General features: G+C 36.2%; 4 protein-coding genes across 4 annotated transcripts; 1 reads left to right on the top strand and 3 right to left on the bottom strand.

Moving 5' to 3' along the window:
* Positions 1-9172: 9172 nt before the first annotated feature.
* LOC143531953 (peamaclein-like) lies at positions 9173-9661 on the bottom strand. Its single transcript, XM_077027130.1, has 3 exons — positions 9593-9661; positions 9442-9472; positions 9173-9354 (listed from the first exon to the last, which is right to left on the bottom strand). Exons 1-3 carry the CDS (start codon positions 9659-9661, stop codon positions 9173-9175), a joined length of 282 nt encoding a protein of 93 aa, XP_076883245.1.
* A 10509-nt stretch (positions 9662-20170) lies between these two features.
* Positions 20171-21032, bottom strand: LOC143531954 (peamaclein-like). The gene is made up of 3 exons (XM_077027131.1): positions 20875-21032; positions 20745-20775; positions 20171-20352 (listed from the first exon to the last, which is right to left on the bottom strand). The coding sequence occupies exons 1-3, from the start codon at positions 20941-20943 to the stop codon at positions 20171-20173; spliced, it is 282 nt and encodes a 93-aa protein (XP_076883246.1). The 5' UTR covers positions 20944-21032.
* Positions 21033-24248: 3216 nt separating this feature from the next.
* Positions 24249-24892, bottom strand: LOC143531970 (uncharacterized). The gene is made up of 2 exons (XM_077027140.1): positions 24567-24892; positions 24249-24510 (listed from the first exon to the last, which is right to left on the bottom strand). The coding sequence occupies exons 1-2, from the start codon at positions 24890-24892 to the stop codon at positions 24249-24251; spliced, it is 588 nt and encodes a 195-aa protein (XP_076883255.1).
* A 4873-nt stretch (positions 24893-29765) lies between these two features.
* Positions 29766-31309, top strand: LOC143531955 (small ubiquitin-related modifier 2-like). Its single transcript, XM_077027132.1, has 3 exons — positions 29766-29879; positions 30815-30964; positions 31048-31309. The coding sequence occupies exons 1-3, from the start codon at positions 29808-29810 to the stop codon at positions 31108-31110; spliced, it is 285 nt and encodes a 94-aa protein (XP_076883247.1). The 5' UTR covers positions 29766-29807; the 3' UTR covers positions 31111-31309.
* The last annotated feature ends 40780 nt before the right edge of the window (positions 31310-72089 follow it).

Raw genomic sequence — 72089 nt, forward strand, 5'->3', positions numbered from 1 at the left:
AATAATAATAATAATAATATTAATAATGAAGGTATGTAAAAAGAAAATAAAACAATGATACTGATGTGTGTCTAATAACCCTATAAATATGACCCTCACAACTAAGCTTAAATATTAAAACGAAAATTCTAAAACCACACACAACCGGCAAGTGTACCAATCGCAAGTAGTATAGACTTAGGAAGTCCGAGTATCGAACACGTGGACACGTCAGAACGCTAAAGATCACTAACCTTAGACAAGACATACCTTAGAATAATAATTATATTGATTTTTTATTTCTTTTAACTTAACTGAACTAACTGGATTAACTAACAAAACTTACCAAAAATAGAAAACTTAACGGAAAACTAACTGTGTTAACTTAGGAATAGAGAAAATCGTCTACCTAGGTCTGAATCAAATTGTATGTCTAACAAGCTAATGGATTGAATGATATATAGACACCGGTCCCTAAAGATGACACGACTAAGGATCGCTCGGGCTCACTGGATTACCTCTCGGTCTCACTCAACAAGCCTAAACTACTCAAAATCGCCTAAAACGACCAAACCGGGAAACAATTGCTAACGTGTTCTAATGAAGGATCACCTCTCGGTCTCACCAACACTCGACCCTAATGGCAATGAATACTACACAACCAAGGATAGAGGAACAATTCAACTTAAACCAAAATAGATCAACTAGTCGCTCAAACACCTAAACCTGACAAGAAACGAACTCGCTCTCGCGCAATCCTTATTCTAGCATGCAAAGGCAATGAGACAACCCTAACTTCCTATCACCTCTCGGTCTCAAGAAAGGTGTTTAACCGCTGTACTTAATCCAAATAATCATGCAACAAAACCCTACGGTTGTACCTACCGCAAACAAACCCTAAACACCAAGTCTAGAATCAAACAATGCACCGATCAATCAATACAAAACTAATCAATCAACACACGGGGTTTATGCAATAATTCACCAAAATTTCCAGCCCTTAAACACAACCTATTTCATGTCTAAATCAAACTTTACAATAACAATTCAAGTCTATCAATCAAACAATCCAACAAGCTCATCAAACACTAACAAGAATCATCATTCCTAGGTAGAACTAACAAGTTTAGCCAATAATCATCTTTGGACAGCCATTAATACTAATGAAGAACATCATTAAACCCATACCAATCATCATAGTAATCATTAAACGATCAATAACAATCATAAACACTTCAATCTCTAAAACAATTGCAAAACAAATTAACAATTGATCAAGAAAATAAAGTTTGATGAACAAAGTAATAAATGAAAGGATATATAGATGAATTAGGGCTGTTCCTTGCTGCCAAAATCAATGGTGAACGATCCCGAGACTTGTCCTTGCCTTCCTCTTCCTTCCCTAGCAGCTAACACCTCCAAACCCTAGCTTGAAAAACTTTTTTTCTTCCTTTTCCTCCTGGCCGATCGCAACAACTGTAGCAGCTAGGGGTTTTTTTTTTATGTAATATAATATAATATGGTCTTGGGCCTCCATGATGCATACGGGTCGGGCCTTGAGTTGTTTACTTGAAAACGTATGCGTAAAATGCTCGTAAACTGCTCCAAAAGCTCGGTTTCTTTCTTTCACCCAAAACCTACAAGATTAATAAATGTATGTAAAACCTATCTAAAACGAGTTAAAACATATAAAATATAATACAATACGTAGATAAAACGTGCGAAAAATACGTGTGTTTTACAACACATCAGATACAAAAGGGCAGACCAGGTTTGAATCCGGGTCTCCCATCCCCCACATTCATGAATAACAAACTGGACTAACTGGTATTTTGGATCAATGGTAGAAACATTTATATATAAATAAACCTTCCTGTTAATCTTCTACAAACACAAACCCGATGTTCATAATCTACTGATTTGTTCAAGGTTCGATTAAATTGACTTAGGGGTTTTGTTTGTCAATGGAAACTAACAAAGAAACATAAAAAAATATGCCCGGAATCGTTCGTGATTGAAGGTGAATGACGGCCTGCCGGAAATCTTAACTTTGACGAACAATTGGAGGTTACAGAAGATAGGTTGATGTGTTATAAGATGGTGGACGAGTTTAGCTTGATGTTAAAACAGTATTTATACATGTAATTGGGTCATTTAACGATTAATTGCTTATCATTGCAATTAAGAAAAAAATCCGGCTGGTGTCATGGATAAATCACAGTCCATACGGTGTTATGCGCGTTATTAATGACGTTTATAGGTTAGACGTTAAGTTTTAAAGCCGTTATACAAATTTAATGGGTCAAAGAACGATGTTTGAGGCTGATAAAAAGGTCGCTGGAGAACCTGCTTATCGCCGGAAGTCCTGTTTGCCGAAAACACGATTTGTGGAGGGGGAAACAACTGGGGTTGGGATATAATATTAAAATAATATATTTTAAACAAAAATTTACACCTTAAATCCTCTATTTCTAAGTTGTATTTAAAAATAGAATTAAGATGTAATTTACATATTAAACCTTGAACTTTGAAAATTATAATAATGAAATAAGGTTTAGTACTGGGGATATTTATTGTATTTTACCCGAATAATTAACGTTGCTAAAAACTTTAAATCCTGGAGTTTTGTTAGTTGAACAAGACGAAAAAGAAAACGAATGTTGTCGTGAATACTATATAAATGGTGAACGACAAACAAGAATACCTTGAAATGACGAAACGGTTTGGTTTAACGAGTATAAATTCAAATTCAAAAATAAGAATTAACGAATGAAACTTGAGATAATATATTTGTATATATTCTTTATAAAAAAAAACCAAAAATTTCGAAATGGGTCGTGTTTTCGGGTTTGAAAAGTAACGAATGTTACAGTTTGCGAGCTTAAGGAAAAGCAATGCGCATAAATCTCAATCAACTGCGAGACTCGGTTGCTTTCCTGGAGGGTTCGGCAAGGTTGTGAAACCTACTAGGCCAAAGCATATCAGATCAAATGTCTACGAATCTACTAGCCTCATTGTATCAAATGTAGTCATGTGACGATCACACTCCTAAATTATAACCCAATTCACGGTGGATCGTGGCTAAACTCGGTTCTTCCGTATATTTTTTTTATTGAAAGAATGGGTGGAAAAGCCATGGTGATATATGGATACCCCAACCATTCACCTCAACGCCCCATCTCAGTTTTAATCAATTTTAAATATTTTGTTGAAATTAAGCCACAATGGTACATGGGTAATTCAGCAATTAGATTCTCGTATTTTTTTTTATGAACGGTAATTTTCTCATTTTATTGAGACAAGCTCATGGTAATTCATGCACATCTCAATCCTCAATTAATTTTTTTTGATGTTTTATTTAACTATCAACCTCCTCAATACTCCAAGTTAAGGTTAATAAAATTTTCATTTTGTACCCTGATAAATTTTCACAAAACTCGAAATTTCGCATAGTTATGCTATTTATCGCAAAACCTAATAAATTTTCACATTTCGTCCTTGAAGCATGTCTTCCTCCCGTCGAGCCCATCGTCGCACAGATAACTCTGGCCGTAGTATGTCGTCCCACATTGCGAAGGGGATTGTGGAAGCCCTTCCAACACTCATTTCTCAGCTCCAAACCGTGACTGCTGCTACCACACCCGTAAACCCAAACCCAATTGCTTTCTCCTTCAACCAAATCACGAATGCTAACCCACCCAATTACGTTGGGGACGAGGGTGCTACCACCCTCCTCCAATGGTTCGAGCAAATGGAAAGTGTGTTCCTGCATGGTGCGTGCCTAGAAGATAAAAAGAACACCTATGCCTCAAGCGTATTCAAACTAAGTGCCCTCACTTGGTGGAATACCAAAAAACACTCTCTTGGGACTGAGGTTGCCATGGCCTTGTCTTGGGCTGATCTCAAGAAACTCATGCTCAAAATGTTTTGTTTGAAGTATGAGCTCCAGAAGTTAGATGAAGAATTTTGGAACTTGAAATAGGTAGGTGGTGAAAATGTAACATATAATGATCGTTTCCATGAACTAAGTATTCTCATCCCGCAAATGGTCACTCCCCTCGAGCGTGCCATTGATAAGTACATCTCGGGTTTGCCCATGCAAATCCAAGATTCCTTTCTAAGCCGTGACCTAAAAATCCTCCATGATGCCATCACTTTAGCCGGTAACCTGACCGAGAACCACGTTTGGGCCGGTAACTTGACGTGAAAGAATTTCAAGAAACCCAATGATAAGCCCGGACCCAAGCCCACTAACGAATCAAAGCCCGAAGCTTCTAAGCCTGAATCCACCAAGCACATAATAACAACTCTTCCCACCACCGCAACAATAAAAGAAAGTCCAATTCCCAAAACTATGTCTTGGCCTAATCACAAGCCGAACCCACCAAGAAGCCCTATACAGGATCCCACCCTTTATGTGATACGTGTAAATTCCACCATTCCCTTAACCTCAAGTGTTGTCAATGCACCCATTGCGGCCGTTTTGGTCACCTCACTATCACATGCCGTGATGTCACACCCTAACCTAAGGCGGAAATGTCGGGGCATGATCCGATTGCTCACAGCTCGAAGATACTATCATATATAAATGTGAAAATATCTAATAAATTATTTTATTCAAATAATACACACATTATCCAATTAGAACAAACAATTTACAAATATGAATATAAGCTCAAATAATGTTTATCTTGATAATATCCTAAGGTCTTGTCTACGTGTCCAAACTTCAATCTTCAATACAAGCAACCTGCACATGCGTAAAAAATGGAGTTTTGTTAACATAAAGTTGATTGAGAATATCACCAGTTTTGACACAAATATATAAATTAGCGTAACGTGATAAGTGCGGTAAATATAATCCAACCATAAACAAGTATGTAGACCGTTGCCAAGCGAATCGGGCGTTGGTCACCAGCAGAAACACCTGCTATATGATTGATTGAATAGTAATCCCAATATACGATTGATTGAATGGTAACACATGTAAGCAAGTAGCACGTATGTTTGATTAAATCACTCACAATAACACGTATGCATTATATATATATATATATAGTATGAAATACGGATACGTACGCAAATGTCCCCAAAACATTTAGAAATTTGAGTAAAATACGGGAATGATAAACTCACCTTAAGTGATTACTAAATGCGATTAAACGAGCTAACGAATAAGCGAGTCGTCCACTACATGTCAAACGATATATATAATTCAGAATATGATATTTTAGGATATGATAATATAAATAAAAACAAACTCGTGGCCACTGGAATCAATCCAAACGGACGTTTAGAACTCAAGTTATGTTTATTTTAAGATTTAAGCGAGCTGGTACTGACCAGAATCCGAACAGCGAGTCGGAAGTCGGGTTTTGTCAGTAGCCTTAAAATTTCTTTAAGAGAATAAAAGTCTTCTGGACCGAACATTGAATCCGACCAGAAGTATGAGAAAACGTTAAGTCAAGCGAGTTGACTATTTTGCCCTTTATTGAGTTTTAAAGCGATTGACCAGTCAACACCCTTCAACCACCGAAATTGATTGAAGCTTATTAACTAGGGAATATATATGAATGACTTCTATGTTTACAACTTACCCGGAAAGTGAAAGCATCAACAGAAACGATGAGTCAAAGGTCGGTGCATAAACAAAGTTAACTGAATAAGCGTGTATCTTCAAAAATAATGCAAAAACTGAAGGATTTGATGATGAATAGAGGTAGGTGACGACTAGGGTTAGTATATTAGGGTATAAGGAAGTTTGTGATAGGAGAATTATGATGTGTTTATATAGAGATTACAAAAACGAACCATATTTGGAAGATTTACTCGTTTAAGTAACAAAATACTGTTTTAATGAGAAAACCGATATAATATCATTGAAAATTCGTTCTTGATCAGTAATATAAGAGTGGACTTGTATTTTGGTTATAATCCTTTTCTTGGACCTTAATTTACTCAATTTATGCCAAAAATAAGCGATTTGTATGCTAAAAACAAATTAGGAAACAAAATAAGCTATTTAATAAGAAAATCTAGTATAATAACTAACAATATTTGGCTTGGACACCAAGAAAAAGAACATGGACCAGCTATAACATTTCTTGGAGTTTAAGTTTCGTTAATTTAATCGAGGAAAGAATTGACAAAACTAGTCTCTGTAGTTCCCGAAAATGTGATTTTTAGCCGTTTTAAGCGATTTTAAAGGTTTTTAAGGATTATTTGATTGAAAGTTATGGAATTATAAAATAAGTTAAACCAAGTTAAATACAAGTTTTAATCAGTTCAAAAGATCCGAATTACATTCTCGAATCGGTTTAAACAAATACGAAAAATCCGAGATGTTACACGTGAACTCAACCACCCATGGTTCAACCATTTACCTCACCTCTTACCCAACCCTAAGTTTTACCTTATGCTCCACCGTTTACTCAAGCACCCTCAACTATTAGAGCTTGTTACAATTGTGGAGATCCTAGCCATTTTTGCAATGCATAACCAAGCCTCGCACGCATGAACCAAATTCCATCCTATCCAACTTAAGACACTCAATATCAACCTTACCAAGCCCAAGTCTATCCAACCCTGTCAACCAAGCCCAAATCAACCAAGCCCAAGTGAACCAACTCCAACTAATCCAAGCCCAACCCATTCAAGCAGTTCAAGCCCAACCTTGCTATCCAAGCCAACCAAAACCCATCCAACCAAGCCCAAGTAACCAAGTTACTCAAGGACAATTGTGTTATATCAACGGTTTCCAAGTCTAAAACTCACCCTTCAAGAAGACATACTACGCAATAGACGTTAATTTTTTTTCTAGTTCCTTTCAGTTAAATCTATTGTAACGACTTCACTAAATTTCAAATTTTGTTATGAATGGAAATCATGGTTATTTTTGTTTGAATTCAATTTCTCATGTTTTTCTATTATGTCGGTTTTAGAAGATATCGATTTGGTTCGAGTTAACATGGGTCATTCTCAAAGATGATTTGATTTTGGTCAAAATATGTCATTTTAAAAAGGTTTCGATTTGGTTATGTTCTTAAATGCATTTTGGACGTGCTTAAGTTTATTAGGGTGCAAGAATTTTCGTAAGAAATGTAAAAACAGTTTTCGTAGTCAATTAGTCACTATGTTTGCTAGATTGGTGTATGAATTTTTATCTCATCAACGATGTTTCCAGTCCAAGAGGAAAAGAAGCCCAAATCATTCTTGAATGCTTATCGGAAATCTTTCATAGATGCTTATTTACTGGTTTGCTTGCTCTCTAGACTAATGTTATTGAAGTTTGTTTGTTTTCTGCTAACATTTATTTTTTAAGTTTATGAAGTTTATGTTTTAAAGTTTTAAATTTTTTTCGTAAATATTCTACTTTGTAAAGTTATTATTTGTAAGTTTATGTATTTCAATACTTTGTTTGCGTATGAATATGAATTAAAATTAGAAATCGTGTTGTTGTCTCAAAAAAATATATTAAAAAATAGTTTGTCATTTCAAATGATATATGTATTTACTTGGCAATTTTTACATTTTAACCCGTGTAGTACACGGCCCAATAACCTACTTTAATTAAAATAATATTTAATCAACAATACTTTTAGTTATAAAATATAAAATCTTAAAAAGGTGATTGATAACTTTGAGTTAATTAGTAATAAATATCTTTCAAATGCCTTTAATTACTCATGACTTTAAAACTAAGGCTAAATTAAACTTTCATTAAAATCGTGGTCAAATTAATTTCTTGTTAATTATAAATTTGCATTTTTAATTTGGACCATTGATTAAACTTAAGCAATTCTCGCACTAATATCACATCTCGTGTGAACCATCCACACCCACACACATCCACACCCAATTAGGCCATATCTTCATCTTTTTCCCCATATCTAGATGTATATATGAAGCATATGCATCGGTAAATAAATTATTAAACCAAGAACGTAGTCCTAAATAATTAAAAAAAACAATGCATCAGCACAATTACACAACACAGGAAAGCTAACATGGAGGCATGTGCAACAATACTTGACGGTACATGGCTTAACCTTTGCTTGAATATTGAAGTTAATGTATATAGCATAGGCATTCTGTTGTATGGTGGAGGTTGTGATGGAGAGTGTGAGCTATAGAGTGAAAAAAAGAAACCCTAAATATGTTTTGAATAAAAAATATTATAAAACATGCAACAAGAGAGAATTGAATGTATGCATCTCCATCTATTGAGTAGAGACTTAACCACTAGAGCATTTGTTCAATTTGTGTATGAGTTCATTTTATATTTTATATGTGGGTTCACTCCAGTCTTTTTTTATAGAAGTTTTACTAAAAATCAGAAACTCAGTGGGTTCCCGTGAATCCGGTGAACCCACACTAGATCCGCCCATGGGTGTTAGGGATTGCTTATTTTCACCAACTTACAACTTATTAACTTTTTGAAAAGTTATAAGGTGTTTGGGATTGCTTATATTGTGAAATAAAAAGTTCTATAAGTTACACTTTTGTAATTTATTAATTTAATGGAAAGTTATAAGGAGGTAAAATAAGGAATCCCAAACACCCCTTATATATAAGATTCTAGTCCTACGAAGATTAGGAAGAAGCGTATGCAAGGTGTTCTCTATATTTTAAGTAAAGATAGTGAAAATGATAATGATAAATGAAGATGGAAAGGTATATCAAAGACTGATTATATAACTATTATGTTCTTGCTTAAAAAAATAACTCATCCCTCTTTAAGTCTACACAGATTCATAATTGAAAACTAATGAGAATTCAAAGTTATAATAAAAGGATTTGGAAATGAATTCAAAGTTATCTTAAAACGATTTGGAAATGAATTCAAAGTTATAATAAGTATATTTGGGAACGATTAATAAAATTATTATTTCTCAGTTAATAGATCTCTGCATTTTATGAATTAAATATTTATTAGTTATTCAATCTTTATTTTGGTGACGAAACTCATGAAACTACCTCGGCCAAAAGTGTTCCAACTTATATCTTATTGACTTGTTGGACGGATTATAACTTATAATTCTTTAACAGAAAAATAAAATCCAAATAATCATAAAAAAAATATAACTTGTTTATTTAAAGCAAATCCAATATACAATCAGATAATATAGAAAAGTTTGGCATCAGTCACTCCAACAAGTTTTTCAGTAAATAACAAAAAAAAAGTAGTTTCGAATTAAGGACATTTGGGTTGTCCTTCTTGGGTCCTCATATCTCTGTAACAGGGACATTCATCTTTGTTTCCATAAGTGCCTGAAGGAACACATAAACATTTTCCACAACAGTCATTGCATGTATCTATGCAATTTCCACGGTGATGTGTTGCAGAACATCTATATGCACATGCACCCGAACAATCTGTACAAAAATAAAATAGATAAATTTCAATATATAATAATAATAATAATATAATATAATATAATTGTAGATTGTAAATATATTTACTTTGGATCGACACTGAACCTTCACCACCGGCCTGAGATAAATATATCAAAAGTATTAAGTAATGCTGATGACTACAAAATTAAAATATGCAAACTAAATAAATTAACATAGTGTGTGTATGTGTTTGTGTTTGTATATATATTGTACTTACAGTGGAGAGTTGTATGATTGTCATTGATGCCACAAAGAAGACGATGAAGTTAAGTTGAAATCCTGCCATCTGTATATGTTATGAGTGTGAGTGTGAGTGTGACTACAAGTGATATGATGAAATCGAATATGAGGAGAACCATACATATATATACAGAATGTTCAAAGATGAAATATATCTTATTAAATGTGTTATGTATCATGTATTAATTATTATCAAATATAATTAATAATTATCTGAATTTATATTTGTTTTTGTCATATTTTGTTATTTTATTATTAGAAAAACATTAAAAATAAAGTGTCTACAAAAGGATGTACATAAATTTACAATTAATTAATTACCCTTTATTCTTAGGTGATAATTAACTTAATAATAACCTTCAATTCGGTGCGACGATAAGCATCTAATATTTTATTTTTACCTATCAAATCTCTTATGTTTAAGTTTTTATTCACTTATTTTATATCATTATTCCTAGAAAATACACGTCTCTCAAAGTTACGATTTACAGTACATTACCCTGAATAAAACATACCCCAACCTTGTTGCTTTTCAAAAAACAGAAACCAAGCATGTAATTAACTCTATATAATGTTTATGAATTGATGTCGTTGGAAAAACATCTTTTGAGCTATTATTGCTATACCATTAATTAAAAGAATTCTCACATAAACAATATTTAACCTTTGTTTGTTTCTATTGGTTGTTAGTAGTTGTATGTGAGTGGTCCTATAAAAAGTTTTATTACATGTCATATATTATAATTTTATCTATTAGAATAGGAAAATTAGAAATTAATGATCTCACCTTTTGTATATTGGTCGATAATAATTTCATCTTTAAAAATCACTACCAACGGTCCAACCTTTCAACTATTTTTATTTCAATGAATCTCCGTTAGAAAACACTTTAACGTCGTTAATTTTTTTCCCCGAATTTCAAGCCGATTTTTAGAACTTTGGATCAGAAGAAGGACACGAGTCGACTGATGTTAAACTTATTTGAAACGTTGATCCAAACGACGAAACAGTGTTTCAATTCGAGTATATCGAAGACGGATTATATAACTATTATGTGCTTGCTAAAACAAAAATAACTCATCCCTCTTTAAGTGTGCACAAATTTGTAATTGAAAACTAATTAGAATTCAAAGTTATATTAAAAAGATTTGGAAATAAATTCAAAGTTATATTAATTAGATTTGGGAAAGATTAATAAAATTGTTGTTTCTCAGTTCATAGATCTCTGCATTTTATGTATCGGGGTATGGTACTAAGAACCCTAATTTATTATGTTTTAGGCTTATTTTATTATATGGGCTAATACATTTGTTATTGGGCTGAGGGGGTTTTGTGGAGGTAACCCTAACTGGGCTAGGCCCATTAGGGTACCATGATGGTGGCCATGAGGCTCCCTATATAAGGAGGTCTCCACCTCCTTATCAAGGGTCGGCAAATAGCTCAATAAGAGCCACCACCATATTTTTTGTGTCTGTGAACAAGAGATCCTCTGGATTTCTTAGCGGTCACCTCCACACCCCCAAAAGTCACCGCAGATCACAGCAGCGGTCGGAGCAGAAGCAAGCAAGTCGTGGTTCGTTCATCTCGAAGTCCGTGGAAACATCGTCATGGGTCAGGTCAGATTCATTTCACGTTTCTACATTTGGCGCCATCCGTGGGACGGCAATGAACCACACTTCGCTTCTCGTTTCGGCCCTCCGATCTGTCCATCAGCATCTCAGATCTACGGATCTGTTCATCAGATCTACGGATCTGTTCATCAAGATCTACAGATCTGTTCATCAAGATCTCAGATATACGGATCAATATTCCAGATCTGTTCATCAATATCTCAGATCTGTTCATCAATATTCCAGATCTGTTCATCGATATCTCAGATCTACGATTTCTTCTCTCAGATATGTTCTTCCGTAGATCTAAAAAATATTTCCAGATCTGGAAATACAATCAGATCTGTTGGAAGAAATACACAGGAAGAAATACTATCGGATCTGGAACAATGATCTGAACAATGATGCTCAAGCATCAAGTATGCTCACGCATCGATGCTCACGCATCAAGCATGCTCAAGCATCAAGCATGCTCAAGCATCAAGTATGCTCACGCACCGATGCTCACGCATCAAGTATGCTCATGCATCGATGCTCACGCATCAAGTGTGCTCACGCATCGATGCTCAAGCATCAAGCATGCTCACACATCGATGCTCAAGCATCAAGCATGCTCAAGCATCAAGCATGCTCACGCATCGATGCTCAAGCATCAAGCATGCTCACGCATCGATGCTCAAGCATCAAGCATGCTCACGCATCGATGCTCAAGCATCAAGCATGCTCACGCATCGATGCTCAAGCATCAAGCATGCTCACGCATCGATGCTCAAGCATCAAGCATGCTCAAGCATCAAGTATGCTCACGCATCGATGCTCAAGCATCAAGCATGCTCACGCATCAAGTGTGCTCACGCATCGATGCTCCAGCATCAAGCATGCTCACGCATCGATGCTCAAGCATCAAGCATGCTCACGCATCAAGCACGCTCAAACATCAAGCATGCTCACGCATCAAGCACGCTCAAACATCAAGCATGCTCACGCATCAAGCACGCTCAAACATCAAGCATGCTCAACCATGTGCGCAGGCACCGAGCGCGCGAAAGGTCAACCCACAAGATACAGACCGAGGCTTAAAATCAAGATGTCATGAAGACGGCCAAAACCTATGCTCATGGCGCATAGCACATGCTCAAGCATGCTCAAGCATCAAGCATGCTCACGCATCACGCATGCTCACACATCACAGATGCTCACGCATTCAAAATCTCTAGATCATGCGCGCCACCGCGGATCAACTTCGGATTCCGCATGCGCACTCCCGGCGATCACTCTTCGCCACAGCGGTTTGCATTCGCGCCACCGCATACATGTTTTCGCATACATGTTTCACACTTCCTTTTATTAATTTGAGCAATATGACAACATTATATTGACATCAAACTAAAAATAAAACGAAGTAAAACATACATGCGCGAGCTTCAAGCTCAAACGCGTTGACGAGTCTTAACTCTAAAACGTCAGGGCCTTAGCCCAAAAATATGAGCCTTAGCTCAAACTTAAAAGTTGGGAATACCCATAGACCCACAGGCCTCGCGCCAAGGGTGGAATGCTCATAGACCCACAGGCCTCGCGCCAAGGGTGGAATGCTCATACACCCACAGGCCTCGCGCCAAGGGTGGAATGCTCATAGACCCACAGGCCTCGCGCCAAGGGTGGAATGCTCATAGACCCACAGGCCTCGCGCCAAGGGTGGAATGCTCATAGACCCACAGGCCTCGCGCCAAGGGTGGAATGCTCATACACCCACAGGCCTCGCGCCAAGGGTGGAATGCTCATAGACCCACAGGCCTCGCGCCAAGGGTGGAATGCTCATAGACCCACAGGCCTCGCGCCAAGGGTGGAATGCTCATACACCCACAGGCCTCGCGCCAAGGGTGGAATGCTCATGGAATGCTCATAGACCCACAGGCCTCGCGCCAAGGGTGGAATGCTCATAGACCCACAGGCCTCGCGCCAAGGGTGGAATGCTCATACACCCACAGGCCTCGCGCCAAGGGTGGAATGCTCATAGACCCACAGGCCTCGCGCCAAGGGTGGAATGCTCATAGACCCACAGGCCTCGCGCCAAGGGTGGAATGCTCATAGACCCACAGGCCTCGCGCCAAGGGTGGAATGCTCATAGACCCACAGGCCTCGCGCCAAGGGTGGAATGCTCATAGACCCACAGGCCTCGCGCCAAGTGTGGAATGCTCATAGACCCACAGGCCTCGCGCCAAGGGTGGAATGCTCATAGACCCACAGGCCTCGCGCCAAGGGTGGAATGCTCATACACCCACAGGCCTCGCGCCAAGGGTGGAATGCTCATAGACCCACAGGCCTCGCGCCAAGGGTGGAATGCTCATAGACCCACAGGCCTCGCGCCAAGGGTGGAATGCTCATAGACCCACAGGCCTCGCGCCAAGGGTGGAATGCTCATAGACCCACAGGCCTCGCGCCAAGGGTGGAATGCTCATAGACCCACAGGCCTCGCGCCAAGGGTGGAATGCTCATAGACCCACAGGCCTCACGCCAAGGGTGGAATACTCATAAACCCATATGGCTACGCGCCATACTAAAAGGTTCGGCCACGAGCCGCGCAAGCACCTGTGACATCATTATTATTATCTGGCCGTTTGTGCCTCCATTATTATTTTGAAGACAAGCCGGGATAGTCATCCTGCGCAGAAGAGGCCCTTGGCCAGTCATTATCATCATATTACAGCTCGTAAGCCGCCTTGCGCGCCAGCTTAATTATTCTACAGCTCGTAAGTCGCCTTGCGCGCCAGCTTCATTATTCTACAAGCTCGTAAGTCGCCTTGCGCGCCAGCTTTATTATTCTACAAGCTCGTAAGTCGCCTCGCGCGCCAGCTTCTTTATTATTACAGCTCGTAAGTCGCCATGCGCGCAGGCTCTCATTATTCTACAAGCTCGTAAGTCGCCTCACGCGCAGGCTTTATTATTTTACAGCTCGTAAGCCGCCTTGCGCGCCAGCTTCATTATTCTACAAGCTCGTAAGTCGCCTTGCGCGCCAGCTTCATTATTCTACAAGCTCGTAAGTCGCCTCGCGCGCCAGCTTCTTTATTATTACAGCTCGTAAGTCGCCATGCGCGCAGGCTCTCATTATTCTACAAGCTCGTAAGTCGCTTCGCGCGCAGGCTTTTGTTATTATTATAGCTCATAAGTCGCCTCGCGCGCAAGCTTTATTATCAGGCCCCGCGCCACTATTATTATGATTCATACTAGTGCACCATCATCATCATAAGGATCACAACATGTCACCATCATGGAGAAAACCTCCCAAAACTCAAAGACAATGCCGAAGGAAAGGGAAGAAACCTCCTCACGATCTAGCACACCTTATAAAGTCCAGTGCTCCACCTAAACGCTTGCACGCCTAGGAGCAACACTGGACTTGGGGGGCTTGTCGGGGTATGGTACTAAGAACCCTAATTTATTATGTTTTGGGCTTATTTTATTATATGGGCTAATACATTTGTTATTGGGCTGAGGGGGTTTTGTGGAGGTAACCCTAACTGGGCTAGGCCCATTAGGGTACCATGATGGTGGCCATGAGGCTCCCTATATAAGGAGGTCTCCACCTCCTTATCAAGGGTCGGCAAATAGCTCAATAAGAGCCACCACCATATTTTTGTGTCTGTGAACAAGAGATCTTCTGGATTTCTTAGCGGTCACCTCCACACCCCCAAAAGTCACCGCAGATCACAGCAGCGGTCGGAGCAGAAGCAAGCAAGTCGTGGTTCGTTCATCTCGAAGTCCGTGGAAACATCGTCATGGGTCAGGTCAGATTCATTTCACGTTTCTACATTATGAATTAAATATTTATTAGCTATTCAATCTTTATTTTGGTGATGAAACTAAAGAAGCTACCTCGGCAAAAAGTGTTCTAACTTATATCTTATATTCTTATTGACTTGTTGGACGGATTATAACTTTATAATTCTTTAACAGAAAAATAAGAATCCACATAACCATAAAAAATATAACTTGTTTATTTAAAGCAAATACTAATATAAAAAAGTTTGGCATCAGTTTCTCCAACTAGTTTTTCAGTAAATAACAATAAAAAGTAGTTTTGAATTAAGGACATTTGGGTTGTCCTTCTTGGATCTTCATATCTCTGTAACAGGGACATTCATCTTTGTTTCCATAAGTGCCTGAAGGAACACATAAACATTTTCCACAACAGTCATTGCATGTATTTATGCAATTTCCACGGTGATGTGTTGCAGAACATCTATATGCACATGCACCCAGACAATCTGTACAAAAATAAAATACATATATTTCAATATAATAATAATAATAGATAATATAGTTGTAGATTGTAAAAGTATTTACTTTGGATCGGCATTGAACCTTCACCACCGGCCTGAGATAAATATATCAAAAGTATTAAGTAATGTTGATGACTACAAAATTAAAATCTATGCAAACTAACGTAGTGTGCGTGTGCGTGTCTATATATATATATGTATATATTATACTTACAGTGGAGAGTTGTATGATTGCCATTCATACCACAAAGAAGATGAGGAAGTTAAATTGAAATCCTCCCATCTGTATAAGTTATAAGTGTGAGTGTGACTACAAGTGAAATGATGAGATCGAATATGAGGAGAACCATACATATATATACAGAATGTTTCAGAGACGAAATATATGGTATTAAATGCGTTATATATCATGTATTAATTTTTATCAAATATAATTAATAATTTTCAGAATTTATATTTTGTTTGTAATATTTTGTTATTGTATTATTAGAAAAACATTAAAAATAAAGTGTCTACAAAAGGATGCACAGAAATTTACAATTAATTAATTACCCTTTATTCTTAGGGGGGTGGGGGTGGTTTATAAACCATCACTTGCTCCCACTAATACAAGTGTGTCACCTCACCCCACTACTTTCCATCACTAGTGATGGAATTTTGGTGGGGGTGGTTGTGTGGTGTGATGGAATTTTTTTTTAGCATTTTTGAAGCGCCGTAAAACTTCGTTTGCCCCTCGCGTCATAAGATTCTTGAAACCATTCTTTGCTTGTTTCGATGTCCGCTACAATCTTTAAAAATAAAGATTTCGGCAAACGAAATCGATCCCTGAACGTTTCGTCATTGTATTTCAGCTCCTCCACAAAATAGTCGTTCATTAGCACTTCGTGGGCATGTATACGATCACGATCCACCATTTTTTTCTTTGGACGGCTCGGGCCTTCAAGTTTGTTATATAACAACGGGAACCATTCAACAATGTCATTGTCCGAAGGCGAAGAGCTATCGGTGTCTAGCGGAAACGAGTTGCTCGGAAAATCCATATTTTTTTGTTTTGAATTGAAGTGGTGAAGAAAGAGGTTTTTGTAGTAGAAGATTGAGAGTGTTTTGAGTTGGATTTGATTTTGAGTTGGATTGAAATGGTTGGATTTGATTTTGAGTTGGATTGAAATGGTTGTTAATTTATATTGTTAATTTATTTTGAGTTGGATTTGATCTTGGTATTCACCACGTGATGGCCATCACGGCCGGACCCCCATCACGCGTGATGGGGGGACCGGCGGCGGTGTTCATGAGGCCATCACGCGTGATGGCCGGTGTATAACGGACCACCCCCACCCCTCTTATGTTGTTATTGACTTGGTGGACGGATTATAACTTTATAATTTTTTAACAGAAAAATAAGAATCCAAATAACCATATAAATATAACTTGTTTATTTAAAGCAAATACAAAAGTCAGATAATATAAAAAGTTTGGCATCAGTTCCTCCAAATAGTTTTTCAGTAAATAACAATAAAAAGTAGTTTCGAATTAAGGACATTTGAGTTGTCCTTCTTGGGTCTTCATATCTCTGTAACAAGGACATTCATCTTTGTTTTCATAAGTGCATAAAGAAACACAAACATTTTCCACAACAGTCATTGCATGTAATGTGTTGCAGAACATCTATATGCACATGCACCCGGACAATCTTTACAAAAATAAACTACATATATTTCAATATAATAATAATAATATAATATAATTATAGATTGTAAAAGTATTTACTTTGGATCGACACTGAACCTTCACCACCGGTCTGAGATAAATATATCAAAAGTATTAAGTAATGTTGACGACTACAAAATTAAATTCTATGCAAACTAACGTAGTGTGTATATATATATATATATATATAGTACTTACAGTGGAGAGTTGTATGATTGTCATTGATACCACAAAGAAGATGAGGAAGTTAAATTGAAATCCTGCCATCTGTATAAGTTATGAGTGTGAGCGTGACTACAAGTGAAATGATGAGATCGAATATAAGGAGAACCATACATATATATACAAAATGTTTCAGAGACGAAATATATGGTATTAAATGCGTTATATATCATGTATTAATATTTATCAAATATAATTAATAATTTTCAAAATTTATATTTTGTTTGTAATATTTTGTTATTGTATTATTAGAAAAACATTAAAAATAAAGTGTCTACAATAGGATGCACATAAATTTATAATTAATTAATTACCTTATATTCTTAGGTGATAATAAACTTAATAATAACCTTCAACTCAGTGTGACGATAAGCATCTAATATTTTGTTTTTACCTATCAAAACTCTTAGGTTCAAATTTTTATTCACTTATTTTATAGCATTATCCTTGGAAAATGCACGCCTCTCACAAGTTACGTTTTACCGTACATTACCCCGAGTAAAACATACCCCAACCTTGTCACTTTTCAAAAACCATCCAGAACAATCATGTAATTAACTCTATATACTATATGTTTACGAATTGATGTGGTTGGGAAAATATCTTTTGAACTATTATTACCATACCATTAATTAAAAGAATTCTCACATATAAACTATTTAACCTTTGTTTGTTTCTATTGGTTGTTAGTAGTTTCATAAAAGGTTTTATTACATGTCATATATTTTAATTTTATCTATTAGGATAGGCAAATTGAAAATTAATAATTCCATCTTTTGTATATCGGTTGATAATAATCTCATCTTTAAAAATCATTATCAACGGTCCAATCTTTAAACTATTTTTGTCTCAATGGGCCTCCGTTAAAAAACACTTAACGGCGTTAAGTTTTTTTCCGAGTTTCAAAACTGATGTTTTTGGGCTTTTGATCAAAATACTGATACGAGTCGACTGATGTAAAATTTATCTGGAAACAATGATCTAAACGACGAAACAGTGTTTCAATTTGGGTGTTTGAATTTCCAATTAATAAAAAGTCATTTGAATCACCGTTTCGAGATAAGTTTTATATTAGTCGACTCATATTTTTCTTCCGATCAAAAGCCCTAAAAATCGGCTTGAAACTTCGAAAAAAAAACTTAACAACATTAAGTATTTTTTAACGGATGTCCATTGAGATAAAAATAGTTGAAATATTGAAACGCTGGTAGTAATTTTTAAAGATAAAATTATTATTAGTCAATATACAAAAGATGAGACTATTTATTTTCAATTTGCCACAATAATATTAGTGAAAGTATCAAATACTCCTATTACATACATTTAATTTTGATAAACTTTATAGTTTACAAATGCGTTTAGATATTATTATTATTATTATTATATCAATTCAAACCCCCAATTGTGAGCTAGCACCTTAAAATGCACATGCTTGATTCAATGTTTTTACGTAACTTTTTTGTTTGGTTTAACTGTCACGCCGCAACTTGCTTAACCTTTTTACATAAATTTTCAAATATTATCAACGTGTTTGCTATCACGCGTGGGCTCACATAGAAGGCTACGTCTATAAAAAATATTTTTTATTACATGAGTCGACTTTTAACATAGTTATTATAAACACTTACATTAAACAAATAATCACTATTCATGATGCAGTGTTGTCACATCTCAACTCAGTGAGACCTAGAAGTGTAACCAATAGTTGGTACATGTTTTGTAAATATATCAAAGTTGGGGGTTGTTTTAGCGAAAGACTTTGTTTAAAATAAAATATTAATTTATTTTGAAAACTTTGTTTGTTGACATGTTAAAATGATGAGAGAATTAACGTGTGTCTTACATGTAGAGATGGAAAATCAACAAATATGGACTATTTCATATATGCTCTTTCTATATTTTTGTTTATTCTCAAATTAATCACAACCATTAAATCTCTAAGATCATATACTAAATTACATCTCACAGTTCTTATTTTCTTATTTTTTATTTATTTTGTATTTTAACCTAACGCTGTAATCACTACCTCCAATTTATGCACATTGCTAGCTGCTCTACATAAGTTCTCAACTTACTTTAAGATGCTTAAAGAAGGCACCTCTACCAAGGCTTCGTCCAGGTTTTCGACAACAGTTCCTACCCTACAACATCTAGTTTCTTCGCAAAGCCAAATCATGCTAGTAAAATTATGATCACATATCTCGCGGAGAGACGAGAGTGGCAACCACCGTGGTGACCGGTTGAGACCACCATGGAAAAAGGTCCCGTTCTTAAGGATAAGAACGTTTTGAAGGGGTGGGGAATTGATATGATCATAATATTATTCATGCTCAAATTATTGGTTATGATACAAAAGACTTTTCTTGCAAGCAAAAATAATTATTAAGTTTATCTATTACTCAGTTTCCTTATTGTTTAAGTTTTCCATTTTCATGTATTTGTTTTCCAATAAATTGTACTCGTTAGAATAAGAAAAATAATAAGAAAATTGTCTCAAGTTTGATTTTTCTTCTTCTGTTTTGTTCTTGAAGCCTAACCCACTCTACAGGTATTTCAGGAGATTGCCCATCTCGAATCTATCTCTACCAGAGCGAAAGATGCCACCCACCACGAAGCACGGGTTAAAAATACCAGTTTAGAATAAAATTAATACAGAGAATTATTAAAGTTTGCTTCCTTAATAAGAAATGATAGAATTTCGAACATAATTAAAAACAAGAAATAGTTTATATATAACTAAGGACATTTGGGCTTTCCATCCTTGGTTTTCATATCAATATAGCAGGGACACTCGTCTTTGTGTCCAATAGTTCTTGAAGGAACACATAAACATTTTCCACAACAATCTATGCATATCTTCATGCATCTTTTGCGATAATGTGTTGCAGAACACCGAACTGAGCATGCAGATGGACATGCTGCACAAAACAATATATAAAATGATATCTTGTAGATTATAACAAATGAGTTTAAACGTACCAAACGTGTGAAGTGAGGAAAAAAAGTGACGCGGTGACATTTTGTAATTACGTGAATAGCATAACTACATTGCACCATGTTTTTCAACTATTGTAATAATGATTACGTTATAGTTTTAAAGTAGCGTATTTTTTTATGCTAGGTTCTTTTGTTGTAGCATAATTACTATTACGTACACTAGTTGTATTTTGAATTGTAGTGTAATTATTACAAAAATCCCACCACGTCACTTTTCTTTCTTCACTTCGCACTCTATATACGACAATCATTTTTACGATATATATGCTCCGCATGTGTGTGTTTTGTAATCCATATATATTTAGTTATTTACCTTTAATCGGCACTGAACCTTCACCTCCAGCCTAATATAGATAAGAGAATAATAAGCAACGGTGTAGCAACATATAAAATTAAAATCTATGCACACATATATATATATATATATATAATTGTATACTTACAACCGAGAGTTGTATGATTGCCATGGATGCAACAAGGAAGACGAGGAAGTTAAATTGAAATCTTTCCATTGGTAAATGTAGTTTATATGAGTGAAATTCATTGTGAAACCAAACACATATATAGACGCAAAATGTTTGTTGAGAAGATAAATTAATATGATCTTGTTAAAAGCTTACTGCATTATTGTCATTTCATGTATTATCGTTATATAGAAGACTTCCTAGGGATAAGAGACATAGGGCTAAAGAGAGAGCCAAAAAAGGATCTTTCGTGATTGTTATTTTATGAAGTGTCATAATGTGATTGCGATTTCATGCTAACTAATTGTTATGGAGCATGGTTAGTTAATCAAAAGTGATGTCACGTCACTGACGACAGTAGACATTAACTAACGTACTAACTCATTAAACTTGTAGTGAAGGGACTTAACTAACCAAGTCTATAAGCTAATAATTGTTTTCTTTATTTTTATTTTTAGCACTAGTTTAAATAAAACCAATCCAAATTTAATAAAATTATAAATTACTTAAAAAAGGTAACTACTAAATTAAAAATAAAAATACATAAAAATAGAAATACGGATAGAAACACGAGACAATAATACTAAATTTCATATTCGTCATTTTCTGCTAAGAACTCGGCTTATCCTTTTTCGTAGAGTACCAGAGCGCATCCTGTTAAATGGGAGTTGTTTTTCGCAAGGGTTTTAAGTTCCGCATCCTTCTGTTTTTGCTCCCTAAAAACAAGCAATCGGTCGATTTTGGAGACCAAACTTTCAACTTTCTTCTTAACATCTGGATGGAGTGTAGACGAAGACGATGAGCCTTTGGCTTTGTCTCTCCTGAGCAGAAGAGCTAGTTCATGATCGAGGGTATCAAACTCGCCGTCGGCAGTCATTAAGATTTATATGAGAGTGTGCATCGGAATCGTTTGCGATGACATGTAATCTTTGGGCGTTGACGTTTCGACCGTTTAGACGATTGACCCACCACCAACTGAACGAGAAACCACTACGAGCTTTTTCTCAAAACTTCCCATGCCTTTACCATAATAAATGAGTGATTGTATTGATCTTTGTATTGTGCTTGCGCTTCAACACTAGTGGAAGTTGTATCTCACTAGGTAAAGTCTTTAAAGACATTAAAGTTAGAAAGCCTTGGGCTCATTCAAGTCTTACGAATGACATAAATCCGCCGTTCATTAAATTAATGTGTTTAAATTCATTACAATTATATGTTAAATTTTTTTTATAATTACCATACTTGTGACATATGTAAATTATAAGGTGTACTTTGAATGTTAAAAACATGAGTGACTTTAACTAATTATAAACTGATTCATACTAGACAGCATGTGCTTACATTTATGCTTAATACTTATTCTTATATGCCAAATATCATACATTTGTTTAATTGGTTGTGTCTTATGCCCTTAATACCAGATATTTAATATTCAAATCGTGTCCCCATAACCTACAGGATTTGGTCAATCACGAAGGAGGGTTGTGATTACAAATTCAACTAACGGATTATATATATATATATATATATATATATATATATATATATATATATGTATGTATATATATATGTATCTATATATGTATGTATATATATATGTATATATATATATATAGTTAACATACAAATTAAATTAGCGTGCTAACTGTGCGAATCAAATAGTTTAATTATATATATATATATATATATATATATATATATATATATATATATATATATATAGAAAATGGTTCAAATAAGAATAAAGAGTTTCCTAGAAATGGTAAGAACCAATAGATTTTTGACATTTGACATTAAATCTACGGTAAAAGAATAATTCTAGAAAACTATGTCGGTTTCTGGTAATTTTAAATCTCAACCATTGATTAACATGATCCAATGGCTATGATTTATTCTTAGTTTTTCTAAAAAACTACTTTTTTTACTATAACCCTCCATATATATATATATATATATATATATATATATATAGGTATTGTAATTATGTAATTACATCATAGTGTAATTATACTATGTTGTAATTACACTACACTATAATTACACTATGTTGTATATATAGTTACACTACTTTTCACACAGTTAACACGTTAATTTAATTTGTATTTGATCCATACAAACCCTATATATTACATATACAAATAGACAAATTTACAATTCAATCTTATCCCAATGGAAACTAAGGGGTCTACCTCTCGATGATATATATTACGTTATTTTTTCTTGTAGATGTGGAAAATTGATGATGCTCGAAACTCAGTTGTAACATCTCATTTTGAATTATTATATAAAAAAAATATTAAGTTTTCTTTCTTTTATTTTATTTTATTTGGGGCTAAATAAATTAACATGATTAAAATGAAGAAGTGTTGAAGAATTGGTTTCTAAGAGCATTCATATCAATCCATAAAAAAATGTGAGTGCAGTTTTTGTAATGTATGGAGTCGTTTATGGTGTTGTGAGTGAAAGAGAGAAATGAAGTGATTTTTCTATATATTTGAAAAGTTATTCTTCACATCCTATAATTTTTTAATATGTTGTGAAAATGGTTGTAAGTGACAGAAAGATAAATAGTAATGATAAAGGTATAAACAATATTTTTTAATTAAAATGAAAGAGAAAATGTACTGATTTTTAGTGTAATTTTGTATTTGGATATAGCGGATTGAATGTGAATGATCTTATTTAAACCTACATGTCACTTGTGGGGAAATTTTAAGGAGTGAAAATGTAGAGTGGACAAGATCCAATTACATTTGTTTTTAGGAAGACGCGTATATTTTATCGTGTCTCAAAGAAATGAAGTTGTTTGTGTGTATATGGACTGATTTTGAGGAGAAATCGGTGTAGCCAGCAGTCAAGCAAAGAAAACCACAGTCCACACTTGTGAGGCTAGTTTCAAATTTCAACGAAGGGAAGGCTTCACAAGCAGTGGCGGATCCAAGATGTTTTTCAAGGGGTGCACAATTTTTAGACGCTCCAATTTCATGGAGCCGGAAAAATTCTGGTCGGTTTGACGGTTCAGTTCGGTTCGGGTACGCTTTGTCACATAATGTAAATACGATATTGTAAAAAGATCGTCATTGCAAAATAAAAACGACATCGTCATTGCAAAATAAAAAAGAGATCCTCATTGCAAAATAAAAACACATAATAAATGGTCTTTACAAATTAAAAAAGCATACCTAAAGTTGTTGCCAACGAGTTTTCATCTTTTGAAATCGTTGCATTACATATTCGATTAAAACTTGTTGGAGGAATTCCTCTTCTATGTAGCAAATGCATGAATCGTTCATGCATCCATCACACATCCTATTACGCAAATCTGTTTTCACAATCTTCATTGAAGAAAAACATCATTCAATACTTGCCGTTGCAACTGGCAAAACTAATGATAACTTTATCAAACGGTAGACCAACGGATAATCAATGTGCGATCTACTTTTCACCATCATTTTGGCAAGATCACCTACCCAATTCAAGTTGGCAAACCGCTTATCTTCTTTCACATTAGCAATGTAGTGGCCAAGTTCACATACAAGCTTGTCTTTTTCATCAAAATCAAAATCATAAGGATACATCTCTACCAATTTTAACAAGTTTAGTTTATTAAAAGCACTAAAATTACAAGACGGGCTCAAAGAACTTATACACGTAAGCAAGTTAGTGGTTACCTCGTTGAAACGGTTTCCAAGCTCTTGAATTTGCAAGTCGAGAACCGTGTTGAAATTATTAACCACATAATGGTCACGATTGAAGATGTCGTCTTCCTTCTTCGATATTTAGGGTCAACATACTCGGCTTTCATATCAACCACTTCAATATCATATTTGTCACAAAAGGACGTGACATCTTCCCAAAGCGAGTCAAATACTTCAAGTCGATAACTTTTTAGGCCTTCACTAGTTAACTTAACTAACTTAATTGCATTCAACATATCTTGATCTTTTCTTTGAAGTGCTTCACACAACGTGTTAGTAACACCCAAGATGTACTTCATTAAATGTAAATAAAATACAAAACTAAAAGTTTTCATGTATAATTGAAGTCCACGTGCCTCAATTTTGTGAGCAGAAATCTCTCCCAAATTTTCTATATTTTCAAGCACGTCAATAACACTAGGAAATAAAGAAAGCAAACGGTGAATTGTTTTTCATGAGAACTCCAACGTGTATCCCCGGCTCTTGCAAGTGACAATTCTTGATTCTTTCCACTCCCAGTTTTAACTTTCAAATTCAATCCCAATCTTTCTTTGACTTTCTCTTATCAAATCTATTCGCTTACAAGATGCACCAACAACATTTACTAAATTTGACACTTCTTTAAAAAATTTGAAAATTTCATGATGTTTGGTTGCAAGGGCCACAACAATAAGTTGAAGCTGGTGAGCAAAACAATGAACATAATATGCTGAAGGATTTTCTTTCAAAATCAAAGCTTTCAAACCATTACCGGACATGTTGCTTACACCGTCATATCCTTGGCCTCTAACCCTACCAATACTCAAATTGTGGCGAGCAAATAATTTATCAATTGCAGCTTTAAAAGATAACGCGGTTGTTTCCATAACATGAACAAGGCCAATAAATCGCTCCTTCACAAATCCTAATTTATCAACATATCTTAAAAGTATGGTTGCAAAAGTCGCTAGGCGTTCCCTGGGCGGTTGACTGAGGAATTGCGAGTACTCGGTCTAGGCGGAGAGTACTTGGGGAGTACTCGGTCGTGGTAAATTATAATGAAACTAATTTTTGGGAACTTATATATGTGTCAAGTATCAAAAATCTACTAATATTTATAACAAAATACGTGAATATTAATATAAAAAAAAGATACATCTTTAAATACTAAAGTATCTAAAATATGAAGATAATTAACTAAAAAAAGTGTTAGTCATTCTTTAATATTATAGAAATATGAATTATGTTTAAGTTTTTAAAGTAAATAGCTGGCTCAAGTTGATTGACTAGATCCAATTGTGGTAAAGGTTGGCCACTTTTGATCGATTCCAAGTAACCAGGCGGAGTTAAAGAAAGTCGCCTCGGCATCATACCTTGTAGCGATTACTCGGTGAGTACTCGGCGCCTAGTCGGGAGTTTACAACCATACCACGACCATTTGTTCCTCTTTAGAAATATCTCTCGATTCATCAACTAATATGGAAAAAACATCATCACCAAGTTCTTCAAATATCTTCTTTAATACTTCTTTTGCAAAACAATTACAAAGTTCTTTCTGGATTGATGGAGATGTCATTTGGTTATTCCAGGGAGCGCTACTTAATATAACCTTACCAATTTCTTCATTTAGTTCTCCAAACACTTTTAAGAATTCTATAAAATTTCCTCTATAGAGAGATTCTTCAGACTCATCATGACCACAAAAAACTGACGAACCATTCAACAATGCTTTAGTAAGTCCAGCCGAAGCATGTAATATGATTTTCTATTGTTTTTTTTTTCTTTCTCAATGGCCACATGTATAGATTAAGCTTGGTTAAGTAAATCTTCCCCCTTTTTACGTGCTTTGTTGTGAAACTATTGCATTTACCAACATGACCACTAAATTTCTCCCGAACCCTATTCCAACATCGCACCCCTTCACTCATAAATGCATCATTTTGTGACACTATATTCCAACCATTTTTCAAATTCACTAGTGTATCATTCCACATTAAAGCGTCTTAATTTACTACCATAATTTGTTTATGGAAAATCATGTTCGGTTGGTTGACATGAAGTAGATATGCTTGTCTAATTTCATCTTTTTGACTTGGGTGATAAGATGAAATCGGTTGCCTTTCGAAAGGATCCCATGAAAGATCATCCAAATCTACTTTAACAGTTTACTACTTGAAGATGATGACCCAAGGTTTGATGGTCTGTTTGAAAATATCTCTTGATATTCATAACACCTATAAATCAAATTCAAGTAACAAAAATCAACTATCAAAACTAATCAATAATTGCTAATCAGTAAGTCGATAGCCAATCCATGCAAGAACTTTCAACACCTGCTACAAAAAATGCCCAAAATAATAAAATATGGCTTACGTTTTTACTAATTATTGTAAAATTTTCATGCAATTTTTGTTTTATTTGTTGGTGAAACACTCTAGTATAGATAAATTAAAGAACATTGTAAACAATTTTAATGTATTACAACCCGTGGACAAGAGGAGGAGGCTGCAGTTTGCGTTCGTCAATCATGGTATGTGGATAGCGGCTGAAAATTTTGCAAGTTAAAACTAAAATATTAAAACACAGATTTTAAAAAAAGAAAAACAAGCCTCGCCTGAGAAGTAAACTGCAGCATCAAGGGTTTTAATCACTCCACCACTTTTCTATTTTTGTAAAGGGGTGTACTTCAAAGTTATAAGGGGTGCACTTCATATTTTATTTATAGAATTACACCACTAGGGGGGTTCCCATGCAACCCCAACCTTGTATATAAATCCGCCCCTGTTCATAATCACAGGCACCTCTTTTTGAAAACGGACTACTTGATAAGTAATATTTGACCTAGCCTTTCAAGTTGTGAAACTATGAGAAGAAAAATTGGTGAAAAGGAGCCCCTTATAGTTGTGTGATCAAAGATGCCATAATGATTGTGTTACTTGATACCTTAATGAAAATAGTGATTTGAATTGGATGATTTAGTTCTTACGATCTGTGCTCGCCATGAAATAATTAATCGTTTACCAGATGTGTTAAAATCAATGTCAATTGTTTTGTTTGATTTGGTACAAGCATGGTTGTAAAACTCCTGACTAGGCGCCGAGTACTCGCTGATTAATTGTAATTCGAATCCCCCCCCCCCCCCCAAACGGATCTAATTGCACTTCACGCTCCAAATTTTTGATGATGAAATGAATCTTTCGTGGGCGAAACAGAGGATATCTCGATTGGGGAGAAAACGGGGAAATCCCATATGACCAAATATATCTGACAAGTCGCACTATATGTCAAGCCAAGATGTATCTTCCTCTACAGGACTTCGAAAATATACTTTTGGAACACCAATAGGCATTAAATGAAATAAAAAAGAACGAATACAAGGTATCATGCCGAGGCGACTTTCTTTAACTCCGCCTAGTTACTTGGAATCGATCAAAAGTGACCAACCTTCATCACAATTGGATCTAGTCGGTCAACTCAAGCCAGCTATTTACTTTAAAAAGTTAAACATAATTCATATTTCTATAATATTAAAGAATGACTATCACTTTTTTAGTTAATTATCTTTATATTTTAGATACTTTAGTATTTAAAGATGTATTTTTTTTATTTATATTGATATTCACGTATTTTGTTATAAATATTAATAGACTTTTGATACTTGACATATATTATAAGTTCCCAAAAATTAGTTTCATTACAATTTACCACGTCTAAGTACTCTCCGCCTAGACCGAGTACTAGCAATTCCCTAGTCAACCGCCCAGGGAGCGGATAACGACTTTTGCAACTAAGAATACAGGTAAAAATGACCAGTGAGTGGTATATAGTATGCCTAGCAGCGTACCATGTGTCAAATCTGCACAAGGGCACTATCTAATGCTGGACTATAAAATGGAGTTGAAGAAAACAGGACGTGAACAATACACCACGCTACTTTTTGGTGACAACCATTTTTTGCTATTGGCTTTAGCATGTACACTTTGTTAATGCTGTATTTTTCTTAGGTAGCGTTTAGTATACAGGAATAACAGAGGAATGGAATGGTTAATTACGTGGGAATGAAAAAAGTGGTGTTTGGTTGTTTAATGGAATGGAATCATCCATTACACATGGAATCTCATTCCATCAAAATCATTCCTTCCCACCCCCTTTTTTTTCATTCCATTCCTCCTTCACTCTACTTTCTCAACAATACCACCACCTATCAACAGCAACCACCACAACTACCATCGCCACCACCACCACTACCATCCCCACCACCACCACCTGCCCGTCACCGACATCGTCGCCGTTGCCACCACCACCTCCGGCGCCACCACCGCCGCCACCACCACCACCTTACCACCAGCGCTACCACCGCCACCGCCACCATCGTCGCCCTAACCACCGAAACCATTGTCAACGTCGCCACCTGACCATCACCGCTACCACCATTATCGCTGCTTTTCCCCCACCACCTGACCGCCACCACCATTGTCGCCATCAATGCTACCACCACTTGACCACCGCCACTGTCACTACCACCACCATAGCCACCGCCCCTGCCGCCTGACCGTCACCACTACCATCGTTGTCACCACCATTTTCGTCGTCGGAGCTACCACCACCGTCGCCATTGCAGTGTTTTTATTTTGGTAAAAAAAACAATTATTTTGATATAGAAGTGTTTTTATATTTCTATTTCATTCTTACAATATTTTTTGAATACCAAAAACATAAAGTAATAATTTATTTTATTCTCGTAAGTTAACCAAACAAGACAAGTGAATAGTAATGATCCATTTCATTCTCTTGTTTATTCCATTCCCTCTCCTATTCCATTCTTCCTTCATTCCATTACCTCCAACCAAATTACACAGTGCTCATTGGTTCAAGCTTCTTGGTTCGATTTCCTCGTTTTTAATTATCTCCGCTCAAAGTAAAAAAAACTAAACCAAACCCCAAACCAAGTTTTCAACAGGATGAGTTTCGTCGCTTTAGGCTTCTTTTATTATTATTACTTTTTTTAATGATAGACTAAAGGTTCCTATTTAAATTATTTTACATTTTTCTTACGGAAACCACGTGGACCAAACCATCCGTAAACAAATGAAACACCACAACAAAAGGTCAAAATAGAGTTATCGGAACCCAAATTACATTTAAATACAGTTATTCAAATATCCTTTAAAACCGCCACTGAACCATTCATCAACAGGCAAGATCGATAACTGCTCATAGAATTTTATAATAACAATGTCCGGAGGAGAAGAAGACCAGAAGCCTATTGATCAGTCAGCGCACATCAATCTCAAAGTCAAGGGTCAGGTATTATGCAGTTCCATTTTACTTGAAAATGTTATTCTAGGTATTCATTTTGGTTCAGGTATTTATTTATTTGTGTGCTTACCCTGTAAAGTTGTTCGTGTTCATGTTTGTTTACATCTAACTGCTATATTAAAGCACTACATAGTTCTGCATTTAATTATTCAATCTCAACAATTTTTAAAATTATAATTTACACATAATAAACTATTTAATTTTAATACTATTATCATTTATATAATTAATAACGAAGTTACAAATATAACTTTAAATGTTGTATTAAATGAGTTTTTTTATAAATTTATGAATTATAAATTTTTATTTATTATTATTTATATCTTATGAATCCATAAGGTGTGTTGTTATGTCTATTGTTAAATTTAATTTTTTTGTTACACTTTTTAACCACCCGTTCGTTACATGGGCTATATTCTAGTTTTTGTTATATAGGGGCCCTATTTTCTAGTTTTGTGGTTTATAATTTGTTGTATCATTTAAGTGTAACGGGATTGACTTTCTTAACCAAAGTGAATGAATCATAATATGCATCAAACAGGTCGGGAGGTCCGACAGAAAGAATTTTGAAAAACGGTTGCTTATTGGAAATTCATAGGATTTTAAAATTTACATGAAAATCCGAGGCGAAATGAGAACCTGAATTCACCCGACCCTGTTTTCGAAAACATAAGTACGTGAATTTGGTCATTTTCCAGGGTAAGAACAATCATACCAGAAACATAAGTCTCGTTCTTGAAAATTATCTGATTGAAAATTCGTGAGTGCCATCGAATTGTTTCAATCTAAAAATGCAACACGATTCTCAGAGAAATCAACGGTTACTCAATTTAAAAAGCACAACACAATTGACGAATTTGCATAGGATAAATTCTCTTTTCTGTACATGTAATTTGTTAAATGAGTTGGTTGATTATCTATAGGATGGGAATGAAGTGTTCTTTAGGATCAAACACAATACTCAGCTCAAAAAGTTAATGAACGCCTACTGCGATAGGCAGTATGTGGAGATGAACTCCATCGCATTCTTGTTCGATGGACGACGTCTTCGAGCCGAGCAGACCCCTGATGAGGTGATAATATCTTAGTTTTCATTTCACTCATTTGTTAATATTATTAAAATGATAATTTTGATGACTGTCTTGCTATGCTCCAGCTTGAGATGGAGGAAGGTGATGAAATTGATGCAATGTTGCACCAAACTGGAGGTGGGATCTAGTATGTTTGTAGAAAAATTAGTAGCTTGAATATGATGAATAATATTAGTTATATGAATAAAATCTTAGGAAAGATATGGCTGGTTGTGTGTTGTCCATGTAGTTAGTTTGGATGAAGAGTATACTTAACTTCTAGTTTCTATATGTTTGGTTTTTCAGTTTTCTTTTATGTCACCATGTTTTGTGTTGTGCTTTATACCTTAGCTAGTCTTACTTAGATACTTATTGGTTGGGTTGGTATGGTGGAACCCAAAATTATTCAGCATGTTATAGTTTTTGAATTTATAAAGAAATTGGAAAAAGGTTTAACATACGAATTTCGAATACCTTAAACATTAAATATCGAATCAATATCTTAGATACTAAAGAGTGGATAATTAGTAAAAATGACCGAAAAATAGTGTCAGCTAAACGGGTTGTCTATAATAATACTAATAAGTTTTAAATAAGTTTTAGTTTTCTTTTCAGTACAAGTTTAAATAAACTAAAACTAAACTCGAGGGTTAAACGTGTAAAATCATGGAATAAATTAGGAAGAAAGCTGGAGGATCATGTTTGCCATATCTTGATAGTTAATTTGAAGACATGTCTGACATGAACTTCCTTTTCGTCAAATATGCATGGCATGATTCAATTAATCAAACTCTAATCTCTAAACGGTTTAAGCAAAATCTTGGTTGTTAACCAATCTTTCAAATATATAAAAACCCTAAACATCTCTGCCGTTTTTCACACCACCATCGCCGCCATTCTCCGCCCTCCACGTTAAGCCATCGCCGCTGCAAACCAGACGTCACCCGCACCGCTGAGTTTCTTAGTTAGCAATTAGCCCCGGTGCGTATTCATTTGCTTGCCTGCAACTCCGCCCTAGCTTCCGGCGTTTCAGTTCATTAACCATCGATCACCCCTGCTGCTCGTTTCTTTTTTGAGTTAAACCGCCGCCACCGCTAACGGTTGCTGCCGGAGACGACTATCACCAGCCGCACATATTCTTGAGTTACGTCGCTGCCGCCTAGTCCTCCGATTTGTTTCGCTAACCCATTGAAGTAAGAGTTTTAATAATCTGTTGTGTTTGTGTTATATACACCACTTTGTTTGGTTCCGGCGACTAATGCTCCGTAGTCTAAAACTTTGTTTTACAAATGAAATAATCACGTAAATAGTTTCAATACTAAGAGTCGGTTCGTTTGGCTTTTTTTGGTGCATGTCCATACAATTTTTTTTTATAATCATTGGTGCATGTCTATACATTTTTTTTATAATCAGTTTGTTCTAATTATATAGGTCATTTGAGCATTTAATATGTAATTTTAGCTTAATTAATATCTAACATATAAATATGGTAACTGCATTAAATTGAAAGTTGGAAAAATTAAGGAAGAAGAGGATGGCTAGTTTTATAGTGTTGTGTGGTTTATCAAACCACAAATTTTATCCCACCATCAATGCATAAGCATGTGAATGTTAATGTCTCCTTAAAATTCCCTTTCACCGGAAAACCAACAAATCATAAATCCGAGTACTATTTCTTTTCGTTTACTATTAGTATTAATTATATTCCGTTACTTTGTAGTACGGTTTCTGGTTTCTTTCACTTATAATATTATTATATTCCGTTACTTTGTAGTACGGTTTCTGTTTTCGTTACTCATAGTATTAATTATATTCCATATTATATTCGGTGTCCGTCATTTCGTAGTGCGGACTTTTCGTTACCTTTTAGCTACAGTTTAAGTTCGGTTTATTTGCCTTATTATGTTTTATATTGATTTTTTTAGCGTGCAATAGATTATATATTTTGTACTCTTTATTGCATGTTCCGTTAGTAGCATTTTCGTTGCATATTTATATGAAATTAGCTTTTGTACTCTGTCACCCGAGCATGTCTGAAATGTCGTATGGGCGTCAACGGCATGCACCTATCGTGACAGTGCGTAATAAAAGTTCACGGCGTCTCTAGCTTGTGCTTGTGTAGCACTTTGGCCCCTAGAGGCGAATAGATCGATTTAAGCTTTGAGTTTGTGTTTGTTGTGTGGAGATGGAATTATGGGTGTACGCCACGCTCACCGTCTCATAGGTGCATGGACTAGTTAGCTGTGTACCAGTCTGTTCTGTTTAGGCTCATGTGTGTTTCCTTCTCACGTGACTTTTGAGTTCGTGTGTAGTCACGTGGTTTGATGTATGTAAATGTTCTGATATGAATTTGTATGCGTTTGATTTTGTTCCGACCAAGTATCGAATTATGTGTCAGTCTATGTTTAGTATTTTTTATCAGTAAAAAGTTGGTTTCGATTTTGAATCAAAGTTCTTAGACTTACTTTTCCTTCGTCTGTCCTTACCTATACAATTGTTCTTTCTGTTACTGGGCAATTTTTGGCTCCGCCGTATTTTCTTTGTTGTGTTTTTCCTATTTGTTTATAGGTAATCCGGGACTCGGGGAAGTTAGTGATGAGAGAGACTAATGAAGTTTAAGATTTTAAAAGTTAATTCATTTTGGTCTAATAATATGACTTAGTTTGCTTTGACTTTTGCTTTAATTTGGATTGTGGCTTTGATTTGATATCTGTAATAGTAACACATCAGCCTGTTCCGGGTTGGGGTGTTACAAAAGAACTTGTTACTTCTTGTCATTACAAGATGGGTAAAGAATACTGACATGGTAACTTTTTTTAATCATATAAATTGTATAAATTTGTATATAAAACAATACAAGATTGAGAAGATAGGAGTGTATGTCAACAAAAGTGTATACATAGAATTCGGGTTGCTACATCAATACTTGAAATTGAATTTCAATTATCTAGATTAGAAGACATGTAGTTGTAAGGTTATGTTATAGAAATAAGACTAAAAGAGGTGAAGATTTTGACTCATTTACTTGAAAACTTTTCGATTCGGGGTATGGTCTACTTAAAACTTCGATCACCTGTAGTCTTGGTGACGTGTATGGATTCATAACCACTTTGTGAATCTTTTGATGGTGGTGTTGTGTATGTATTGGTAGACGCAATCATTGAACTGTTGTAAGGGTAATGCTCAAATCAAGATGATTGAAGGACATGATCATATGACTATGTTGAGAGGCAGAACTAGTGTTCAGACATGTTGAGCCGTATCTCTGTGCACCACTGTGGTTAAGCCGACAAAATGGGTGGGTCTGGCTGATAACGGTCAAATGAGTTGACACATACCCATGTGATTTGCGCCAAAACGGAGCTGTGACGAAATTATTGGAACTAAATGAACCATTTATAAAACAATGTTAGTTTGATACGGGTCAAAATGGGTTCAAAAACTAGATTAAAACTTGCAGGGCTTGGTCGTTCTTTTATAAAGTTTACATCAAAACTTACATAAAAAATAAACAAAAGACTATTAAGAAATTGATATTGTGGTCAATTGCATTTTTCTCATTGAATAAGTTTACATATAAATACAAGAAGAAAACTAAAATCAAGGAAACACAATATACAGTTACAAATTACTATTGAATGAGATATGCAATCACGAGCAATCAATGACTGTAATAATTGTGATGATTTGAAGGAAGGAAAGAATAATTCATAATATTTGAATTTATTCTTTTTCTTTAATATGCTCCCTCAAGATTGACGGTCGTTGGACGAGTCCAATCTTGGGAATTATTTGATGAAAACGTGACCGTAGGAGCGGCTTGGTAAGTGCATCAGCTAGTTGATCGTCCCCGGAAATATGTGTTACCCTTATAGACCGGCTATGAACCTTCTCGCGAACGAAATGAAAGTCGAGAACTAGATACTTAATTTGAGAGTGAAAAACCGGGTTGGCAGAATATTGCGTTGCACTTAAGTTGTCACAAAATATTGTGGGTGTCGTCACAGAGTTAAATCCCAATTCATGCATAAGAGATTTTAGCCATATAACTTCGGTTGTAGTCGAGGCTACGGCCCGAAATTCCGCCTCGGTTGATGAATGGGCTAGGGTGCTTTGCCGTTTGGAGCTCCAAGAAATGGGATTGGAGCCAAGATACACGATGTAACCGGTGGTGCTTCGATAGTTGTCTTTGTCACCCGCCCAATCAGCGTTTGTAAAGGCGTGAAGTTGTATTGGAGATGTACTTCGAAGCAAGAGACCTTTATGCATCGAGCCATAAAGATACCGTAGTAATCTTTTCAAAGCACTCCAATGCATTGATGTTGGAGCATGCATAAACTAAGATAGCTTGTTGACAGTGAAAGCCACGTCAGGTCGTGTAAGAGATAAGTATTGTAGTGATCCAACTATAGCTCGGTAATCTGTGGGTGTGGATAAAGGTGTGCCACCATGCAAGGTGATGGGTTTGGAACAAGTTATTGGTGTGGTTGCGGGTTTACAATCATTCATTTTGTCACGTTGTAATATATCATTGATATATTTGGTTTGGGATAGAAGAAGACCGTGAGGATGAGGAAGAACCTCGACTCCTAGAAAGTAGGTTAGGTCCCCGAGGTCCTTTAGAGAGAATTTAGTGGCTAGATTTTTGATGTGCTAATAGTAGTTATATAAAAACACGCTAATCTAGACACTAAGTAATAAATTCTAGACTCTTAAACTTAACTAAACTACTAACCGGCAAGTGACCCGTCGACTCTAGTACAGCTAAGTAAGTCCGGATATCGAACCCACGAGACTCTTTTAATTACGTTAATTAGCTAAATTAGACTTAACTACAAACACGACTATTTATTTATTATTATTTTGAGGGGGTTTTACTAATAAACTAATTTTAAACTAATTAAAAAAACTAAAGATGACTAAACTTTGAACTTGGGCTTTACTCAGATGATGATGAGCAACCACCTAGGATAGAATCCATAATGTATCAATTGTCAATTAGTTGGAAAATGCATGTTATGAAACTGGGATCATAAAATCTTCACTTAAAGAAAACCTACACAGGACCCCTGACCCTTCTCAAGACGACACCTATGGATTTCTCTTAAGTTCTTAAAAATACCAGTTTAATTAGACTCCCTTACGGTCGCTAACTTATTTTATGACAAGTACCTCCAAACGAAATCGTACCTTATAGCGCGGAAATCAAAGGTAGTTTAAAGTATTCGCTCGACTAGATAAACAATGCTGAAAAATCAAACCTAGACGGACTCCTTACGAAGAACTAAATCTAGCAATCTTTAACAACCAAGACTTATCATATAATCTATCACCTCTCAGCTATTTAGATTAGCAGCACACTTACGTCTATTTGATTTATTAATATTGTTCCTATGGCTTTATTGCAAATCAACCATAAACTAGTCAAAAACACACAGTAGATGACCTAATAGAATCCTATCATATGACAGACAATCACCAAGGAAACTGTGAAACAATAAAACTCGTCAAACAATCCTAAGCACACATATGCATTGAATAAATAACAAGAAACCTCTTACCTAATCATAAACCATAACAAAAGCAAAGTCCAAACTAAAATCCAACGTCAACAAAAGTTCATCATAAACCTAGGTGGTCTAAGGGTTTAGCCAACAACCATACTCAAGAACAAAAGAAAATAAATAGGTTTAAATAATGAATTCATGACGAAAACAATAAATTCAAACCGAATAATAATGGTGCTCGGATGAGTAGGTGTTGAACCCGGACACTCTCTACTTGAACCAACGGCTTTCTTTCTCTTTTTCTTGCGGTTAGATATTGCTCCAAAAACCTAATGCCTCTTCTTACTTTCGGCCTCCTCTAGTTCGTCTCCTTTTTTTATTTGTGACCTGCCTCTTTTTATAACTACCCAGCCATCCACTTATTTCTTCGAATTATAATATGGCCGGCCCATATAAGATTTATTTTTCTTCATCTTGGTTTAATATTGTTTGGGCCGAATACCAACATCATATGGGTTCGTGATATATTTTCCATTTACTTCAAGATTGTCTTTAATTAATCAAACATCCAAAGTCTACGCATATAACTTCACATTTTCTTCTTGGCCACTTGTAAAATCTGGTTATCAACTCACGACCTGGGAACATTCATTACTTCCATTTAGCTCATGAATCCCTCATGAATCCCATTATTATAATAATCAACATTTTGTTCTTTGTGTTTTATTTCAACTAAATAAACAATTAACTTTTAGTATTATAATCAACTGAACATTCAAGACACAACAATTTGCAAGCATATTAATCTAGACCAAATAATAATAATAATAATAATAATAATAATAATAAAAATGTGTCCAAATATTTAGCTCTTTTTCTCAAATTCAGTTAAAGTACTCAATTTTGCTCGTTATCTTTTAAAACCTTAAAACCCACATATGAACCAACTAATAATAATATTTAATAAAAACTTGGCTCAAAAGCACTTAAAAGTAGGATTTATTTATATAATAATATGTATAACTTAGACAACATCAATTTTTTATGAAATTATCGATGTTTTGAGAAGATGGTCCGGTGATGATGATATCATCAACATATACAAGAATGAAAATTGGAGAAGAACCGGAGTTGTGAATGAATAACGAGGGGTTATAGATGGTGGGTTTGAAAATTTTAAAGTGAAGATATGTTTTGAGTTCTTCGTACCATGCTCGGGATGCTTGGCGAAGCCCATAGATGGCTTTGTTTAATTTGCAAACGTGAGACGGGAACGATGGATCAATAAACCCAGGAGGTTGGGCCATGTATACATCTTCGGTCAAGGTACCTTGAAGGAATGCATTATTAACATCGAGTTGGCAAAGTTTCCACCGATGTGACACGGCTAGAGAGAGGATGAGGCGAAGAGTAGCCGGTTTAATGACAGTGCTAAAAGTTTTGGCATAATCGATTCCAAGTCGTTGATGGAAACCTTTCGCGACTAGTCGCGCTTTTAGTCGGTCTACAGAGCCATCGGGTTTATATTTAGTTCGGAAAACCCATTTGCTTCCAACAAGGTTGGAGGCGGTTGTGGGGGGTACAAGGATCCATGTTTGTTTCTTTAATAAAGCTTGAAGTTCTTCCGTTATAGCATTGCGCCATAATGGGTATTTGAGGGCTTGAGTTATGGTAGCTGGTTCTGTTATTGGACCATTTGTGGCACAATACAATTGGAAGTTTGGATTGTGATAACGCGGATTTGGTTTACGAACACGAGCAGCGGGGATTGACGGAGGAGCGAGCGTAGTTTGGGAATTTTGGTGAGTTGCGGATGGTGGTGAGTTTGTGGCGGTGGGAATGGAATCTGCTATGGGAATTGATGAAGGGGTAGGGGTAGTGTGGGAATTTTGGTGAGTTGCGGATGGTGGTGAGTTTGTGCCGGTGGGAATGGAATCTGATGTGGAGGAGGAAATCGTATTTGATGCGGGGGAATTTGTGGAGGAGTTTGAATGTTGACTTTGATTTTGGTGTGGAGTAGTTGTGAAATCATTTTGTGAGATGGGTTCTGTTATCTCGGGTATATGTATATCATGGTTGGGTGTGGTGTTATTAGGTGGAGTTTGTGATGGAGGTGAGGTGGTGTGGATGCGAGCTAAATTATTTGTGGTGGGATTAGGATTTTTGGTGGATAAATAGGTAGGCTAATGGGCAACTAAGTTTGGATCAGGAGGTAAGAATTTGTTGTTGGTGATAGTCTCATAAGGGAATTCATTTTCAATAAATTTAACCTGTCTAGAGATGTAAGTTTTGTTTGTGAGTGGATCAAGTGCATAATATGCGCTTTGAGAAGAAGAGTAACCAACAAAAATACAAGGTTTAGATTTTGGATGTAGTTTTTGTGGAGAATAGGGACGGAGCCACGGGTATCTTAGGCAACCAAAGCTTCTTAGTTTTTCATAGTTTGGGTGTGTATTAAAAAGTCGGTGATATGGTGAAGTATTTTTAAGGGTTGGTGTGGGGAGACAGTTTATAAGATAGACAGCGACAGTGGAGGCAAAAGGCCATTAATGAAGAGGGAGTTTAGCATGTGAAAGAAGAGATAAGCTAGTTTCGACAATATGTCGGTGTCTACGCTCGGCATATCCATTGTGTTCGGGTGTATGGGGGGGGAGTAAGGTGTGATATACCTCGAGATTGAAGGTGAGAAGAAAGTTTTATATACTCTCCTCCATTATCAGAAAAGAGTTGTTTAATTGTGGTTTGAAAAAGATTTTCAACCAAGTTTTGAAAACGCATGAAAGTTGAGAGAGAATCAGATTTACTTTTTAGGGGATAAAACCATGTGTATTTGGTGAAATGATCTACAAATATAATATAATATTTGTATCCATCAAAAGAAGCAAGAGGTGAGGACCAAACATTAGAGAAAATTAATTCTAGAGGTGTATTAGAAGATAAAGTGGATTGGTAAAAGGGAAGTTTATGACTCTTGTTAATGTGACAAGCGTTGCAATTATTCTTTGAAATAGAAATACTAGAATTAAAAGAGGATAAAAGCTCTAAAGTTTTATTATTTGGATGACCCAAGATGTGGTGCCAATACTTGGATGTTTGTAGAGTGAACACCACGGGACGGAAGGAGGAGCGAAGTTCATACATTCTGTTGGTTGTCATTAGTTTAAGTAGCGGGAGTTTGGAAGTCCGATCTTTTATGATAAAAACTGAGTCAAAAAACTTGATTACAAAGTTGTTGTTGCGACATAAACGAGAAATTGAGATAATACTTCGAGAGATAGAAGGGACACAAAGAACTTATTAGTATAAGTGGGGTGGTTTTAGTATGAATTACGAGCGAGCCAATATGAGTGATTATGAGGGACGAACCGTCACCAATAATGAGTTCTTCAGTACCATCATATGGTGCATGATGGGACAATGCGGTTAAATCATTTGTCACGTGATGTGATACTCCACTATCAAATAGCCAATTTGTGGAAGAATCGGTCGGCATTCCCATGAATTTTGATGAGGAAGGTGGGCTAAATAGTGATGGTTGAAGGATGGTAATGGTGAGCAGAATGCAAGAAATGGATGGAGGGTTGGACGTGATTGCAAAAGTGAGAAGTTTTCACAAAAAAAAAAAGAAAGTAGAATAAGAACTAATTAACAAGCTCTTGATACCATATTAAGAAATTGATATTGTGATCAATTGCATTTTTCTCATTGAATAAGTTTACATATAAATACAAGAAGAAAACTTAAATCGAGGAAAGACAATATACAGTTACAAATTACTATTTAATGAGATATGCAATCACGAGCAATCAATGACTGTAATAATTGTGATGATTTGAAGGAAGGAAAGAATAATTCATAATATTTGAATTTATTCTTTTCCTTTAATAAAGACAACGGTATGTTCTAATTTATATAAAGCATTATACGTTAAAAGTTATAAAACAACTTTAAAGGGACTGAGGAACACCGCTAACCACCTCAGCTCAAAATGTCCCAACACCATTAAACTGCTATGTGAAATTGGGCTTCGCCCAACAAGGTGAGGATGCCTTCATGTTTAAGCTGGGTGTTCCCACCAAAAGCATTAGACAATTAATTGTTTTAGGTAGGGGTGTCAATCGTGTCGGGTTGGCAGTTTGACCAGCTGATGGGTTTCGGGTTAGCGTGTTGAGATTCTTCAACCCTAACCCAACCCATATATTTATTCGTGTTTGGGTTGTGTTTCGGGTCAACCCATTTTAGGTTCATATACGAATATGAGTAATACCTATTGAATTAGTAATAAATTAATTTTTTTTTAATAATTTGTGATAGATAAAATGTTTTTGTGTATTTATCTCTCATTCTCAATTAACAAACTTAGGTTCATATATTTGACTCAAGATAAGAACACACAAATGGAAATAACCAGAAAATTGACGGATATCACTAATAAAATAAAAAGGTTGGAAGTGAAAAGCAGATGAAGTAGTTCAGAAAGAAATAATTAGTTTTTTTTTTATGTCAAATATAATTAAGAGTTAAATAGCTTATTAGTTTTAAAAGTTAATTAATATATGAAAAATTAAAAATCAGTGTTTAACTTTAAAAACTTTAAACTTTTTATCTCTAAAATCAAAATATTTTCTCTAAAATCTTTAAACGGGTTAACAAGTCAACCCACTTTTTAACGGGTCGGGTTCAGGTTAACCATTTTTTAAACGTAACGAGTTCAAACCTTATCATCTCCATAGACAAATCAAATAAGACAACAAAAGCCAAAGCCTTAAAGGGTCCTACATTACCAACACCCTAATCCAATATCCGGGCACCCTGCATATGAGTCGTATGGAGTAATACAAGTCGTATGACTTTGTCGTACCTGACACTGTACTAACGTGCCAAAACTCACCTTGTGCCTTGAAAGAACATCTCCCTGCATGCATGAATAATATATAACGTTGAAATAGATAAAACGGTTCAAGATCTTTCATTGAGGTTGAAGGGCATCCATCTTTCTTTCTTGGATGAATGAAATCTCGCAGCATATGTGATTCGTCTAAAATCTGGGTTTGAGATCACCATAGTAGGGTATCCACATTCGCCCAAATTTGGCCTTGACACTATAAGTGTTTTCCAAATAATCGCATTAACACTGAGTATCAATTAAAGGCAATCACATAGTAAAAAGTTTTCGCATGGACAAAAGCAATCGCAAAATAATGTAAGATTAATGCCTATATCAACCTTGATAATGAGATTGGAACAGGCACTAACTACTAAGCAACCAAGACTTACTTTTGGGAATGACTATTCTTATTGGGATTACCGTTTGAAAAACAAGAAGAATGGTCCCTGTCCTGCTACTTAATAAGAATTTGAACTCAGGTAATATCATTTGAAGGTTTTACCCATTCGTGTTTCACCATCATATTTGGTTTTATATGAGTAGTATAACTCTATAAACAACAGTGATGGATCTAGAACAAAATTTTAGAGGTAACGTTCAAATTTTTTTTTACCGTGCTTCATACAATGTAAGCAAAACAAAAATAGAAACACAATAATAAATAAATTTAACACATTGGTTGCAAATTCCTTCTCTTCGGTTTTTGAAAGCTAGATTTCGAGACATTACAACCTCTTCTTTTACTTTCTCAAACAATTTAATTTTGACCGCATAAATTAAAGCATTGTTCAAATACTCACCACTCATTCGATTGATTACACAAATCAGTCTTGATAAGCTTTATTTTAAAAAAAACACCTTTCAATGGTTGTTGTTACAATCGGTAAAACCAACGTTCACATCAATATTTGGTAAACCGGAAAGGATGCCACTTTTCCTTTAGTTTTTCGAATATTGAAGCTTGCGCTGGTTAACCGGTTGCAACCGTAACCGTTGAAAAATGTTTTTCTAAAATGAAGCTTATCAAGACGGATTTATACAATCGAATGGGTGATGATTATTTGAACGCCGCTTTAATTTGTACAGTCGCAAAAGAGACATTTGATAAAGTAAAAGAACATGTTGTAATGTCTCGATTTCAAGCTTTCAAAAACTAAATATGATAAATTTGCACCCCCATGTGTTTAAATTTATTTATTATCATGTTTCTGTTTTTGTTTTTTTTACATTGTATGAAATACGATAAAAATAAATAAATTTTAAACTTTAAACTTTAAACTAAACAATGAACCTAAAACAAATATGATTAATGGGTCATTGGGTTTTAATTGGTTTGGACTTTAAACTTTGGTTGAGCCTTAATTGTTTGAATTTAATTTGGTTGAGCTTTAAACAAACAGAGTAACATTATATTTTTTCAAGAGTAACAAAATACAAAAGCCGACAAATTAAAAAAAAATGCACTACCAACGAAAAATTAAGGGGTAGTAGAGGCTACCCATGCTATACAAGTAGTATAGGCATATACGCGTAGTATGGGTCTAAATGAGTAGTATAAATTGAGTAGTGTAGGTCTGTACGAGTAGTCTAACCCTATACGACTCGTATACTTATCTTTTATAATAAAACTAGACAACCGAACGAATACGAGCTAAAAGTAATAAAATTCTTATGTCTCACCAACATTCAAATAGTTTCAATATTAGATGGCTTTCTCTATTCCGACACCCATTTTGCTGTTTGGACACCCTTCCCTACCTATACGACTCGTATAGCTTATACTAGTCGTATAGAAGTCAGCTTTATGTCAAAGCCCGTTGACCATTTAATACGAGAAGGGCTATACGAGTAACCCCTCATACGAGTAGTATGGGCTATTCGAGATGAATTTGAATTTTCATGTGACATGACAACTTTATGTCAAGCACATGCAAAGTAATTACAAAATTTTCTATTTGCAAAAATAAGAAACTAAAAAAAGGAAAACAAAAAATGGAATCAACAGTGATTTGAACCCATGCATCATGTGAAACAATCAATGCAAAATGTAGAAGAGCCACTATGATAGATTGATTTTTGTTAATCTTTGTAAAGTGACTGTATTTAAAAGTAACATAAATAAACAATAAAAATATTTTGTGGCACCGTCATTTGCTATCTATCTAATATATATAATTATATAATACTATCATGTTTAACTATATTATTTTGAATATATGATTACCCATACAAATCACATAATAATAGAAGTAATAATACCACATAGCATAGCATACCATATACAACTCGTATAGGCCGAGTTTTTTTTTTTGAAAGAAAATTATATTTTTTTTAATGAAAAAACAATATATTTAATGTTTAAACGCAATTAGTCAATTACATAACAATTAGTTTGGTCTAGTGGTAAAGGGGGTGACTCCCAACCAAAAGGTTATGGATTCTAGTCTTATTTTATACATGTTTAAGCTTGTTTTTATACAAAAATATTTTATACAGCCAATATCACAACCAAGTAAGCCCATTTAATAATTAAAGTGTTTAAGTCAAACAAAATACCCTTTTACTTAAGGTAAAAATATTTTTCACATTCACCTCAAAAATTTTTAGCAATTCTCACAAACGACCCCGTATGAGTTGTATAGGTCTATACAATTAGTATAATTGTATACAAGTCGTAAAGATTTGGTCAACGTAATTGGAAAAGATCTAAGATCTGACACTTGTATGAGAGTCGTATGACTGATATAGGTGGTGTCTATATAGTAGGCACGGTGTAGTATAAGCCTAGAAAAATTTCAAATAGTTATCGGAACCCAAATTACAATCAAGTATATATAGTTTAGTTTTTCAAAAGTCCCTATGATGTATAAACCACCTCTCACATAACAAAACAGAACTAGTCACCAAATAAACCTGGAGATTAATTATATATCTTTATCATAACAATGCTGGCTAAAGGAGGAGGAGACGAGAAGAAGCCTAATATTGTTCACTCAACGCATATCAATATCAAGGTGAAGTGTCAAGTATATATAGTTGCAGTTTGTTTATTATTATGCAGTTGGATGGATTCGATCTGTTTGTTTTAACGTGCTCTTAAGTGATTCTATCATTATGCTTTAATATTTGTAGGTATTAGTTTTTGTTAAATGTATGTGTTGACTTATTATTATTAATGGAACATATTATGAATATATTGTATTTATGTAAACAGATTATTTAGTTTAACTAGCTGTATGTCTTCTTTAGAATAGGTGATTTGATTTCCTCAATTATTGTATCTCGTTTCCTATTTGTACATGTATTTTGCAAAGGAATAGGGCAATCGATTACCATTGATTAACATGGTATCAGCCCTTACCGCCTAAGCTTTCGAGCACCTTTCGATCCTGTTATTGACGGCCATCCCCTGCTTCTATCACATACCATTCACCATGTCTGACAAAACATAAAGTTCAGAAACCACAGCCCTTCATCCGGTTTACACAGTCACTGACATCCAAAAGAAAGTCAGACGTCTTGACGGTGTCACTGTCTCATACTCGTCGTGGGTGAAACTCTTTCATCTCCACGCCAGGGGTTATGACGTTCTTGACCGCATCAACGGGACCGCACCACCATCACCAACCGATCCCTCCTACGATCAGTGGATGAAAATCAACGCTATCGTTCTTCAGAGGATTTATGGTACTTTATCGGATCGTATACTTAATCGGGTTCTCGTACTCGAGTCAACTGCCTTGGAAGCCTGGAATCGCATCAAAGCCATCTTCCAAAATAACAAGGGCTCTCGCTCACAGGCCCTTGAAACCCAATTTGTTAATCTCAAATTGTCGGCCATGCCTGACCTCGAGTCATACTGCCAGAAACTCAAAAAGCTAGCAGATCAGTTAAACAATCTTGGCACCCCTGTTAACAACCAACGCTTAGTTATGCAATTGGTTCTATCAATTCAATTTTAGTTGGAAATGGCAATCGAGTCCCAGTTGTCGGATCGGGTCATACAACCCTTCCCCACTCCTCGAAACCCTTCCAACTCAAAGATATTCTTCATACCCCATCCATAATTAAAAATCTTATTTTAGTTCGTAAATTCAGTATCGATAATTGGGTTTCTGTTGATTTTGACCCATTTGGCTTTTCTGTGAAGGAATATCCAACTAGGAGGATCTTGAGCCGTCACAATAGCACCGGTCCTCTATACCCGCTCACCGCAGCTGCCTCTACGGCTACCTCTGCTTTTGTTACCCAATCGGATTCCACGTACTGGCATAATCGTCTAGGACATCCTGGTTTACATGTCCTAGATTTTTTAATTTCAAATAAGTTTAGTCCATGTAATAAACAAAGACGTTCATTTATTTGTGATTCATGTCAAATTGCGAAACACAAACATTTACCCTTATTTTATCTAATTCTACTACTTTATTTCCTTTTGATATGTTGCATTGTGATCTTTGGACTTCACCCGTGTTAAGCAAAAATGGCTATAAAGATTATCTTATTATTATCAACGATTATACTCACTTTGCTTGGGTCTTTCCCCTTAGATTCAAATCGGAAACACACTCCAAATTTACCCAATTTCACAATTTCATATTTACCCAATTTAATCGTAAAATTAAGACGTTCCAATGTGATATGGGAGGGGAGTTTGACAACAACCAATTCCAAACGTTCGCATCACAACACGGCCTACAATTTCGATTCTCGTGTCCTCACACCTCCCAGCAAAACAGGACGGCAGAGCGTATGATTCGTCGCATAAACGAACTTATGTTATCACTTTTGACGCACGCCTCTTTACCACCTCAATATTGGGTCGAAGCACTTCACACATCCACCTACCTACACAACATACTCCCATCCAAACTCCTTAACTTTAACACACCCACCTCCGCACTCTACATGAAACACCCTACATATGATCACCTTCATGCATTCGAGTGTCTATGTTACCCAAACCTATCCGACACCCGACCCCATAAACTCGTTCCCTGCTCCACTCGATGTGTGCTTCTCGGTTACCCCACCGACCACGGGGGCTACCGATGTCTTGACCTACAACCGGGAAAAATTATTATTTCTCGTCATGTAACGTTCGACGAATCTAGCTTTCCCTTCTCCACTAAATATACTCCCACCTCCGACTCATATTCCTTCCTTGAAACTGAACCTTCCCCTCTAATTTTCCAACAACCCACCCCTCCTACTACCCCATCATCGGTTGACCCCTCCCCCATGGCCCCATCACCTTCGCCTTCAAATCAGCCAAACATCCATTCTAGTCCAAATCCCACTCCAATACATACTCCACAAACTAACTCACACATGCCACCCACTTCTACCGACCCCCTCACCTCTCACAACACTTCACCTTTCAACTCACAAAGAAGCCAATCACCCACTGACCAGCCTCCATCTATATCACAACCGTCTCACCAAAGCCCACCAACCAACATTCCATAACCACCACCTTACCCAATGATCAACAGGTCTAAATTGGGTATCACCAAGCCTAAAACACCATTTAACCTCAATGTCAATTCAATTTCTCCCATCCCCAAATCCCATATCCAGGCCCAATCCGACCCTCACTGGTCTAATGCCATGAAAACTGAATATAATGCATTGATGGAAAATCACACATGGGATCTCGTACCTCGACCGCCTGACGTGCATATTATTAGGTGCATGTGGCTATTTCGCCACAAATTCCATGCAAACGGGTCACTTGAAAGGTACAAGGCACGATTAGTGTTCAATGGTAAATCACAACAGGTTGGTATTGATTGTGATGAAACGTTTAGTCCGGTTGTAAAACCGACTACAATTCGAACAGTTCTAAGTCTAGCTTTGTCACGCTCATGGCCAATACACCAACTCGATGTTAAGAACACATTTTTACACGGGGATTTTAATGAAACAGTGTTTATGTTCCAACCACTAGGTTTCGTTGACCCAAAGAACCCAACACATGTATGTTTGTTGAAGAAATCCTTATATGGACTTAAACAAGCCCCACGGGCCTGGTATCATCGATTTGCCACTTTCATAACAAAGTGCGGATTTAAAATCTCAACATCTGACAGTTCGCTGTTCATTTATAAGCGAGGTAGCGACATGGGTTACTTATTACTATATGTGGATGACATTATATTAACAGCATCAACTACACCACTGCTTCATCATTTCATTACTACCATGTCTCGCGAATTTGCAATGACCGACCTTGGTCGGCTCCATCATTTCATCGGCATTGAAGTACTACATCAGCAAAATGGTTTGTTTCTTACTCAACGTACATATGCCAATGATATTTTGGCCCGGGCCAACATGCATGATTGTAAACCGGCTAACACCCCCACCGATACTAACTCGAAACTAAGTGCCAACACAGGGGTGTTACTTCGGGATGGTTCCATATACCGAAGTCTCGCTGGGGCACTACAATACCTAACCTTTACCCGACCAGACATCACGTATGCCGTGCAACAAATCTGCTTATTCATGCATGCACCACGTGAACCGCACTTCAACTTTCTTAAACGCGTCCTTCGGTATCTCAAGGGCACATTAGATTACGGTTTACACATATCTCCCTCCAAATCCACTTCGTTCACAGCATACTCTGATGCAGATTGGGGGGGGGGGGGGGATGCCCGGACTCTCGACGCTCCACATCGGGCTATTGTGTTTTTCTTGGGGACAACTTGGTATCCTGGTCATCGAAACGACAACACACCATCTCTCGCTCCAGTGCAGCGGAATACCGGGGTGTCGCCAACACCGCTGCTGAACTTACATAGATACGTAATCTTCTTCTGGAGCTACATGTTCCCATTATACAATCATCTATAATTTATTGTGATAATATCTCCTCTATGTACTTGTCACATAACCCGGTTCAACACCAACGCACGAAACACGTTGAAATTGACATCCACTTTATACGAGAAAAAGTGCGTCTTGGAGCTATGCGCATTTTACATGTTCCAGCAGATTACCAATACGCAGACATCTTCACAAAAGGACTCCCAAAGCCATTGTTCGTTCGATTCAGATCTAGTCTTTGCATCCGACCAGCTACTGCTTTGACTGTGGGGGCGTATTAGTGGAACATATTATGAATATATTGTATTTATGTAAACAGATTATTTAGTTTAACTAGCTGTATATCTCTTTAGAATAGGTGATTTGGTTTGCTCAATTATTGTATCTCGTTCCCTATTTGTACATGTATTTTGCAAAGGAATAGAGCAATCGATTACCATTGATTAACAATTATATGTAGAATGGGCCTGAAGTGTCCCTTAGGATCAAACGCAATGCTCAGCTAAAGAAGTTAATAAACACCTACTGTGATTACCAATCTGTGTAGAAAAACGAGTTCGTGTTTTTGTTCGAAGGAAAACGTATTCAAGCCGAAACGACCCCTGATGAGGTAATAATATCTTAGTTTTATAACATTTCGCTTGTTTGTTTATTTTATAGAGTGATGAATATTGTGTTGTTACTTATAATGTTGTAGCTTGAGATGAAAGAAGGTGATGAAATTTATGCAATGGTCCACCAAAATGGAGGTGGGATCTGAAATGGTTTGAATAGGAATAATATTAGTTATGAGAAAAAAGTGACTTTGTGTTGTCCAAGTATTTAGTTTGGATGGACATTATGCTTATTCCTAGTTTCTATATATGTGTTTAGTTTTCTGGTTTTCGTTTATCAGTTATGTAACCATGTTTCTGACCTTCTGCTTTAATTTAATTTATTATGATCAATCTTTGTACTTGTGCTTGGTTGGCTTGATAGATATTAGTGCATTCCCCCAATGATTAACATTTGAATTTTAAATTCATTAGTTATCTTTAGATAGGATTTGCAATTAATTATTCTCATTTATTACTATTATATTTTCCATGTATATCATTTGCATCTCTTGTACATATCGTGGCTATCAATACAGAAGATATTGCTTTTGGTGATTATTTCATATGATATCACTGCCTAGGTTGACCCTAGTATACAACCACTACCGCCACTGCCCATCTCTTCCAATTTTCGGCTATTTTTTTCCGACCACCATGTCCACCACTAGCTCCGTCACATCCTCTTCTATTAGCGCCATCCCTCTTCAAACCTCCCATATTCATCACCCAAAAACTGCTTTTGCAGCCCACACTCGATCCACTGATCATAATCCCTCACATAATCGAAACCTGTGTTCAACCGGTGGACTTTTACCCACTCCACAACAACCATCGGTTACTTCACAGGCTGATGTGCTAAAAGTAGTTTAATATTATTAACTAAAATTACGCTAATCTAGACACTAAGTAATAAATTCTAGACTCTTAAACTTAACTAAACTACTAACCGGCAAGTGAACCGATCGACTCTCGTACAGCTAAGTAAGTCCGGATATCGAACCCACGAGACTCTTTTAATTACGTTAACTAGCTAAATTAGACTCAATTACAGACACGACTATTTATTTATCATTATTGGGGAGGTTTTACTAAAAACTAAGATTAACTTAATATTAAAACTAATTAATAAAACTAAATAAGACTTAACTTAGGACTTAATTCAAATGATGACAAGCAACCACCTATGCTAGAATCCCCTAAGTTTCAGTTATCAATTAATCGGGAAACTAGTTGGTTATGGAACTGGGATCGTGAAATATACCCCTAAGAGAAAACCCGAACAGGACCACTGACCCTTCTCAAGAGACACCTATGGGTTTCTAATAAGTTTTAACGCACACCAGTATTAAAAATCAAGTTTCCTTACGGTCACCTAATTAATTACAAACTAGTTCCTTTATACGAAATCCTACCTTACAGCACGGAAATCAAAGGTAGTCTAATATATTCAATTGACTTAATAGACAATAATAAATAATCAAACCTAGACGGACTCCTTATGAAGAACTAAATCTAGCAAGATAAAATAATAAAGATCTATCAATAACCTATCACCTTACAGATATCACCTTACACGTAGGTTTATTTAATTAAATAATATTATTCTTATGATCTTATTCGAAATCAATCATAAAATAGTCAAAGACACAAAGTAAATGACCTAATAGTAACATATCTTAATGACAAACAATAATCAAGGCAACTATGGAATAATAAAACTTAATTAAACAATCTCAAGCACACATACGCATCAACTCAATATGATTAAATCTTTTACTAGTTCATAAAAACCATAACGTAAATAAATCTCAAGTCAAATCAAAATATCAAAGTAGGTTCATCATAAGCCTAGGCGGTCTAAGGGTTTAGCCAACAACCATACTCAAGACCAAAAGATAATTTCATGACGAAAATAATAAATTCAAATCGACTAATAAGGATTCTTGAATGAGTAGGCGTTGAACCCGGACACTATTTGGTTGAACCAGGGACTTTCTCTCTCTTTTACTTGCGTTCACGGCTGCCTTCTGTTCCGATTCACCTTAGGGCCGGCTCCACTCCGTTCTTCCTTTTGCTCCACGAAAACAATGAAAGTAATATTGTAAGTGGATCTCCCAGATGCTGTCCCAATGAAAAAATAATATAGCAGCCGTCCCATGTCTTCCATCCTAAATAATTAATGGGCCCCACCTGAATAAATTACGAAAACAAAACAAGCCCAGTTAAACGTCAACTAACTTATTATTATTGTTATTTTTTTTCTTTTTTCTTTTTTCTTTTCTTTTTAAGATATAATAGTTAATTTTAATAATAATAAAAATTAGTTATATATAACATATACTCGACTCTTCATTCGTCGGTCTCAAATTTAGTAAAAGTGTTCCATTTTAGCTCATTGTCTCTAGAAACCATTAAACTCACATGTGAACCAAATAGTAATAATATTTAATAAAAACTTAACTCAAAAGTATCCAAAATAGTAGGGAATATTTATATAATATTATGTATTTGTTGGACTACATCAAAGGCTACCAACAATAAACAAAAATTCCTTGCCAAATGCCAATTTTGTTTCACAAAAGGCCACTCTCTCAACTAATGTAATGCCTTTAAAAAAGATGTATCCATTTGCCTACCACCCTTACCCAAAGCTATACATTATGACCCACCACAAGCCCATATGATGACCGCTGTGAATGCTACAAACTCGGGAAAACCTTGCCTTTTGATAGCGGTGCTTTGCACCACATCACCAATGATTTAAGTGCTCGTCTCTCTACACTTCATATGATAGCACTCAAGAATTAGTCATTGGAGATGGTTCATCTCTTACCATTACTCATGTTGGCTCTTTAACTCTTCATTTTGAAACTACTTCCTTCGCCTTACACAATGTTTTATGTGTTCCATCTATATCCCGCAATATTATCTCTATCTCACGTTAATGTCTTGATAATGATATTCTAATCCAATCTTAACTTTGTTATCAAGGATTCCCGCTCCCACCGCCCTCTTCTTCGATGTAACGGCCGTAAATTTCGTTAATCGGCTCGATCGTTTATAAATGTTCGTTTAAAAGTCGGGGTTTCATCTTTCTAATGTTGAGCCTTGTAATACGTTTCAAAAGTCCATTTATCCATCCCTTTAATCAAGGCATTGCCTCTTATAACTTAAAGTGTTAGATTAGTATGTAGCACCCAACAATTTCGTTTAACGGCATGAGACATTCGTGGAGTTTGCATTATATTAGAGAGTCGATCCTTCAACTTGAGGGGCCTCCTAGCCGTTCTTGTAAGTCTATTTATTTAACTTTTGGTCCAAGATAATACATTTTTCAAGTTGGGGGATCTAGATGTAAAAATATTATATCATAAACCCTAAACTCCTTCCTCTCTCTCTCTCTCTCTCTCTCTCTAATCCCGATCGCAGCAGCTACAGCCCTCCCACCTCGTTTTCCGTGCAGCTCCAGCCGAGTTCCAGCCCTCCCGAGTCTAATTCAAGGTTGGTATTAAGTGTCTACAACTCTTTTTCACCTTAATTGATCATATTAACGCGCTTATTGGTCGTTAAGATTGAGTTTTGATGATAACAGTTTGCTTACAGATTCGTATACGGTTATTGTAGGGTCTGTAACGCGATGTTAATCCACTGTTTTTGATCGATTCTTGATTCCATGATGTTCTACTTTGAGTCTAGTTTCCAGAAAGGTATAATACGTAATTTTTGGACGAGATTTGAATGGTTTTTATGATTTTATAAAATCGAGTGTCAAAGATGATGCGGGAGGTCGGATTCTGGTCTGTCTTCTCGATATCATAACTCTTTTTCAACAAGTCCAAATTAGTTAGTTCCACTTCTGAAACTTAATATTTTGAGTTAAGAATCAAACCCAATTGGAATCGTTTAATTTAGTTCGGTAATGAATTTTATAAAAATAAAACCATTTTGTTGCACGCTGAAATAGCTGCACATACCTTTCTGTGTTGGAAGAATTTTTATGATTTTTGTGTCCACTAGAAAAATATAATAAAAATATTTTTATAAACTTAAGATATTTATGCAACACTGGTAAAATTTTAATAATTGAATTCCATGGTTTTCCTATATAATAAAATATATCTTTGCATGCTAAAATCGGCATGTTATATTCGTTATTGATCAATAAGTTCGTTTTAGGCTTAACCGGTGGCTGCCCTTTCTCGCATCTTTCGGGGCTGTTATAATTGAAGTTCGTGCTCCGTCATCTTCTTAGGTATGTCACTTACATCATATTATAATTTCATGGCCAGTGGAGGTGTTTAGGCCGGTCAATCGATTTTAGTTCGAAAACTAGGGTTTATCGGGTGTAGGATTGACAATTGTTGAGTTTGATGCGTTAATCGGTCGGATGACCGACCGAATCAGTTTGTACAGCCCTAGGGTGGTTTAAGGGCTGTGGGAAAATTATTTTTTTAAGGCTCGGGGCTGTTTTGGTTGGTGCTTGATCAATCGAGTCGGCGGTGCGCGAATTTTCGTTTAAATGTTAAATTGAGAGTTGTAAAAAGGAACCGTAAACCCTATCAACTCGGGTCACATAATTACGATGTAAGAAAAGGTTAATATGGGAATTTGGCCCATTTGGGGCTGATTCGTTTGACAATTGGTTTTAAAATTTACTACGCGCGTATTCAACTCGATTTGATTGTCGGCGGGTGAGTTGTGCATCATGGTTAGCCCCGACCATAATCGTAGGGTGGATTTGGTTAGTTGAAAGGTTTTAGGGACTGAGGTAATGTAATCGGGTTTGGGTTGGGCCTCGGCCCAAGTTGTTGGGCCTTGGGCCAAAGTATTGGGCCTTGGGCCAAAGTGTTGGGCTTGAGCGGCCCATTAGGCAAGAGTGTTCTTACGGTCTAGTTTAGTAACGCGTTGTGTACTATTTACAGGTCCTTACTTGTGAGTGTGCACTTAGGGATTTCCTAGCTCGTTGCAGGTGTTCGATTGATTCCAAGTGAGTTCATGATTCCCTTTTTACTCTTTTACGTTTTGGGCTAGCATACACACCGAAATACAATTTTAAACGATTTTACTCGTTACAATGATTTGAATAGTTTTACATGGTCTCACTCGTGATGGTTCTTTGAAAGCTATATTTGAATTATTTTATATGCCTTAAGATATTTTAGACTCGTTCATGGTCTTGTGTCCTAAAGGTTACATACATTATTGATGGTCTAGACTCGAGGATGTTAGTAGACTTGGTAGTAATTGAATATGAGTAGACCTATCTACTTAGTTCCCGTATGGGATGATATATATATATATATATATATATATATATGTAGGTATATATATGTATGTATGTATGTATGTATGAGGATGTGTTACCTTATAGCCTACGATTGTGTAATGATATTTAGTTCCTCGTGACTAAGAATGATGTGTGTAGGCTTATTGATGTGTGTGTGCATGGTGATTCACGGCCGGGTCAAATATATTACTCGGGTTGTACCCGTGGTGGAGAGGCCCGTGTGACGTGATCATCATTTTGGCGGGTCAAATATATTACATGGGTTTTAAAAGCCCGTGGTGAAGAGGCCCGTTGGATGTTGACCCGTGATCGGGTCAAATATATTACTCGGGTTGTACCTGTGGTGAAGAGGCCCGTATCACATGCTTGGATGTATGAGCCGAGATTGGGTCAAATATGTTACTCGGGTTGTACCCGTGGTGGAGAGGCCCGTATCTCGTGCTTGGATGTGTAAGCTGTGACCGAGTCAAATATATTACTCGGGTTTGACTCGTGGTGGAGAGGCTCGTGTCACATGCTTAAGTCTTACCGCGTCCGGGTCAAATATATTACTCAAGTCTTGACTCGTGGTGGAGAGGCCCGTGTACGTGTGTTCGACGATGAATGTATTATTTGGTGAATTATATTATTTATTTTATTTTATCATCTCTATTGTTTATAACTATAATTTTGAAAGCAAGTATGAATTATTGTTTATGAAAACTTGAACTCACTCAGCTCAAGCTGACTTTGTGTGTATGTTATTTTGACTTTCAGGTTAAGATGTGGATGCTACCGCTTGGACGTGCTGGATGCTACTTGGGAGGTTGAAGGCATTTCTGGTCAAGGATTTCAAATAAAACGGATATTTTATTTACATTCGATTTTGGACACATGTACCCGTGTTTGGGACTTTTAAAACTTAAACCTTTTTCCGCTGTTATTCACTCTGAACTGGTTTTAAATACAAAGAATTGTTTGGTTTTAAATTTTTGTGAAATTGTGGATGTGATTACCAAGTATAGGATTCCCGGGATTCGGGGTCTTACATTCGAGGACAAGCTGAAAAGGAAATTTATCAGCTACGCCCCAAATCAACACCACTTGCTTTTCATGTTCAACACAATAACACACTTGTGGCATCATCGTCTTGGACACCCTCATTCTCAAGTGTAAAAGCATTTTTCTTTTATTGTTCCGTCTTTTATTCATTTAGATGATCCATGCAATTCGTGTTGCATTAATAAGAGCCACAAACTCCTTTTCACACCTCTTCTATCACCTCACATGCACCGCTACAACTTTTATTTTCTGATGTTTGGTCATCTCCGGTCATATCTTATGATGGCTTCAAATATTATATTATATTTGTCGACCATTTCACTAAATATACTTGGATTTATCCAATCAAAAAGAAATCCGATTCTCTAAATATATTTATAAACTTTCAGCAACTTGTTGAAAATTATTTCCAATGCAAAATCAAACAATTATTTTCAGATAACGGAGGCGAATACATTAAACTCGCTTCCCATCTTGCTTCTTGTGGAATAACTCACCTCATATCACGACCTCACATACCCGAACACAATGGCTATGCCTAACGTCGTCATCGCCACATTGTTGAAACGGGCCTTGCTCTCTTATCTCATGCCAAAATGCCTCTTAAATTTTGGTCTTTTGCCTTTACCACCGCCACTTATTTAATTAACCGTCTACCTACCTCAACTCTTAAAAATGATTCTCCATTTCTTCGATTATTTCAAAAATTACCGAACTATGACAAACTTCGTAGTTTGGTTGTCTTTCGTATCCTTGGCTACGACCTTATTCCTCTCATAAACTTCAACCAAAATTCAAACCGTGTATTTTTGTGTGTTACTCATCCACTCAAAATGCTTACTACCTTCTTGATCCAACCACTGATAAAGTGTACGTCTCCCGTCATGTATACTTTATTGAAAATATAATTCCCTATGAGCATTTAACCAAATTACAAACACCGCCATCTCCAAATCCGGATGAATGGCTACCTCCATCTGTTCATTTCCACCATATACCCACCTATACACCTCCTCATCAAATTAATAATTCCACTGCCACATTCTCTTCCACACCCCCACATAATTCCCAAAACACCGATCATTCTCCTAGCCACCCTCTACACCCCTCCACTCATCTAGCCTAACCAGCAACCCATCATCTAATAATCCACATATCCAACAACCAACCACTACCATTTACCTTTATCACCAGACCACTCTTCAAATGTCCCTACTACAAACACATTTGCTTCTATCAATACCACCCATGATACAACAAATACAACACCTACTTCACCCCCCTACCCGTACAAATCGCAACAAACCTAATCCAATTTATCATAATGATAATTTTGTCCTCTATAATGTTTTCTCTTCTCCCCCCCCCCCAAAGAACCCTTAACAATCACCCAAGCTCTTAAAAGTCCCCTCTGGCACAAAGCTACGCAAGATGAATTTGACGCCCTTCAACGTAACACCATAAGTTTAAACCCGATGAAACCGTTGACCGTCTTAAGGCTCGTCTTGTAGCTAAAGGTTTTAATCAAAGTCCGGGCTTAGATTACATGGAAACTTTTAGCCCGGTTATTAAACCCGCTACTCTTCGTCTTATTCTTTCTCTTGCCACCTCACAAAAATGGTGTATTCGCCAGCTTGACATCAATAATGCCTTTCTTCACGGCACACTCACAGAAGATGTTTTTATGTCTCAACCTCCTGGTTTTATCGACCCATCTATACCAAATCACGTGTGCAAATTACATAAAGCCATTTATGGTCTTCGTCAAGCATCACGTGCATGGTATGACGAAATAAAATCCTACCTTCTTTCTGTTGGTTTCAAACCAACCATCTCAGATTCTTCTATCTTTGTTACTCCCACCACCACCTCCCCAATTTTCCTCATAGTATATGTCGACGATATCATTATTACCGGTCCAAATTCCACACTCGTTAACAGCTTTATCTCCTCTCTTGCCTCTCGATTCTCTCTTAGAGACCTTGGACCACTTTCCTACTTCCTCAATGTCGAGGTTCTCCCTTACACCAATGGTCTTTTTCTTTCCCAATCTAAATATATTCTTGACTTGTTAAATAGAGCAAACATGAGTTTATGTTGTAGAGTTTAGTGAAATGGTATAAGAAGCCATCAAATTTGAAGTATTGACACAACACTCCATTTCAAACCACCCTTCTATAAATATATATTAGAAATCAATTATATTGAAAATGAGACAAAATTAGAGTTAAAATTATATAAATAGAAGAAAGAGAAAAAATAATAAAAAAAAAAATAATATAGAGATGGGAATGAATAATGGGTTGGGGGAGGTTTTTAGAAAATGACGTATAAATTAAAGAAATTATGTTTTTAGTTAATTTTTAAAGATGGAGATAGAGAATCCATTGAGAATGCCCTAAGGGGGTGTTTGGGATTGCTTATTTTCACCAACTTATAACTTATAAACTTTTTAAAAAGTAATAAGATGTTTGGGATTGCTTATACTGTGAGAGAAAAAATTTTATAAGTTATAGTTTTGTAAATTATTAACTTAATGAAAGGTTATAAAAAGATAAAATAAAGAATCCCAAACACCCGAAGAATTGACTAAACTAAACTGGCTTATGTAGGCCACCATAGCTTTTGTACTATTTTAGATTTGCTACAAAGAAAAAATGCATTTAGGTGAAGTTGATTTTTTTCTATGCATCTTAAATTTTATTCACCGTTTGATTTAATCTTGGTAGCCATGAAGAGTCGACCTGTGGTTCAAAATTCAATATACACATCTTGCTTGAAACAATTTTCACTTGCAATTATAGTGTCTTTCAATGCTAATTTGGCACAAGGTCTTATTGATCATCCAAAATTGTAACTTCTGTTACTGAGTTGGGCCGGTGACGAAACTTGAATTTTTTAATTACGGGCCGAAAATATTAGAAACTAATATAAGTTCTTACACATAATAATACCGATTTTTTTTTACTAAATAAAGACCATAAATTCCCAAAATAAATAATATATGACGAGTTCTTTAGTTGGTTTGTTTTAAGCTATCAAAAATCATATAGTATCATTTTTAAGGCCAAAAACATTACTGGATGTATATAGAGCTGTAATTATCGAAAATATATAGGCTATATTTAGAAGTTCCGAGTAAAAAAACAGGAAGACCCTGCAAGCCTCCTCATTCCTATAAAGGTCTGCCCTTGAATTGGACAGTCAGAAAGACAGAAACTAAGGTAGCGTTTTGTATGCAGAAATGACAGTAGGAATGGAATGATTCATTACGTGGGAATGAAAAAAGTGGTGTTTGGTTGCTCAATGAAATGAAATCATCCATTACACATGGAATCCCATTCCATCAAAACTATTCATTCCCACCCCCTTCTTTTTTTTTCATTCCATTCCTACTTCACCTTACTTTTTCAACAACACTACCATCTAACAACCACCACCACCACCACCACTACCATTGGCAACACCACCAACTCTGCCGACACCACCGCCGCCGCTGCCACCGTCGCCACCGCCACCTCCATTTTCGTCGCCGGAGCTACCACCGTCGCCATTGTAAATTTTTTTTTTTTGGTTAAAAAGTATTTTGAGATATGAGTGTTTTTATTATTTCTATTTTATTTCTACAATTTTTTTGGATACCAAACAATAAAAATTAATAATTGATTTCATTCCTATAGGTTAACCAAACAAGACAAAGGAACGTAATGATCCATTTCATTCTCTTATTCATTCCATTCTTTCTCCCATTCCATTCCCCTTTCATTCCATTACCTCCAACCAAACATACCCTAACATTGTAAATCTGTAACATGTATTGAATTTTAGAAAGAAAAAAAAGGAACAACTATATATAAAGAGAAATCATTATTTTTTACTTATTTTTTACTCAATTAAGGAGAAAACTTAATGGGACTATTAAAAATGTAGCATATTATTGGTTTTGTTATCCTATAAGGATTATTTGTGATTTTGGTATACAATGAAAAAAAAAACCATATTATCTAATTAGTATATTTAAGAAGTTTGGTGTCACATGTAGGGTTTTATGTTTTGGTATATTTGCTAATAATTCTGTGCTTAATATCAGATATGCTTTTGGTCGGGTGGTTGTGATGCTTAGTTTAATGTATGTGATCGGTTTTCGTACCCAGGTTCGAGCATATGCTATGACCCATGTATGCCAGGTATTTTGTTCTAACCATATAAGCTGTATTTATTTTACTTTTGTTGATTGTTGGGGTTGTGCTCTTCTCTTTCAGGTAAATGTCCGGCTCCATCTTCCATTATTTTTTAATGAATTGTAGTCTATTTTCCTGAGTTTGTGTTCGTCCTTTGTCTTCCGTTATGATGTTATTTCGGATTATGAGATTTGGTTTTTTAGGACGTTTGTTGTTCTGGTGGTCAATTAATTGTCTGCTGTTAATGAGTCCGATGTGATAGAATGTGTGTTATGTGGTTGTTGTTTAAGAAATCAGTATGGGTTTTGAGAAAGTTAGAATTAGGGGTGTTTTGTACATTTGCATATTTGGGGATTTTTTAAGTTGCTTTTTTTTTAAAAAAAAATTATGTTAGCCTTCGTGTGAGACTAAATTCAAATGATGCTTTAGTAAATGGTCGTTCTCTTTATTAAATAATTGTGTTATTTCTGTAATTCGCTTCAAACTTTAATTTCAAAAAAGCCCGGATTGTTTACTTTCATACGAACCCTTATTGTCAAACTTTTATATATGCTGACCCTGTGCATAACTATTTTTGGTCACCCGCATCAAAATGTTATAACTTACCAGCAAATTATTAAGGATGACTTGCTTTTATGCAATTTAGAGTTGATATTGGTGTGCCATCTATGAACGCGCCCGTTAGTTCTTTTATAAACAACAACCATACCCAGTAAAAATCCAACAAATAGCAAAGCTATTAGTAAGGTCTGAGGAGGGTGGGATATAGGCAAACCATATCTTCATCCCAAAGAATAGAGCGGTTGCTTCCAGAGAGACCCCCGGCTCCAAACCATATGCATGGGACCAAGTAAGAAACACCATGTTCAACACTAAACCTTTAGACCATAAAGAAAAAACATGCACATATAATAAATAAATAAAAATAAATAGGTAATAGTAAAATAATTAAGTAGTCGGAATAAAAATAATGAGTAATGAATAATAAATACATGTTATAAAATACTAACTTAAGAATAGGATATTATAGTAATATATCATTTTTCACTTGAAATAAGTTAAATAAAAGCCAGGTAATTCATGTGTTTTACAAACACTATGAATAATATGTTTTGGTCTTGCTTATTCATATTTTCTTTGTGCAGCCAGGTAACAATGAGCATTCAACAAATCACTACAATAAAAGACGGAACTTACGGCACGCCACTCAAGGTTCGGATGTTAGGAAATGACAGCCCTTCAGACGAGCTGAGACATGCTACCCACTGGTCGACCTTAACATAAGTGTGCCTTTCTATGACAAAAAAAACATACAATAGCAGCTGCAAACCTTATAACCTTTAGCATATTTGTAACCTGATATGCGTATCAATGTTGGGTTGTTTGGGCTGAAATAACTTATTTCGGACAGTAAACCGTTTATAAAAAATTAAAGTAATTAGATAAAAAAAAATCCTCAAAATCACATAACACATTAATTACATAACTGTTTAACAGCATTTGTTTGTTGAGAGAGCTATCAACATGAACCACTTATGCTAGCCATGCTGACTAGGCGGGTTAAAGCGACTCATAAAACATATAAATTAATTAAACAACAGCTTAACAACAACTAGAAGACAAATTAACTTTCACAGTCAATTAATACAAATTACAATAGGATGTTTACGACCGTTCTTAGTGTCTTTTTAACCACTTTTTTGGATAAACGTGTAAACAATAGATTTTCATCACACTTGCCTATTATTAATGCCGATACTTATCAAAACACTTTCAGGGAGACGTAATTGAAGGCGTTGCTACAGTAAAGAATGCATAACATCTTGTTGACTTTCTTTCCATCAACCAGTGCTACTTGATAAAAAAAAAATATGCATGTACTTCCAAATGATACACGATGCATACAGTCGGGCATGAAGCCTCCATAGTACTCGTAAAATACACAGGCCGTCGTGATAAAGAAAGACAGCATACCTGTTTATCACTTACTTTTTGCTATATGAACTGTTACATACCCGTAGCGACAACAAAGATCTCCTAACAGGTACTTAACAACTTTTAACATAATTCGCTTTCTGCAATTCATGACTGTTATGTCTCACAATAGAAATCGACTTGTTTGTGATAGCATTCACTTCATTTTATCAACGGAACATCTGAATTTTTCCTAGTAATAACACTTGCAGACCGTAGTTGTTGGTTACAGAAAGAAGTAACAAACACGTTTTGTCTTAAAAAAACAGTTTGCTTTTTTTATAAAAACAAAACTTCTAACTCAGAAAATATGTTTACGTTCTCTATCTTAATTAGGCCTGTAACGAACCGAACGAATACAAATAAGGGCATGTTCGTGTTCGTTGATTTAACTTTAAACGGACACAAACACAAACACTTAATAGAACAAATATTTGTGTTCGTGTTCGTTTAAAAATTGAAAATGTTCGTGTTCGTGTTCGTTTATTCAAATCTAAATGAACAGTTCACAAACATAAATGAGCAGAATTGAATATTATTAAACAAAGATAAACGAGCATAAATGAACAAATATAAACTAACATATCATCATCATCGTACTCAGTATATCCCACCAATAGCAAAGCTATGGTAAGGTCTGAGGAGGGTAAGATGTAGACAGCCTTACCTCTATCCCGTAGGAATAGAGAGGCTGCTTCCGGTGAGACCCCCGGCTCGATAGTAGTTTTGCATCAAGCCTTGGACATAAGGCACATAACACTCAACCATCGGCACACCGGTCGATTGGTGCATGTACCCTTGTCTTTTGGCTATCAACGCTACCACATGATGCCTGATTAACCTTCCACCACTTTTTAACGTTATTTTCACGAGATTAGTAAAATAACGTCAAAATTAGTGCAATTTCACTTTTGCCCACCCGATGGTTCACACATATATGCATTATATGCGCACACCGCAAGCAGGGCGTATAAACTAACATAAATGAACATAAATAAACGAAACATAAAGGAACATTCACAAACATAAATGAATGAATGAAACATGTGTTCATGTTCGTTCGTTTATTAATAAACAAATATAAACAAACCACCCCTCCAAACGATTCATGAAAATTTCACCAAGCGTTCGGTTTGTTTACAGCCCTAATCTTAATCGTTGATAAATGGAAGGGCTATTGCACCCTAACTATATATCTCTACTATAAATAAAAGAATTCTATAAAATACGGAATAAGAAGACGTATTTTTAACATGAACAAGATGCGAGTTGAAAAGGGGGAGTTGATGAACCCATGGTTGCCTTGCTAGGCGAAAACTGCAAAAATATTATCAGCAAGCACGGCTACCCTATGGCCGAAGATGCCCAACAACATTTCAAAAACTGATAGGGGTTCAAAAAAAATTCCGAGTTCAACAGAATCGTGAAGATAACATGCAACCAAACATGTACTGAAACTCCGTCAGTAGAAGTACCAACATCGACACTTGAAAAGAGTCGAAAAAAGGCAATTTGTATAGACATCATAGGTTAGAATCCTTTATACAAGATACCTAACCATAAAAAAACCAACTTATGTCACACCCCAACCTAAGGCGGAAACGCCAGGGTGCAAACCGTTAGCTCACAAGACACTATCATACAATTTATTATGACAATATCTAATTTATTTATTAAAATTCAAACCAAGTACACGATGTTTCAAACAATTACAAAACAATTTAAAATAAACCAATATTCCAAAGTAAGAAAAACCAACATAATTGTCTTTTTATTAAATAGCCTAAGGTCTTTTTTTAAATGATCTTCTCCCTGACTTCACACCATATGATAACCTGCAATATGTGTACAAAATAGACACATTTGTCAACACGTGGTTGAGTAAGTAATCATCAGCTTTAACACTAAATATAATATGTGAGAAAAACTGTAAATCAATATTGTGAGCATCAACAATTAAATGAGCTAGTAATTGGTGTCTTTTGACCATTACTTAGGGAATCGGGCTTTGGGTGCTAAGACGAAATAAATACAAATAATGATGTCGGTTGACTATTGCCTAGCGAATCGGGCTTTGTCTACTAAGACGACGCATGATCATATTGTAATACTAGAATTCTGATGGACCTCTCCAAATGCGATAAATAAACAAGTAAGCAAGTAAACAAGTAACATTTAATCGTTTAACACAACAAGTCATAATTTGCTAGTTAAAAGAAATAAATGAATATGATGTAAGTATGCATAAAGTCCCAAAAATGGTTTAAAATCAGTCAAATAAGGGAGTGATTTTAATGATTTGTGAGCTAAACAATAAAATAAGAATAATAACGAGTCCTGAGCCTTTAACGTGATAACTGATCCGACACGAACTGACCGAAACTTTGAGACAGTAAATTAGAATTAAAAACGAGAACATAGCCGCCGGATCAAATCAAACGGATATATAAAACTATAGATATGAAATATTTAATGTTTAAGCAAGCTGGTACTATTCATAATCCGAACTTCGAATCAGGAGTCGGGTTCTGACCAGTACACTCAAAATATCAAAACAAACATAAAAGTTTTCTGGTCTGAAAGCTAATTCCAATCAAAGGAATAGTAATTGAAAAAACCATTAAAATTGATTTTTTTTTTTTGCCCTTAAACGGGTCGGAATCAAATGGACCAACAAAACTCCATCAATCAATAAAACTGATTGAGGGATTTGTTAGTAGATAAAAACCAATTTTTTTCATGAAGACAACTTACCCAAAAATATTATGGAACAATGAGAAACACGAGTCAAAGAGTCTTGAAGCACCAAAGTCAAATCGAAAGAATAAAGAACTTGAAAGAACTCATCAACAGAAGCACCAAGTCACAAATTGGTGATGGATGATGAGGTTTTCAGTGTTGGGTTCGTAGGCCTTATTCAGGACGGTTTAATATATGAAGTCAAAAAGGAGACGGGTGCGGGCGGTCGGGCCCAAGCCCAACCCAGTTTAGATACATTGTTTAATAAGTAATAAACCCTAGTTCAGTCTCTATATAAACTACATTATGTACTTGTAATCGTCGTCACTCAATAAAGAATACCTAGTTGCCACCCATGGATGTAGTATTAATCACACATCATCATAAGTATAGCGGTCATATTGTAAATAGTCAAAACTATGTTTAGTTATGTTTTATAGATGTTGTAAAGTCTAGGGTTTAGAAGTGTCAAGATGGAAGTTTATAACTTCTATGGACAGGTGTCAGTATATGAACGATGTTTGAAAGGTTGCAACCCTAGAATCACACCTTTTGGTGATCTATAAATAGGGGCAATCAGAACGTTTATTTCATTCAATCCAAGTTAGAGTTTGAATCAAACTGTTGTTCATATTATCTTGTTCATCATATTATCATATTAATTGTTTTGCTATCAAAGATCAAGTCTGGGCCAACACTGGTATCAGAGCGAGGTTTTGTGTTTTGATAATCAGTTTGAACATTTGAAGATTGGTGGAGGACAATACCAAAATTAGAAAGATTCCGGCCAGAAGGAAAAACGCAGCAGCAAATTCCGGCCAGAAGAAAAACGCAGCAGCAGATTCCGGTGAACAGCAACAGTTTTCCGGCACACCTGCAGAATCCGGCGAGATTTCAGCAGATCGTTTTTCTGGTAGGATTCTTCAGATAGATTTTGAACAACGGTGGTCTCCGTTGATACAGTTAAGGTTCCGGCAAGAAGGAGAAGCAGTAGATGTGCTTTTTCGATGATCACGGTTTTCCGGCAAGGGGATTCTGGGGAAATCGTTTATCCAGTAGAGGTTTTTTGGCAATTTTTTAAAGAAAAAATATTGTCGGTGCATTTCTCCAACAATAGATTGAAGGTTTGTGAAGAAATTTGAGTTTTAATTCCATCAAATCAAGGTTTGATTTGTGGTGGTGGCCGGCGGTATTTTTCTGGAAAAGAAAGAAGAAAAAAAACCAGTGGTTCGGTGTCTTTCTGGCTGCTGATTTTGTGGAAATAAATTGGAAGTGGTGGTGGTTGTTTCCGGTAGAACAGGGGCAGCGGTGGTGAATTATTAATTAGGCCGCTGAGTTCTTACGGTGGAAACAGAAATTTCGATAGCGTGATATATCGAAAAGGAAAACAATGGTTCAGAATTTTGGTCAGGGGAATTAAAGATCAAAGCAGGAGGCGGGATTGATAGTTAACGCAGGAAAGCGGGATTGATTGTCAATGCAGAAGGCGGGATTGACTTTCAACATGAGTGGGATTAACTATTAACGCAGCGGGATTGATCAAGATCAACGCAGAGAAGGCGATATTGATTGTTAATGCAGGAAAGCGGGTTTGATTGTCAACGCAGGAGGCGGGATTGACTTTCAACGTGAGCAGGATTAACTTTCAATGCAAGGCGGGATTGATCAGAACCAGTGGATCAAAGTACCAGGTTTTGTTTTCAGAAAGTGTTATACAAGTATAACTAGGAGGTTTACTTTTATTTCGGGTCGAATAAAAGTTGATCAGATTATCACTTGAGGGAAGAAAAGTTTGCCAGAATAGGGAAGAAGAAGACACGGAAGATGGTTCAGTCGAAAGATAAGGAAATTGCAATAACAAAGGATGGAGGGGCATCAATGACTTTCCAGTGCCCGATCCTTAATGAGACAAATTATACCATTTGGGCGGTAAAAATTAAAGTGCTCTTTAATGTCCATGGAGTATGGGAAACGGTTGAACCAAAAGCAGGGACTGAAGTCGATGAGAAAAAGAATAACATGGCAATTGCATTTCTATACCAAGCAATTCCTGAAAATTTGGTATTGCAAATTGCTAATCTTACTTCAGCAGAAGAAATTTGGGAAGCATTAAAGGTTCGACATGTTGTAGTCGATAGGGTTAAGGAGGCACGTATTGAGACACTCGAGTCGGAGTTTGAATCTCTGAAGATGAATATTGGTGATTCAATCGATGTCTATGCAGGAAAGATCAGTCAGATTGCAACACAAGCAAGCAGTCTTAGGCATACAATGAATGAGAAAAGATTGGTTCGAAAATTTTGGGTTCCGTACCAGAAAAGTTTGTGCAAATTGTTGCATCAATTAAACGTTTGTTGATCTTAATACTATGCCATTTCAAGAAGCGGTTGGGAAATTAAAGACTTTCGAGGAACGCACAAAAAAGAAGATTGAGGAGGAAGATGTGTCTGGGAAGTTACTATTCAGCGGGGCAAACGAAAAATGGAAGGGTAAACACCAGAAGTGTGAGCATTGTGGTTGTAGAAACTCAAATCGGGAGGACTTCGGACATGGACGAGGGAAAGGTCGGATGTCAGGAAGAAGTCGAGGCGATAGTAGAGTGCAATGGGACAAGAGCCACGTAAGGTGTTACAAATGCAATGAACTTGGGCATTACGAGAATGAATGTCCAAACTTCGAAGAAAGAGAGGAAGCGAATTTGGTTCGAGATGAAGACAAGGAACCAACGTTGTTGTATGCAGATCTTGAAGAAGATGATCATGATTAAGGGGGTGAATGTAGTATTAATCACGCAGCATCATAAGTATAGGGGTCATATTGTAGATAGTCAAAACTATGTTTAGTTATGTTTTATAGATGTTGTAAAGTCTAGGGTTTAGAAGTGTCAAGATGGAAGTTTATAACTCCATGGACAGGTGCCAGTATATGAACGATGTTTGAAAGGTTGCAACCCTAGAATCACACCTTTTGGTGATCTATAAATAGGGGTAATCAGAACGTTTATTTCAATCAATCCAAGTTAGAGTTTGAATCAAAGTGTTGTTCATATCATCTTGTTCATCATATTATCATATCAATTCTTTTGCTATCAAAGATCAAGTTTGGGCCAACAGTGGACGTAGGTCAGTTTAGACTGAACCACGTTAAATCATCGTGTTCGTTTATTGCTTTCGTGTGTGTGTTCAGTTTCGTGTGTGAGTTTAATCCTAACAAGTGGTATCAAGAGCTTAGGTTTTTTTCACACGAAGAATACGAGAACCAGTCAAGTCGCCGTTAAACCATCCAACCGCCGCACCAAGAGTCGGAGCTAGGGTTCTACCACGATACCAGTAGCCACCGTCAGTTTTGTTGCGCTGTCGTAGAAGGGTAATCGCCGACTAGAGTCGCCTTTAGGGTTTACGCCGCCGTCGTTGTTTCGCCGGCCGTCACCGTCTGATTCTGGCCGCCATAGCAGCTGGCTGTGGTGCTCGTTGTAGCGGTTTGGGTTCTGTTTGGAAAGCAACTATTTTTCAACCGCCAGTTGCATCTTGCCATCTTGTGAGTATTGATTATATAAAATTGCATCTGTGTATTCTCTTTTTATTTCTCGTGTGCCATTTAAGAAGAAAAGGGGAAGGAAGCTTTGTTTTGGTTTTCTCTTTTATGAGTCTCATAAACCAAATCAGGAGGTGAAGTTCCTTGTTTTCTTTAGTCAACGCGGAAGGCAATAAATTGCCATAGTGGGCTAAGTAAATCATTTATTATTTCTCTTTTGGGCTATTTTAAATTGGGCCGTGATTACAAGGGCATGAGCCCAGTTTGTGTGGGCCAGAATCTTTGGATGCAAGTTTTTTGTTCAGTTTTTTAATTGTGCGAGCCGAAAACGTTTGAATCAAGATCCTATTATTTGAAGAACCATTGTCAAGTCAGAAGAAATTTTTTAAAGAAACGGATTACCAGCGTCAACTGCGTTTGTCAACTTTTATCGTTTTAGTTTAAAATTTCCAGTTTCTGATTTTTAGTTCGTTATTCCGCTGCGTTGAATAGGTTGATTTTATTTTTAACAGAGTTCGGTAGAACAGCCGTTAAGTTCAGGTATGTGACATTGTTGTGCCTGTCTCTATTTTTATCCAGGTTTTCGTTTTAGTCATTGTAATGATAGAAGACGGAAAGGTTTCCATATAGAAGTTTGATGGGCAGAAATTTGGTTGGTGGAAGATGCAGATTGAAGCGCTACTTTGTCAGAAAGACTTGGATGTAGTGCTTGAGGATGAAAAACCAGAAAAGATGTCAGAAGCAGATTGGAAGAACTTAGACAAGAAAGCTAGGGCTTGTACTACTTTGTAATTGTCGGAAGATGTGGCGTTTAACATCATGAAGGAAACCATAGCGCGTGGAATGATGGAGGCACTATCCAACATGTATGAGAAGCCTTCGGCAGCAAATAAGGTCTATCTTGTCCGAGAGCTAGTGATAACTAGAATGAAAGAGGGTGGTTCAGTTACAACGCATATCAATAATCTTAATTCGATCGATTCTGTCCCACTTAGTGTCAGTTGACATGAAGTTTGATGATGAAGTTCAAGGCCTATTGCTATTGTCCTCTTTACCCGACAGTTGGTCACAAACAGTGACTGCGGTTTGTAGTTCGTCTATAAAAATTACTTTTGATGGGATTCGAGACCTGATTCTGGGAGAAGATTCAATACGCAGAAGTTTAGGTGAATCATCAAGAAATATGTTAGTCACAGAAGGTAGAGGTAGGAGAAAACAACGAGGCAGTGGGAGTAGGAAGAGGAGCCAGTGTAAGACTCGTAAAGATATTGAATGCTGGGGTTGTAAAGAAAAGGGACACTTCAGGAATCAGGGTCCGAGTGATAAGAAAGAGGTGCACGTTACAAAAGACGACATAGATGACGGGGTCAGTAGTGATGAGGCTTTGGTTTGTGGTGTTGAGAGTAACGTTGATGCTTGGGTGATGGATTCTGGTGCATCGTTTTATGCCACTCCCTGTAGTGAAACGATGAAGAATCTTAAGTTTGGGGATTTTGGAAAGGTTCGACTTGCGAACGTGATATTCTAGAGGTTACGGGTATGGGAGATGTTGATTTGATAACTTCAACTGGTACTTTTTGGACTTTGAAAGACGTGAGGGTTATTCCAAGTTTGAAGAAATGTTTCATTTCAGTTGGGCAGTTGGATGACCAGGGACACGATGTTAAGTTCAGGAATGGGCAATGGAAGGTAGTCAAAGCGAATCTCGTGGTTGCTCGTGGCAAGAAAATGGGTTCGTTGTATATGGTCAATATGTCACCGAAAGGAGTGGATCCAGTTTTGGTGAAAGACAAAATCCGGTTCATAGAATCTCGTGGGCAGAAGAAGGTTCGTTTTGCAAGTAACAAACCCAGAGCCAAAGCGAAGATTCAGGATGAACGAGCTAGGAAGGTTAAATCAGTTAGAGAACATCGTGACAGTGAGAGCAGGGGTCGTGTTTCAGTTACAGTTCCAGGTCGACAGTGGATTAAGAAAACCAGTATTCCTGCTGTAAAAGTCTCTTTAGTGAATTACTTGCTGAATATGGAGAGTGTTTGTTCTCAGGTTATCTTAGGAGCCGGTAGTTCATTACAGTGTGAGCCGGTAGGGACAAGGAACAGTTCATGGGAAGTTTTAGCCATGACTGATGATGTGCTAAAAGTAGTTTAATAATTATTAACTAAAATTACGCTAATCTAGACACTAAGTAATAAATTCTAGACACTTAAACTTAACTAAACTACTAACCAGCAAGTGAACTGATCGACTCTAGTACAGCTAAGTAAGTCCGGATATCGAACCCACGAGACTCTTTAAATTACATTTACTAGCTAATTAGACTCAACTACAGACACAACTATTTATTTATTATTTGTTTAAGGGGGCTTTACTAATAAACTAATTATAAACTAATTAAGTAAACTAAAGACGACTAAACTTAGAACTTGGACTTAATTCATACGATGATGAACAACCACTAGGCTAGAATCCCCTAAGTTTCAGTTATCAATTAACCGGGAGACTATTTAGTTATGGAACTGGAATCGTGAAATAGACGCTTACGAGAAAACCCGAACAGGACCCCTGACCCTTCTCAAGAAACACCTAAGGGTTTCTAATAAGTTTTAACGCACACCAGTATTAAAAGTAAAGTTTCCTTACGGTCACCTAATTAATTACAAACTAGTTCTTTTATACGAAATCCTACCTTACAGCACAAAAATAAAAGGCAGTCTAATATATTCAATTGACTCGATAGACAAAGTTAATCAATCAAACCTAGACGAACGCCTTACGAAGAACTAAATCTAGCAATCCTGATCAACAAAGACCTATCAATAACCTAGCACCTTACAGCTATTTAGGTTAGCAGCATACTTAGATTTATTTAATTAAATAATATTATTCCTATGATCTTATTCGATAGCAACCTATTATAATGACAAACAATAATCAAGGCAACTATGGAATAATAAAACTCAACAAACAACCCTAAGCACGTATATGCATCAATTTAATATAATTAAACATTTTACCAGTTCATAAAACGATAACGATAAATAAATCCCAAGTCAAAATCAAACATCAACAAAGGTTCATCATAAGCCTAGGCAGTCTATAATGTTTAACCTAGCATGGTAAAATCAAACAAAACAATAATAAAGGAATTCATGGAGAAAAATAATGTAAACGGAAGAAAATAGGTGATAAGACCCGTAGTCTTCGTTCTTGATCGATTGGCACTTCACCGGCTGATTCCTTACATTCAAACCCGTCAAATATTGCAATCCTAAGCTCCAAGAAACTCCAAATTCGGCTCCGGTTCGCAGGGTATGCTCAGGATTAAGTTTAGGGGTGTTTATATAGGTTTCCTGGGCCCAAAACTGATAAAAAAACGAAGAAAATTCGAGAATCCGGGTCCCCGTCACGCTGCGCGGTGGGATTTTGCCTCTCGGTCGCGCGGCGCTCCGGATGAAGGGGGGCTGACCGGTCCGCTTCGTTTCCTGATGCGGTCCGGTTCAATTCTGATGCTCCGATTCACCGGTTTGGCTTGTTTTAGTTCTTTTTTCGCCCTTTTTAACCATGAACAAGTCCCGAAACCTACATTCTTCAATTATGTTAGTAGTATATAAATCCTAATAAAAACCAAACATAAACTAATAAAATATTAAATAAAATATACAGGGGATTTATATATATTTAGACTTATATCAAATATCCCCACATATCTCATTTTCGTCCTGAAAAAGTTTTATTGCAATGGGACCAGAATCGGAGAAATACAGTTTTAAAAACATATAGGTTATCTTAATGTTTTAGAACAACGCAAAAACTGCAATCACCGATATTGTTGTCCACTTAAACCCATGCCTTTATCTTTACCGGGACAAATAAAATCCAACTATTATTATTATTATTATTATTATTATTATTATATAATCTAGTGGAACCCACAGTCAAAACCCGCTTTATTTTAGATTTTACCGGATCAAACCACCCAAACTTGACTTAAACCTCATAAATAACAGATTAAAACATTGTTGCAGATTTTTCATTAATAGCTAAGACGATCAAGGATATTGTTTATCCACCTAAATTTAAGTATCAAAGTCTACCAAGCATCCATTGGACACGATTAAGGTTCAATTATTCAACTAACTAGCTAGTGATCCCCACTACATGACATACCCCCGTTATCAAGCAATACCACGGACCCATTACCACACGTGATTTTACAAGTTTCCATCTGTCGGTTTACATTCGTCGTGTCTCTAGTTGATCCTGTTCTTAATGGTATGGGACGCAAGTAAGAGGACCACGTATGACTAACCGCGGGATGATCACTGCATCATCAAGATTTTACTTCACTGTAATTGATGTAAGTGAGTGTAATGATTGCAGTAAACTACGGGTTTATGCTAAAAAGCTTTTATTAATTAAATATCCTAAGATACCCAGATGAACAACCGTAAAACGACCCATGGTCTCCGAACCCGAGGCATCCCATCAATACAGGATTTAAGGCAATAAAACCATATGCTTATGAAGTGTTAACCACTAAAACTAGA

This window comes from Bidens hawaiensis, unplaced genomic scaffold (assembly GCF_021521415.1).
Source record: "Bidens hawaiensis isolate Kalapana, Puna unplaced genomic scaffold, B.hawaiensis_p1.1 tig00009311_1, whole genome shotgun sequence".
NCBI classification, from domain to species: domain Eukaryota; kingdom Viridiplantae; phylum Streptophyta; class Magnoliopsida; order Asterales; family Asteraceae; genus Bidens; species Bidens hawaiensis.

What these genes read in the sequence shown, in the direction of transcription:
- LOC143531955 (XM_077027132.1), top strand. Translation starts at nt 29,808, where the DNA reads ATGTCCGGAGGAGAAGAAGACCAGAAGCCTATTGATCAGTCAGCGCAC. An exon ending in ATCTCAAAGTCAAGGGTCAG is followed by an intron (nt 29,880 to 30,814) that starts GTATTATGCAGT and finishes GATTATCTATAG; the next exon opens with GATGGGAATGAAGTGTTCTT. An exon ending in CCGAGCAGACCCCTGATGAG is followed by an intron (nt 30,965 to 31,047) that starts GTGATAATATCT and finishes GCTATGCTCCAG; the next exon opens with CTTGAGATGGAGGAAGGTGA.
- LOC143531954 (XM_077027131.1), bottom strand. Translation starts at nt 20,943, where the DNA reads ATGGAAAGATTTCAATTTAACTTCCTCGTCTTCCTTGTTGCATCCATG. An exon ending in CAATCATACAACTCTCGGTT is followed by an intron (nt 20,776 to 20,874) that starts GTAAGTATACAA and finishes TATCTATATTAG; the next exon opens with GCTGGAGGTGAAGGTTCAGT. An exon ending in AGGTTCAGTGCCGATTAAAG is followed by an intron (nt 20,353 to 20,744) that starts GTAAATAACTAA and finishes TGTTTTGTGCAG; the next exon opens with CATGTCCATCTGCATGCTCA.
- LOC143531953 (XM_077027130.1), bottom strand. Translation starts at nt 9,661, where the DNA reads ATGGCAGGATTTCAACTTAACTTCATCGTCTTCTTTGTGGCATCAATG. An exon ending in CAATCATACAACTCTCCACT is followed by an intron (nt 9,473 to 9,592) that starts GTAAGTACAATA and finishes TATTTATCTCAG; the next exon opens with GCCGGTGGTGAAGGTTCAGT. An exon ending in AGGTTCAGTGTCGATCCAAA is followed by an intron (nt 9,355 to 9,441) that starts GTAAATATATTT and finishes ATTTTTGTACAG; the next exon opens with ATTGTTCGGGTGCATGTGCA.
- LOC143531970 (XM_077027140.1), bottom strand. Translation starts at nt 24,892, where the DNA reads ATGAAGTACATCTTGGGTGTTACTAACACGTTGTGTGAAGCACTTCAA. An exon ending in TTGGAAACCGTTTCAACGAG is followed by an intron (nt 24,511 to 24,566) that starts GTAACCACTAAC and finishes TTGTAATTTTAG; the next exon opens with TGCTTTTAATAAACTAAACT.